Genomic DNA, 72,089 nt, shown 5'->3' on the forward strand with positions numbered 1-72,089 from the left:
GCTATCGAGGAAATCCTTGAATACCCTATTCATAAGATCCATAAAGGCCGCAGGAGCATTAGTCAATCCGAATGACATTACCAGAAACTCATAGTGCCCATATCAGGTTCTTAAAGCAGTCTTCGGTATGCCCTCCTCTCGAATTCTGAGTTGATGATAACCAGATCGTAAATCAATCTTCGAAAATACTGTCTTTCGCTGAAGCTGATCGAACAGATCATCGATTCTGGGCAACGGGTACTTGTTCTTAATTGTCAGCTTGTTTAGTTCCCGATAATCAATACACATCTTGAGGGAACTGTGACAGTCAGTAGTCCCGTGATCCGTAAGGGGAAATACCGGGTAAGCTGTGCAATCCCACACCGCCTGGGGAAGGTCAAGTGGGATGATTCCGAGACTGTGTAGGTATGGGACTACACAGTTGAAGAGGGCTTAAATGGATTGATTGGTACTACCTATGTCAACAAGGTGCATCTTGTTTTTCGGTAGCCCATCTCGAAAGAACTCCACAGTTAAGCGTGCTTGGCTTGGGGTAATTTAAGGATGGGTGACCTCCTGGGAAGTTTTCCCAGGAAGCGTGCGAGTGAGGACAAAGCATGCTGGAAACACTCGTGTTGGTCTGTAGGGTCAGTCATCGATCCAGGAAGCAACCAGAGTGTGGCGTACCCGTGTATAAGAGCCATTAGTCCGTGGGTGTAAGGGCCCAATGGAGGCTTGAAGCGGGGACGTTACAAATGGTATCAGAGCCTTGACCCAGCCGGAAGTGTGGTCGACGAGGACGTCGGACCCCGTAAGGGGGGGTGATTGTGACAGTCAGTAGTCCCGTGATCCGTAAGGGGAAATACCGGTAAGGCTGTGCAATCCCACACCGCCCAGGGAAGGTCAAGTGGGATGATTCTGAGACTGTGTAGGTATGGGACTACACAGTTGAAGAGGGCTTAAATGGATTGATTGGTACTACCTATGTCAACAAGGTGCATCTTGTTTTTCGGTAGCCCATCTCGAAAGAACTCCACAGTTAAGCGTGCTTGGCTTGGGGTAATTTAAGGATGGGTGACCTCCTCGTTTTCCCAGGAAGCGTGCGAGTGAGGACAAAGCATGCTGGAAACACTCGTGTTGGTCTGTAGGGTCAGTCATCGATCCAGGAAGCAACCAGAGTGTGGCGTACCCGTGTATAAGAGCCATTAGTCCGTGGGTGTAAGGGCCCAATGGAGGCTTGAAGCGGGGACGTTACAGGAACCATCCTTCTTTTTCACAAAGAGAACCGGAGCTCCCCAGGGCGATACACTGGGTCGGATAAACCTAATGTCAAGCATCCCCTGAAGTTGCAACTTAAGCTCCTTGAGTTCTGCTGGAGCCATTCTATATGGAGCTTTAGAAACAGGTTCGACTCCAGGTGCCAAATCAATTACGAAATCAATTTCTCGTTGTGGCGGCAATCCCAGCAACTCCTCGGGAAACACGTCAAGAAAATCTTTCACCACCCTGACTGCCTCATGCCCAAATGTTTCAGGTCTGATGGAGTCAATTACCACTGCTAGAAATCCTACACAGCCACTGTATAGTAAATCTGTAGCCCTTAGCACAGAAATAACCGGGATCCGAGACCCCTGGACTGATCCAACATAAACAAATGGATCTTCACCTTCTGGCTGAAAAGTCACCATTTTCCGCTTACAATCTATACTGGTCGAATACTTGGACAGAAAATCCATTCCCAGTATAATGTCAAACTCAGTTAATTTCAATTCTATAAGGTCAGCACTCAACTCCCTATCTTCGATCCTAATCGGCATAGACCTAATGCGCCTATTAGAGATAACCGACTCCCCGCTAAGCATTAGGGTTCCAAACCCTCCTTCTAAAATATCACAAGGCCTACCCAAAAGATCAATTATTCTTGTAGCTACATATGAACGTGTAGCTCCCGAATCAAATAATACTGTAAACAATGAGTTGTTGACGGGAAGCTGACCTGTCACATCAGAAGGACTGGCTGCAGCATCAGCTTGGGTGATAGCGAACACTCACGCAGGAACCGGTTTCACCTCAGCTTTCGGCTCCTCTTTCTTTGCATGAGGGCAATCTTTCTTGAAATGCCCTACCATGCCGCACAGGAAGCAAGTCTTTCGGTTACACTCTCCCGGATGATGTTTCTTGCACCGTGGACACTCAGGGTAAGAGTAACCCTGGCGTCCACCTCTGCCTTGGTTCCCACGGAACCGCTTACTTTGCCCTAAGGCACCAGAAGCTGGGATAACTTTCCTTTTCTGCTCAGTGGTGGAGTCACCACCATCCCTACCATAAACAGGAGTAGGAACAGTGGGGGTTCCACCAACACTCGGAGTCACCTGGGACTCCTGAAGAAATTTTACTGCACCCTCGGCTCTCAAAGCCTTTTCAACCATTTCCGCATAAGTGGTTGCCTCGGTAGTAGTAATCACCAAATCGTGCCTAATCTTTGCACTCAGACCGGTCAAATACTTCTCTTTCTTGCTGAAGTCAGTTGGCACGATTCCCACAACGAGCTTGGCCAGACGGTCAAACTTAGTAGTATACTCAGTAACAGACATTCCCTCAGTTTGAACTAGTTCAGTGAACTCTTTCCGCTTTGCACTGCGGACAGCTTCATTGTAATATTTGGAGTTAAACAACTCCTTGAATTTTTCCCAGGTCATCACTATGACGTCCCGAGTGAGGGTTATCAACTCCCACCACACGAGAGCTTCTTCCTGAAACTGGAAAGTGGCGCATGTCACCCGATCATTACCAACCACTCCCATAAAGTTGAGGATATGCTCGATCACTGTGAGCCACTGCTCAGCCTTCATTACATCAGGACCTCCTAGAAACACTGAAGGTGCTTGCTTCCGAAATCTTTCATACAACGACTCCATATGGTTGCCAAAAATAGGTTGTTCTGCTGGCACCGCTGGAACTGCAACGGCCTGAACAACTTGAGGAGGCACGGCAGGAAGGCCCTGCTGCCTCAATCTTTGAATCTCTTCATCTTGTTGGCGGATCTGATCTTGCATTTCTGCAAATCTTTGCTCCTAGTTCTGAGGAGCTTGTGTTGGATTTACAGGGCGACTACCCTGAGCTCTGCCACGGCCACGGCCGCGACCACGAGGATTTTGGGGATTTCTCTGACCGTCTCCTGTCTCAACCATATCACCCTGACTTCTTGTATTTCGCGGGGTATCCATTTTATAGGACTTAGCCTGTGAATCCATAAGCCAGGCAGGTTAGACAGCGATCAAAACTTAACACCGCTCTTAAGGACTTAAAGGTAACACACTTTTAAAATAATTAATTAAAATCTAATATGCTTCCTAACATGCTTTCACATTCACAATTATTTAAAATACTAAACAAGTACGGGCTTACTGAACCGTGAACCGAGCTTTCTCTAATGAAGATTGTACATGTCTTAGCAAGCTTCGGTAGACAAACCTGGCGGCTCTGATACCAAAAAATATAGCGCCCTACTACTAAGGCACGCTACAGTGCTTTTTCAATTACACTACAATCTTTGCTAAACAAAGAATTTTCTTGAAAAACGTGTCAAATTAAAACTTTTATATTAAATTCTAAACTTTATAATATAATAAAATATTTACAAGTACCGGGATCCCGTTCTCAAACTTTGTAAATTTAACATTCCAAAATATACATTTATTACAGGTCGCAAAACGACTATCAAAATACAACTCCCAGATGTCCTGAGACCGAACACTCCAGGTCGCGCTGCTTTGACATGTACAATCCTACTCGAGCTCAGGTTCACTCCTGTTCAGCCTTCCCCTTTCCTTTACCTACACAAGGAAACAGAACTGTGAGTCGACAAACTCAGCAAGAAATGCATCTAACATATCATATAATTTCTGACCTGTAATTAGGCGCCCATACACCTATTTACAGTGCTTAACAGATGAGCATGAACGTTCAATACTAGGGTACAACCGCTATACCACATACACAACGTACCTCACTGTACGAGTGTTGGTAGGGTTTATTTCGTACCCTGAGTACCACTGGGTGGTATACCACACACCTTAGCACTTTTCCGTACTCGTGTCGGTATCACTGTATCGTACTCACAACAACAACACTCACTATACCAATGCACTATGTATCATATCTATACAAGTGTTGGTAGTGTAAATAACAATCCAAGCATGCATATACACACACATATACATACATTCAGATAATTATATCATATATTATATTCAGTTCTTACCTGATTTCTGAATTCAAGTGTGCTGGCCGACCTGAACGGAAATCTCGTGCTAGATGGATGCCCTAATCACATTTTGAAACCGGGTAAGTTACATGATTAAAACCCTAATCCCAGAAACCCAAAACCAAAACCCCGCTCAATCCCGATACTTTATTTCCTCAAAAATATTTTCCACTAAGAAATAAGGTTCTAAACTTACCCATGTGATCAAACTAGCCATCCATCGCATTTTCCGTTGTCGCCGAGCAAAAATTACAAAAATGACATATTTCACATATAAGCTAAATAATACCCCTAGAGTTTAATAAAATCTCCGGAATTGAGAAATTATAACTCTAATATTTATTTCTAAATATTGGCATCCACAATTAAATAAATTCATAAATAATAATAAAATAATAAAAATTAGTGCTAATTGCCCTTACTAATCCAAATTACTAAAGCGGTCATTATATTGGCGCCAACCACTTCTAACCCCTTTTCCCTTATCTTTTCCTATTTTTCTCATATTCCTTCTCCTGGGCGCCAAGAAGGTTTTCAGTGCCAAGGAGGCTCAAATCCCCTTTTCTTTATCTTATTACTCAATGAGATAACAAAATGCAAGTCTCATGACATAAAGCAGATGAGATAGAAACTAAGTGAAAGTGCAGTAGGGGGCTAAAAGGCTAAACAAATGTCCTTTGGAATGTGTTGTGTACTCAACTGACCTCTGCACCCATAAAATAATGGTGAAAGAGTTGTGTACACAAGAATCAACTGTCGAGACCACCAAGTACCCCGACAACCACACCCATTGTAATGAACGCTTTAGTAATTTGGATTAGTAAAGGCAATTAGCACCAATTTATGTTATTTTTATAATTATTTATGAATTTAATTATTTGTGGACCCCATTGTTAGAAATAGGCACTAGAGTTATAATTTCTCAATTCCGGAGATTTTATTAAACTCTAGGGGTATTATTTGACTTATGTGTGAAATGTGCTATTTTTGTAATTTTTGCTCGGCGACAATAGAAAAATGCGATGGATGGCTAGTTTGATCACATGGGTAAGCTTAGAACCTTATTTCTTAGTGGGAAATATTTTGGAGAAAATAAAATATCGGAGTTGAGCGGGGTTATGGAATTTGACCATTTTACCCCTAGGCTTGAAATAGCTTAAGATTAAGCATTTAAGGGTATTTTAGTCTTTTGGTTAAGGTGATTAGGCGGCTTATTATTTAGTTGGCAGCTACCCTTATTATTATGCTGAATAATGGATTAGTAATAAGCATTTTCTTAGAAATTAGTGAATTAAGGAAATTAAGGAAAAACATAACAAATAGAAAACGCTTTCTCCTTCTCTTTAGGCTGAAGCAAACTAGGGGGATTTCATCTTCAAATCTTATGTAATCTGAATATTAAGCAAGATATTTGTGAGTCTAAAGCAAAGGTAAAATCCTAGAACCTTTATTTATGTGTTTTTGAAACTTTGAGTTAGTTTGAGTATGTGATTTTGATAAATAGGAGTTGTTAGGGTTTGGTTGTTGTATAATTCGAATTCTAGGGTTAATTTGGATTGATTTTAAGTTTTGCATGCTGATTTGGTGGTGTTGGGTTGAATTTGCTCAAGTTTCAGCTTAGAAACTCAAAGCTTAGGTCTTTAATGGCATATTGTGATTCAGTGTGTTTTTCTAGGAATTATTGGTTGGAATATGTTGTTTATACCCTAATTAGATACTCTGGAAGGTTTGGTTGCATTTGGTGGGATTTTGAGCAAGAAATGGAATTTTTTGGGTTAACTGGTGCAAACTAGGTAACCGGTTTTACCAGTACCTATAAAACCGGCTAGCCAGTTTTGGCAGGGTACCCCGAATGTTCCATTTCCTCAATTCTCGTCCATTTCAGTGCCTTAGTTGGGTGTTTCCTTATTTTAGAGTTAGAGTAATCCTTAGAGAGTATAACAGAATCTAGAGTGGTGGGTTCGGGTTTCCCGGATTAGGGTTTTGATCGTGTGATTTACCCAGTTTCATTATGTGATTAAGGCATCCATCTAGCACAAGACTTTCTGTTTAGGTCGGTCAGCACACTTGAATCTGGAAAGAAGGTAAGAACTGTGTATAATGTGTAATATGAATATTTGAGTGTATATATGTGTTAAGTGTATATGCATGCTTATGTGTTAGTCGCACTACCAACACTTGTACAGTTATGGTACAGAGTGCATTGGTATAGTGAATATAAGTATTTACTACTAGACCTTTTCCCTGTCCATAGTTCATATAGGGATTTATTAGCTACCAATTTGTTAGGTACTCTATTTAGAATGTAGACTGCAGTCTTAAGTACATTTCCCAAAGTAATTCAGGTAAAGAAGAATGATTCATCATGTTTCTTACCATGTCCTTAAGCATTCTATTTTATCTCTCATCAACACCATTCATGCGAGATTGCCCTGGCATTATGTATTAGAAGACGATTCTGTATTCCTTTAAGAATTTGGCAAAAGGTCATGGATGTTGTTTACTTGATCTGTCATATCTATAACAGTATTCACCACTGTAGTTAGAATTGACAACTTTAATCTTCTCACCTAGTTGATTTTCAACTTAAACTTTGAAGACCTTAATAAACGTCTAAGGATTGTGAATTTTCATGTATCAAGTATAAGTACACATAATGAGAATAGTCGTCTATAAAAGTGATAAAATATTGTTTGTCATTCCAAAAAGCTGTAGGGAATGGACCACATATATCAGTATGTATCAATTTAAGATGCCAGAACTCCTGTTGTCACTTAACTTCATAATGTTAGTCGGTTTCCCTTTGATACATTCGACATAAAGATTAAGGTCAATATAATCAAGGGTGTTAGTTTTCTGTTTGACACAAATCTCTCTATTCTCCTTTTGGAGATTTATCCTAAGCATTTGTGCCATAAGATGATAGAATTCTCATTTGGTAATTTTCTTTTGTACCTCTTAATGTTATTTGCAAGGTTTCATAATTAGATGAATCAATTGCATTAAACATATATAAATTGTCAATTAAAGAACCAATCACAGCTAAGTAAAATTAAAAAAAAAAAAAAGAGACTAAATTTATTATTTCCAAATGAATAAGACTAACCATAATTGTTTAAAATAGAAATAAAAATTAAATTTTGTCTAAATGACAGTACTACATAAGTCTCTTTTAATTCAATAAAATGACAAATTAAGCTCACATAATAACAAATTCATGTTGGCAGTAATATTAGCAACATAAGCAGTAACTAACAAATTAAGAACAAATAAGTACATAAGCTCACATAATAGAAATTCATGTCATAACATACTAAAATAATATAATAAAATAATTATGTAAGACATAAAATTCATTTAACTGTAGTGGTCGACCCATTGAAATAAGATATCTAGCACAATATTAATGCTTAGTCTTTGGATAGAAACATCAACTTGTAAGTAGTACTCTCAACACAGAAATCAAATGTTAATCATAAATTCTGTCAAACAACAACTTTCTTTTGAGTCGATATATTGTTCATATAAAAACTTTATAATTATCATGTTTGGCCAATCAATAATATTTCTTTGGGCCGATTATTGACCGCATAAACAAAAAATACACACATCTTATTATCTCAAAATAGATAAATTTAAGCAAAAGAGGTTACTTTGGTAACATTTTACTTCAATTAGTTTATTTCAAATTAAAAGACACAAAAAAATCAAACAAGTACCCATTCCAAAATATAGTGCATAAACATATAAATAATTTATCTTTATATAAATAAATATAATTAAATATTGAACACGGACTCATATTCCAAAATGCCACTCATATGCTAATGCAAAACAATAGCATATATTATATAATATTTTTATAATATAATGTTGTACGTATAGCACCAAACTTGAAAAGTGATTTCAAAGAATGACGCAAATATATGAATATGCACACAAACCGTATACATATAATGAAATGAATGATACGTGCCTTAAATTAATTCTTGATACAATCATAAATCAAAGAAACCAAAATATAAATAAAATTGCTATTCAACAAAAACTACATAAAATAATTGGAACTGTATATTAATACGAATAATTTAAATTGTATATATATGTATACTAATTTTTAAATCCATAAACAATCATATAATCATGATTAATAAAATACATACATGAATAAATTCTAAATTAATACGAATTCAAATGTTGATCGAATTTAATAATCACAATTAATATGATTAACCATAATAATCTAACATAAATAAAGTTCATGATACCACTTATTAGAAATTACATTTAAAAATACACATGAATCTTAACTCATGTCAGATTATTAAGATTACTTTATGAAATAATAAGATAGAAGACAAACCTATTTTCATGATGTTGGATATAAGATAAAATTGTGGGTATATGATTTTCCACAGACTAATCTTCTCTCTATGGGTTCTTACTCAATTGATGGGAATAGAGAAAAAGAGTGGTTGAGATTATCCTTGAGAAGCAAACCATTATATTCTTTATATATCAAACTAATAAGAGTCCCATAAACTCTAATTAGGTTTTTTTTTTTTTGAAGAAAAGCATACATATACTAGATTAAAAGCAGTTACACCTCACGGTCATTACAAAATATAATATCGGCCATAGAGGAAAGTGGCACGGAGCCGAACATTTGATGGGAAAAAGCCCACTTAGCCACATTATGGGCCATAAAATTACATTGTCTACTAACATATTGAAACATACAACTAATAAAAAAGGGGGAGGTATTTTTACAAAAAGAGACATAGTTATCAAGCTCCCAACGGGACTCCTTCCCATTAAGAGCGTTGATCACCACCCTCGAATCACTCTCCAAAATAAGAGACTCAACACCACAAGCTTTAGCCTCCTCTAGGGCCAAACAGCAAGCTTCCGCTTCCCCACAGAGAGTATTAGAAAATTCCAGCTTCGAAGTAGAAACCCAGATCACCTTGCCAACGTGATCCCTTGCAACCACAGCAGCGCATATGCTATACAACCCCACTCTGATGTCGCAGTTGAGCTTCAACCAATCTTGCAGGGGGGGACTCCAAGATACCGTCGGACGCGAGATGGGGCAAGGGAGCAAGAAAGCATGATGATCTGTAAAAGAAACCCGAATAGTGTCAATGCATTTAAAAATATCCACTGGGCAATTATTGTGTACCTTATCATTCCGAGTCCGCCAAATCGTGTCAATAGTGAGCGATGCAAAAAGAAAGGCCTCATGTTCATTGATGCCTTTCTTTTTGAGGTCACATAAGAATTTAACCCAGTCCCACATTCTTATACCAGTGTCACAGATGGAGAAAATTCTCCATGGAGATGACCGCCATAAGTGAGAAGCAACATTACAAGATAGGAATAGATGCTCCAAAGTTTCTACTTCCATTCCACACAGGGGGCAGCTTTCGTCCTCTATAGGAAATCTTTTTCCTAACACCGAGCTAACAGGAAGAGCCTTGGACAGAATACACCACCACAGAACCTTGAGTCTCTCTGGAATTTTACTATTCCAAAGCTTGTTCCACATTGAGGGGGCAACCTCGCCTAGACTCGCTCTATCCACTGCCTGGGCCAAGTAGGCTGATTTGCAGGAGAAACGACCACTACTTTCCAAAGTCCAGAACCAACTATCTTTTCCTAGGCCAGCAGGAATGCCCCCTTTCAGAATGGCTGAGATAGTCTCCTGATGAAACAATCTGTTAAGTTTTTGGATATTCCACCCACCATTATCCAAAAGGAGCTCAGCTACCTTTATCTCCCTATTCAATACCCGCCCATTTGGATGGGGAGTAAAGCCTTTTAAGTGTGCAATCCATGGATCCAACCAAATGTTAGTATCATGACCATCGGCCACCCGCTTACAGGCACCTTTGCGAATGATAGCTCTAGATTTAGCCACATTCTTCCAAAACCACGAGTCTGAGGCTTTCGGTTCGCAGTCAAAAAGGACTTTCCTTTAAGGTATTTGGCTTCAAGTATACGGCAGCATAAGGACTGGTTTCCTGTCAGAAGGTTCCACCCCCACTTGGCGATGAAAGCCTGGTTCATTTCTTTAGATTTTCAGAAGCCCAATCCCCTAAAGACTTGGGGAGGCAAATTTTGTCCCAGGCTTTCAGGTGAAGTCCGTGGTTACCCTTCTCCGATCCCCACCAGAAATCGCGCACCAATCCATCAATCTTAGCGGCAAGTCTATTGGATAGTTTGGTAGTTTGCATAGCATACAGAGGTAGAGATAATCCCACAGACTTGATTAGAGTTGCTCGCCCTGCTTTAGAGAGAGTCTTAGCTTTCTAACCATGCAATTTCGCAGTCAGGTTATCCAGAATAAAGTTAAAGTCTGCATCCTTTTGTCTTAATCTGAATAAAGGAAGCCACAGATAATTAACATTACCCTCTGGCGATCCTGAACCCAACATCTCCCTTATCCTTCGTTTAATATCAGTGGGAGTATTCTTACTAAAGAAAATGGAGGTCTTCATTTTATTTATCTTTTGTCCCGACCAAGTGCAGAACTTCTCAAGACAATCCCAGAAACCCTTGGCCTCCTCCACATTGGCTTTTCCAACAAGAATGAGGTCATCGGTAAAGAAAATATGGGAAATAATAGGGCCCCCCTACTCAGTCTGATCCCACTTATGATTCCCGAATTTCGGGCGTTCTCCAGAATCCTTGACAATATTTCCGCAGCCCAGATAAATAGATAGGGAGACAGGGGGTCACCTTGACGGAGGCCGCACGAGGGGAAGATCTTACCAACAGATCCCCCATGTAATGACCGCTCTAGGTTATGGATTAGTAAAGGCAATTAGCACTAATTTTTATTATCTTATTATTATTTGTGAATTAAATTTAAATGTGGACCCCAATATTTAGAAATAAATATTAGAGTTATAATTTCTCAATTTCGGAGATTTTATTAAACTCTAGGGGTATTATCTAGCTTATATGTGCAATATGTTATTTTTGTAATTTTTGCTCGGCGACAACGGAAAATGCGATGGATGGCTAGATTGATCACATGGGTAAGTTTAGAACCTTATTTCATAGTGGGAAATATTTTGGAGAAAATAAATTATCGGGATTGAGCGGGGTTATGGAATTTGACCATTTTACCCCTAGTTTCAAAACTACCCTAGTTTTAAGTCTAAAGGGCATTTTAGTCTTTTGCTATTAAGGGGAATAGGTGGCTGTCCCATTTGTTGACACCTAGCACATGACTATTCAGCCATGAGTTAATTAGGGAAAACCCTTTTCTTTTGGGGAAAAATCAAAGAAAGTCAAATTAAAAGAAAATTTCATTTCCCCTTGAACTCTCTCTCTTTCTCTTGTTCGGCTGAGACAAAACCAGAGCAAGACCAATTCTTTCCTTCCAAATTCTCTGAATTTAAGCTAGGGATTGAAGGAGGAGCAATCAAAGGTAACCCTAGAACTATGGTGTTATGTTTTAAGCTTTAAAAGTTAGTTTGAACTTGTAATTTTGAGATTTAGTGGCTGTTAGGTTTAGGCTTGCTTAAGGTTCGAATTATAGGGTTTAATTGAGTTGGTTTTAACTTCTTGTGACTGGTTTTGATGGTTGGATTAGGTTGTATGCAATTTTGAGCTTTGAGTTCAAAGCTTTGAGCTTTAATGGCAAGTTGATGTTTATTGTGTTTTTCTGTGAAATACTGGCTGGGTTTTATTGTGTATGCCTTGAATAGGAGCTCTGGAGAATTTGGTATCATTTGGTGGAAAATTGAGCAAAGAAGGAAGTGTTTTGGGATTACTGGTGCAAACCGGCAAGCCGGTTTGCCATGCCCCAAAAACCGGCTTGCCGGTTTTGGCAGGATTCCCGAACACTTCGTTTTCTCAATTTTTGTCCATTTCGGTACCTCGGTTGGGTGTTTCCCCATTTCCAGAGTTAGAATAACCCCTTTAGAGCATAGCAGAACCTAGGGTTTTGGTTTTGGGATTCCCGGGATTAGGGTTTTAATCATGTGACTTACCCGGTTTCAAAATGTGATTAGGGCATCCATCTAGCACAGAAATTCCGTTCAGGTCGGCTAGCACACTTGAATTCGGAAAACAGGTAAGAACTGTGTATAATGTATGATGTGGTTATCTGAATGTATGTATGTGTTAATATGTATACATGCTTATTTATTGTGATTCATACACTACCAACACTTGTACGGTTGTGGTACGAAGTGCATTGGTAAGGTGTGTGATGTTTGAAAGTACATCATAGTGTTACCAGCACTTGTACGGGAAGGTACAAGGTGTCTGTGGTACAACACTAGATAGTACTCAGGGTGCGGTCATACCTTACCTATACTAATACGAAGGTATAATGAGTGTATGTGGTACATGGTACATGGTCGTGTCCCAGTTAGAACGTTCATACTCATCTGTTAAGCTCTGTAAATAGGTGTATGGGCGCCTATTTACAGGTCGGAAAATTATATGATATGTTATATGCATTTCTTACTGAGTCTGTTGACTCACAGTTTCTGCTTCCATGTGTAGGTAAAGGAAAGGCGAAGGCTGAACAGGAGTGATCCTGAGCTCGGGTGAGATTGTACATGTCAAGCAGCGCGACCTGGAGTGTTCGGTCTCGGGACATCTGGGAGTTGTATTTTGAAAGTCGCTGTGCGACCTGTAAATCTGTATATTTTGGAATGTATATTTAAAAAGTAAAGTTTGTAAGTTTTAAAAATCGGGATCCCGGCACTTGTAAATATTTTATTAAATTACAAAGTTTAATGTTTAATGCAAAAGTTTTAATTTGACACGTTTTTCGAGAAATTTCTTTGATTAGCAAAGATCGCACAATTATTGAAAAAGCACTGTAGCGTGCCTTAGCATTAGGGCGTTACACCCCATTAAGGCAAATATTGAGGGAGGTAGTAGTAATGCACTACCAATTCCGAAACTCTTGGGGAACACCAAAACAAGACAGCACATGATCAATGAAACCCCAACTCATCCTATCATAAGCTTTCATTAGATCGATCTTTATTGTAAACAAACCTTCTCTGCCTTTTTTCCTATTGAACGAGTGGACTATTTCCTGAGCGATCACATTACTATCCTATATATTCCTCCCGGGCACAAAGGCAGCTTGGGTGGGACAGATAAGCTTTGGTAACAGTGGTTTGATCCTGTTAGCAATGATCTTGGAGATAACCTTATACACCACATTGCAAAGAGAGATCGGACGAAAGTGATTAGGTCTCTTCGGGTTCTGGACTTTGTGAATTAGGATAATATTAGTAGCATTGACTCCTTTATGCATACGCCCAGTTTGGAAGAAATCTAAAACCGCTTCGCAGAAGTCACTCTCAACTGATTCCCAATAGTGTTTACAGAAAAGAACAGACATTCCATCTGGTCTCGGAGCTTTGGTACTACTCATGGCAAAAAGAGTAGCCCTAATTTCCTCAAGGGAGGGCCTTCTAATAAGCTCAGCTTGGTCGTCCGTTGACAAACAATCCCGGACTAAATCGTTACAATTAAGATCGATTCCATTCTCCGTACCAGAGAAAATTCCTTGGAAGAACTCCATGAATTCATTCCCAATAAGCTCCCTTTTGGTGATCCACATATTGTCTTTATTGAGGATGCTCTCAATGGCATTTCTTCTACCTTTGATAGAGGCGGAAAGGAAGAAGAATTTAGAACATTTGTCCCCTTCCTTCAGCCAAGAAACCCTAGCCCTTTGTTTCTAATACACATCTTTCCTCACTCGGGCCTCATTTAGAGAATTTCGCAAGGCTCTTTCAGTCGCCCACTCTCTAGATCCCACTGGCAAACTCTGAATGAGATCTAGTCTTCGTTCCAGATCACGGATTAAAGTATCAAGTTTTCCAAACTGTGACCTATTCCAATGCATAAGAGCAACCCGAGTAGCTCTAATCTTCTTGAAGATCCTAGCTGGGGCCCAGGGGAAACTAACCGACTTCCACGCAGAATCAACCACTAATCTGCTACGCTCATCCCTAGTCCAGGCTTCCTCAAACATAAAGCTTCTTCTGATTTTCTCCCCCAGACCATCAGAAAATAGACACAACGGACAGTGATCCAAGTTGGAGGTCTGGAAAGAGCAGAGGACAGCCTTCGGGAAAAGTCTAACCCAAGCACCATTAATTAGACCTTTGTCCAGCGCAGACTTAACATGGTTGGACCCAGAACGATGGTTATCCCAGGTCAACCTGTCTCCCTGGATGGGCATATTGATAAGTCCCCTGGCATTAACCAAACGTGAGATGATTGGAATAAACTGGTCTCTGCCTTTGGACCATACTCGTTCAGAATCACTTAGTACAAATTCGGTGTCACCCAAGATAAGCCACGAGCTACCAAACCTATCCCCTATCTTCATGATCTTCTCCCAGAAAGTTTTTTTAGCATGAAAATACGGGGGACCATAAACACAAGACAGGAGGCAAGGATGCGACTGGGGATCCGAAAACACAATACCAGAGATGTGGTTTTGGGAGCAAGCAATACACTCAAACTCAAACCCAATTTTCCAAGCCAAGATAATACCACTCGCAATACCAACAGCTAGAACAATAATATGAAAATAAAAATGAAGGGAGTGAAGAGTACGTACCAAAGAAGTTGCATCAACTTTGAGCTCGGTCATAAAAATAAAATCTGGAGAGCGCGACCGAATCAGGGACTTCAACTCACGAACTGTAGAGGTCTGCCCTAACCCTCTACAGTTCCAAGCAATACCTCTCATGGCTCCTGCGGAGGAGTAGTAGTCTCCTCCATAGGGGTATGAGAATGGGCAGACCCAAAAGATCCAGACTCCTCCACCACGAAATGCCCTCCATTGGCCTAGATGAGATCACATTCTTCCCTTTAGTACTCCACTGATCCGGGCCAATGAAGTCGCTATTGGATAAAGAGATATCCTCTGAGGGCTCGTCCTCTGCAACATTAGTAGCATTAGCTCTTTCCTCCGAGTCCCAGGGGAAGTCTCGGATAGCCCAGGGATGTGGGCGAAGAAGCTTCCAGGGTCGTGAACAAAGGGATGCAGAGGCCCCATCAAACTTTCGTTTTTTGAGCGGAGAAGTTCTTGCATTAGTCTCAGAAGTAGGTGGAACTCTAATGTCACCCCCAATGGCTTTAATCTCATATAAGTCCAAACTTCCAAAATTCTTGAGCTCTTGTAAAAGATTATCTTGAGCTTGAAAAAAATTAGACAAAGCTAATTTTTCATCATGGTGAAAATTAACCTCTTGACCACAAATAGAGCTCTCATTGGAAATAGTCTTGGCTGGCCCATCACCCAAAATACCATTATTAATGTTACTTTCAACTAGGCCCTTTTCATTAGCAATCGGCCCATTAGAATCAAGTGGGCCCACGACCAGACCAATTTCCCTCTCGCCCAGCTGCTTCATCAAAAGAGGGGTGGTCCCACATGCTGAAGGAGAGATCTCAGGAAGCTCATTTGGCCCGTTTCTCTTACACGATTCACTATTATTATTGAACACCTTGCTGTTTATATTAGTAATTGGAACCGGCCCAGTAGAAGAAAGAGTCGGCCCAATATCAACCCCATGAAGCTCATCTCCATCACCCAACACGTTAACCAAGGTCAATGGTTGGTCAACAATATTCAAATTAAGTTTAGGATCGGCCTGGGACCCCTTTTTCAACTCATCTTCTCCAACACCACCCTTATTACCCAGAATAGCAAAAGCAGGCGTGCTTTTGACAGCAAACCGTTTGGGAACCCACACCGCTTGATTAGCCAGCTTACCCCTTCCAGACTTCCGATCAGTCACCGTCCCAGGACGCTTCGAATCTCGCACCACCATGTTCAGTCAAGCCGAGTTTCTCCCATAATCATTCATTGCTGGCATAGAAGTCATCGTTCATTTTTCAGCGCGTCCAGGCCGAGGAGATACAGTCAATGATGGAGAGGAGTTCGCACCAGAGAAAACATCTAGATATGAAGATGCAGTGGAGAGCCATGGCCCAAACATAGGGAAAGGAACACCATTGTCATTGACCACAGTGACAGGAGATGAGAGGGAACAACCCCTTCTTTGGTGACCCAATCTTCCACAGTTATAACAGAAAATACCAATCCTCTCATATTTGAACTGTAGCCAACGATGGCCACCCGATTCCAACTCGAAATAGCAACTAGAGAACAGAGGTTGATTCACATCCAGGTCAATTAAAATTTTAAGGAATTTACTCCACAAAGCCGGTTTTCCTTCATCCAACTCCACATTGATGACCTTGCCGGCTTTCCCCCCCAATATATTACCATTGATAACTGAAAAATAGTTTCGGCGGAGGTTTGGATTTGTATCCAAATCTTCATCGAATCGAGATTAACCGTGAGGGACTTCCTAGGGGTCCAAGCATGAAGAATCATGGAATAGCCCCGGACACGCCACGGTCCATTAGCAAGGGCCTAGGCTCGATCCTCTGCGTGAGCAAAGCCAAGCTCAAAACAATTTGGGTTGTTAATGGACTCATACATAGCAGCCACATTCACCTTGAACTTCCAAGTTTTGTCCACAAAATCCATGACTGAAGCTTCATTGACAATCATAGGTGCAATAACTCTTCCAACAAGGCAAAAGGAGGTTAGAGCCTGTTGAGAAGAGGCACAAGGAGCAAGCTTTACAGTAGTTTCCAAACGAGAAAAACACTTCCGTTATCATTTATGGCAGGGTTGGTGGCATTAACTATCGCCATAACAGACAGCAAAGGACAAAACCACTTAGCACCAACAGTTACCAACCCCCACGACCCACCAAAACACAACACACCACCCCACAAATCCCACAAACGCACCCCACAAAGGTGACAAAACAAAAGATAATCTCACAGAGAGAACAAAACAAAAGAAAGAAAGTAGGACACCAAAACCCAAGAGAACGAAGCACAAGGAAAACAAGGAGGGACGGAAGAAAACGAAAAAGACCTTAGAAGGAAGACAAAAGCAAAAACATGCCAGGAGGATCAAACAAGCACTCAAAACTCAACAGATGATAACAAAAAAAGAAGTGAACTAACACAGAAAGCAAAGAAACAAAGGAGACGCAAGAGAGTGATAGAAGACCACATCTCTTATTAATGCAGGCTAGCTAGTACAATTGCATATGGTCCTTTCATCATTTTGTTTGGGAGCAAACTCTAATTAGGTTTATTATATGGAATTACACATTACAAAACCCATATTTGATATTTATTGGATAAATTACCTTATGATATGGATAATTACATAAAACACAATTTTTTGTAAAAAAAATTACATTTTACGTTTAAAGAATTTATTTTTAATTGGTCACTACAATTTTTGCATCTTATAATCAACTAACTAATGAAGGATAGTAAAAAAAAATGTATAAATGTGATATTGTATTAAATAATAAATAACACTATATTTAAATAAAGTAATATATTGTATTAATTATTATGACAAAAACTTTTAATATAATGTAAGTTGTATTATTTAATACATAATAAATAGTTAGTATTAGCTTGTATTATAATATTAACAAAAGATCCTAAATCAACCCTAATCGCCGACTTGGATTTAGGAATCAACACCCGGACTTGAATCCAATCCCGACCCCGACCCGGAGTCGGTGCTGGGATCTAATATATTGAAAATATATTATAATTTTACATAGCCTAATAATACAACTCAATATCAAATATATTATTGTATTAAATAATACTAATATAATAAAATACAATAAGCTGTACTAATGAGCCCTTAAATGTGGAAGTAAGAGCCCTTAAATACAATAAAATACTAAGTTGCAATGACTAATGAGATAGAAAAGATGAAAGCAACTGAAAAATATCATCTTTGACTATGTTTTCTAAACATACTTTTTAGCTAAAATAGGAAGGGACCACACTTAAATAAAAAAGAAAATTTTCAAAAATACTTTGTTTTATTTTTTATTTATAATTTTACGACTTAAAATTTTAATTACAAAAATTTGCTTGTAAAATTTAAAATTAAAAAATACACTTTACTTAGCAAAAAATAAAAACAACTATAATTAAAATATAAAACAATTAAAAACAACCCGAAAAAGAACATGATAACTATATATAAATTATAAAATAATTAAAAAAAAATTTATTATTTTTATTAAAAATATATTTTTCTAAATAAAAAAGTCCAGAGAATAAAAATAAAAATTTGATGTATTTTTGTAATATTTTTTTTAAAATTTTTGGTGTAAAATTTTTTTGAAAAAAAATTAAATTTAACCATACAAATAGTAAATCTAAATAATAAAAAACAGATAGAAAATTTCCTAGAGCTCCCTACTTTATTTTTCCTAAAAAATTCTATATATTATTTATCAAAAATATTATTACTCTTACATTATTTTATTAGATCAAGTCATCAAGATATATTTAATAAATTCAAAATTTGTAAATTTATTTTTTTAGTGAATACTAACTAAAATAGGAGTAAGATTGGAATACGATTAACAAAAATCGGTCTCTTTTTTAAATTTTCAGCAATTTTAGCCAAAAATTTAATTAAAAAGAAAAAACTGGACAAGGACACTATTCTAAGGAAGGGAGCAATATGCAAATTTGTCCTATTAGGATTTTTTTTTTTTTTTTTTTTTTTTTTTTTTTTTTTTTGGATAAAAGCCCTATTAGTATTTGAACAAAACTTACCTTCATTTTTTTCAGCAAAAAAAAAAAAAACTTACCTTCATTTTCATTTTTCTTTTTTTTTTAATGAAAAATAAAATTATCTTCAAATACAAACACATTTCGCTTTATATCCGTATTTAATGTATACATAAATACAAATTAATGTTGAAGGATGTATTAGTGATATTTACTGTTATTACTTTCTCTCAGCAAAGAGCTCAAATCCCATTTCTACTTTTTTTTTTTTGGACTGATTTCTACTTTAAGACAAAAACAAAAACATATAAGGATGATCTCTATTCTAAAACTGGTAAATCACCGAATTCTAAGCAAAATGATTAGTTAGACATATACGCAATTACGCACTATGATGTTGTTTTGGGTAATTATGCAAATATCATTACAGGAGTGTGTATATATTTATATATACTGTAATTTTAGGTGTTTAATGTAGCTAGAGACTAAAAGTAGAAGTATTGTAATATCTAATACTCCACACAGAACTAAGCATGAAAGTACCATTCTTATACATTAAATCCAAGTACCAATGTGGATAGTGACTGAAGCTAGAAGAAGAGGGATACCAAAAAGATAAAGCATGGGCATGGGTCATCTTCATCAATCTTTCAAACCCTTTATTTTGAAACCTATCGAATTATCATTGTATAAAGAGTTATTATATGTACATTATAGGCCAGACTTATTAGAGAGGGAGACAAAGGCAAGTCATAACAATTGAGATAGCATTTCCAAATATATATATATACAAAATCCCTAAATTATGAATGGAAAATAATAATATCTGTTTTCTAGTTACAAGGACAAAAATTCATGATATTGCGAAGAGTTCAAACCTACTTTTATAAAAGTTTGGTGTCACAAACCCTATCAAAAGAAAGATTCCACCTGTATAGTTTATTATCATACTTTGAGCAGAAAATATATATATATATAGAATGCAAATTGAGCAAAATAAAATAAAAATATAATCCCTCCGAACTCTTCAGAGCCCACCATTCATTCGTGTGTGGTACCAAAAAGACAAAACTAGTACAATAATTTGAAGAGTTGTTTGATTTAAGTTTTATGTGTATATAATTTATATATATAATTGGTAATGGAATAATAGAGGAGAAAATATTTAATAAGAAATTTATTTGCACCAAATAACTAAAATACACAAAGATATTGCATTACAAAGATCATAGTTCCGTTACATATTATGAGAACACATAGAAATCTCTACTAACAATATTGTCAAACTTGATTAGGCACAATCAAAGTCTAATACATGCGCACGTGAAGACCTATATAACCCTCCTCTATGTAACCCAAAAGAGAAAATATAATAAAAATTTGAAGTAAAAGAAAGAAAAGGGGCAAAAGAAAGAAAGTGCTGTAGTGGGACCCTTATGGAATTGGACACGTATTTTCTGAGTAAATAAAAAATTTCCCGGGAAAAATACAATCGAAAGGTACAAAAAAGGAAAATAAACCAAAGGTGGAGGAGGCTTGAATGGGTTTGGTAATACAATCCTAAAGGCCAATCCAAACGACAAGTCAGCAGAAATACATCTATATACAATACAAACATACCAAACGCCACCTTTCACACACCCCAAATGACAATAATAAGTACTATTTTTTTTTTGCACGGGAATTTTCTCGGATTCCAAACACTTAAATATATATATTATATTTTTATTTGTTTTCGTTAGGTGGGTATTTCCTTTTCTTTCTTTGCGAAGGAAAACGTCAATAATAAACTATGTCTTTAATATCAATTAATATTAATAATAATATTAGTAAAAAGGAAAAAAAAAAGTAAAATTAAAATTTAAAATAAAAAAAAAAATGAGTGAAGTTAACGCCAAGCAGATGCGACGGTGAGAGTGCGACCCATCCAACCAAAGCAAATTCCTTGATTTACTTCTTTAACGGAAAGATTATGGAATCGGTTACCCGAACTCAGCCGAGTTTTGGCGTCTTGACTCAGTGGAATCGACTCGAACCCGGCCATACTCAATCGGGCCCTCCATTTTCCAAACACCTCGCATCTTTCAAAGCGGTCCCTCCCTTCGCACGCAACCGAGTTACCCACCTTCCGACTCACCGCTTCCTCTACCCTAACTCGTTCCGAGTTATCCCTACTACCAGCTGGGTCCACCGAGTCCAACAACACACTGTAATACGCGCACGTCTCGTTCACGCGCGCCATAAACGGCGCCGTGTTGGTGTTCAGCTCCTGCTCCACCACCGTAACCACACGCGGCGCCATAGACTTCACGCGCCGTAGCAGCTGGTCCCTTGGATTCTCGGTTGATACGCTCTCGTCCGGCATCATATATAATTTGAAGGCGAAATTCACAGCGATCGACTCGTCTGGTTCGCAACCCAGCGATTCGCGACTCAGCTCCGAGATTCTGAGGCTTTTGACAGTGAGTTCGAACACTACACCCAGGCTACGGGCGAGTTGACTCAGTTTCTCATCCACGCTCTTCAATCTCTCTTGGGTAACGACATTATCCGCCAGAGTAGTTATCTTCAAGGACGAAAGTATGCCGTTTTTTCGACCGGCCAGCTTTCGAAGAAGGTCTACGTACTGTCCGCCATAGCCGATGTCGAAGTCAATTACGTGAATCTTGGCCGAATCGTCGGTTAATGTGGCATCGAGGATTGCGAAATTGGCTGCCGAGAAACTCAGACCAAAGCAAGGCGAGAGATCGTAGAGAGACTGAATCGCGGAGCCTTGTTCCTGACTATAGAGCTCCGTCACAGGCGGCGGATTCTCTTCCGGTTTGATTCTCGATTTAAGAGCCGACGATATGAACTCGAGAACTCTCTGTTCGGAAGTGGGTCTTGGGTTTGAGACTTGAGTGGAAAGGCGCGTGAGGATCTCATTCGCGGATTCAGTTTTCCCGTCGGAGATAGCTAAAGCAGCCTCCATAATCGATTGCTTCGAACAAGTCACAATTGCAGGAGAGGCGACCGAGGATGAGGAGGAAGACGAAGAGGAAGAAGTTGGCGATGGCGAAACAGGTTTCTGTGTCTGATTTGGGCTGATCAGGTTCTGTATCGTCTCAGACCACTCGCTATTATTAGTAACAGCAGAGACGGGGTCACCTTCTTCGTCTTCGTTATCATCGAGAAGCTGTTTCTCCAGCTCTTGAAGACGGGTGTTCATAATCTTCTTTTCAGAATCCACAACCGGAATAACACGATTCTGATGAACCGGATTTACATACGACATACCTTGAATATTAGGTTGTTGAGGACGCAGATACTGCTGCTGCGGTAAGGGCAAGCCGTACCTCTGAGAAGAAGCTGGTGATGATGATGAACAAGAGGAAGATTCCGAGACCGTGGTTGCCGTTGGCGAAAATTCCATCGGAGATAGAGGAGATATGGGTGAAGATTGCTGAAACGTCCTGGGCTTGACTGAGCGAAGATAGTTAGGCTGTACAAGCCCAAGGTTCGGATTGTACTGCTGCTGCTGCTGATTATGATGATTTGATTGAAACTCGGCGAGATTTCTTTTTCCGATCAAGGTTGTCGGGTTCTGACGAGCGATCCGCTGTGTAGTTGAATCGATAAACAAGCCCGGAAGTTGAGGTCGGTGGTATGGAGGCTGAGACGGAACGTTATTCATGGTTGATCGACCGGTGGTGTAGAAATCCGGCAAACCACCGGCTCCGGTATACCCAGATTGCATTTTAGCTTTGGTTTCTTCTTTTTCTCTCTGAGATTTTGTAGAGAGAGAAGGAAAGGAGAAAAAACTCAAAAGATATGGGTTTTGAAGAAACTCATAAGGTTAAACCAGAGAAAGTGGAAGACGGTTTCTCTTATGGCATTGAATTAATTAATAATAATAATTTTTATAATCAAACCTTAATTAAATAATAAATAACAAAAAATATAATACTGAAATTTCCCATTTCAAACCGGTACTTAAGCTTCTTTTTTTTGTTTAAATCGTTAAAAATTATAATTATTTTTCAGCTGAATCTTCACGAGTATATCTACCATGAAATCTACACCGTTCATTTAAGGTGACCCTAATGTTTCTAAATACTCTACGGTGATTAAATCTGTCATTTAAACACTTTATACACACGAAATCCTCACTCATTTAAATTAAAGCCGAAATTTTCAACAAAAATAATAATAAATTAAATCAGAAACTATGGTGACGCTTCTTCAAAACGCGTGGAAAACACGAACCAACTAATGTATACGTAAATTACACGCGTTGTTTCTTGTTAGCACGACATGTATTCCGTTTTAAGTGAAATGAGCTTGATCTTTTATGCGGCAGCGATCATCTGACTGGACAGTTACGAAGTACTCCGAAAAGGCTATCGAGAGAAGCCCAGGAATGCAATCCAGAACACAAGTGAAAGCAACTCATGTGCCACGTGTTCCAATAGGCGGAAGCCTTTACACAATGTTAAAATACCAACTTGTTACTTTATAATTTCCTTCACTAGTTCGCTCGCTGATTCGAATTCTAGTAGCTGTGTTGCCTTACCCGACGATTCTCGGTAGATTCTGGTAAGTTCACCGACACGTGTCGGTCGCTCAATGAGTTTACGTCTGATTACAGAATTTAAAAACCCAAAGGTGAAAGCTGTCTACGTTTACGAAGAGGTTCTTCAAAATAAATAAATAATACGCAGGCTAAATAAATACCCAACCAATATCCAAAATGACTAAAAAGGACAACCTTAATTTTTTTTTTTTAATAAATCAACCTTATATTATTAGGGATGGCAATTATACCCACGGCGGGTTCGGGTACCCGCAGGTACCCGTCCCATTAGGTACAGTTGACTTTCGAGGGCAGATATGGATTTAAAGATCTATACTTAAGTGAGAAACGGGGCAAGAGCGGGGGCGGGGGAATAGATACCCGTCCTCATATGATATAAATATATATATATTTAAGTTTTAAAATCATAACTATTACAATTAAAATAATTTCATGCTTTAAGCTTTTTATTGATTATACTCTTTTTTTTTTACTATACACACTATTCCACTTAAGTTTATTGTTTTTCTAAGTTTTTATGATTAATTTTTTTAATTCTCTTTGAGACATCATTTTTTTTTTCAAAAATATATATGTAATGGGTACCCGATGAGAACCTTCCCCCATCGGGTAATCCCTGTCCCGCCCCCGCTTTAATTTAAATGGGTATTGGGGCGAGGATGAGGGTGAATTTAAGAAACAGGTATGGAGTAGGAGAGCAATTCCCGCACCCGCCCCGCCCCGTTTACATCCCTACCTTATATATAACAAAGATCATCCAAAACTAACAAAGCAACACCACCTTATTAGCAGATCACTTAATAAAATGTAAGGAAATTAAAAATAATAGCTTGACAATTCAAAAGTGCACAAAGAGACTATCAGATTTTTAATCAAATCGAATATCACATTGAGACTATCAGATTCAAGCATCACATCCGACCGACCTTCAGCTCTTAGCGCCTCCTAGATGCCTAATGTTTCAACAACATGCGGCTCAAAACTTTTCAACTTAGTTCCAAATTTAACATTCCACACCATCTCAGCCGAATCTCTAGCCACACAATCAAAATCATACCGCCCCATGTCTTCATACATTACTCCATCCACATTCATCTTGATTTTATGAATGTCTGATTTAGTCCAATGCTCAATAAAACCCCCATGAGAAACAAGGGTTGGAAACATAGATATCTTTTGAGCATTACTCCAATCGTCAAAGCTAAGTCAAGCAAACAAAGAAACATCCTCCACACACGACAGTCTCTCTTTCCACACTAATCAGTTTCAATGATGCCAAATGGACCAACATAACATAATAACCTCTATCAACTCTATCTGACTCCAATACCTCAATCCTTCTTCAAACCAATTTAGAAAAACCATGGCAGTTGCACCCACGACAAGAACTCGAGACCCATGCACCAGCAATTCTAGGCAAACGGGCACCGTGCTAGAATATGCAGAGTCGTCTTCGACGCACCATTACACATGGCACAACTAGAATCAACCGGCACATGACGCACAACCAACTGAACCTAGTTGGCAGGTTATTCAAACAAGCTCTCCAAAGAAAGTTTATCACTTTAGGGGGAACTTTGATTTTCCACAGTTGCTTCAATTCCAAAGCCCATCTTGATTATGGCCAGACCAATTTCTTCGCTGAGCTTGTAACACAATATAGGCGAATTTAACAAAAAAAAACATACCCAAGCTTTCTTTTGCCCAAAACCACGTGCTATGAAAAGTGTTACTAATCAAAACTTTCCAAACCAAACTTGCATCTCGGTGTGAAAGTGCATCATCGTAAATCTCCTCATATTTTACAACTTTAACTTAATAGTAATACGAAATAAATTATTTTTTCTTTCTTTCTATATTTTAATAAAAAACTTTTACTTCTAGTCTTATTATTATAATAAAATAATCATATTTTCGAGTAATTATTTCTTAAAGAGAAATACTAATTATTTTTTTCAAAAAAAAAAATACAAACTATTTATTTCCCTTTAGTCTAAATTTATTATTTGTTCTAGGAGAATTACCATGAACAAGATTTTAAAAAATATTATTTATGTTTAAGGAACTTTTATGTTTATATTTTTATATTTTTTTTTCGTATTAGAGAAATTTCATTATGTAAACTTAAAAATTTGTTCATTATTAATTTTTAGACTCTTCGTTATTTTATACCAAACAATGCATATTTTGACATGCTTTTCCTAGAAAAGACAAAAATAACACAACTCTCTCTCTCTCTCTCTCTCTCTCTCTCTCTCTCTCTCTCTCTCTCTCTCTCTCTCTCTCTCTCTCTCTCTCTCTCTCTCTCTCTCTCTCTCTCTCTCTCTCTCTCTCTCTCTCTCTCTCTCTCTCTCTCTCTCTCTTAAACAAAACTCATTCATAACCACAATAGTCGGTGGCGTCGACGGAAGAGACTCCACTAAAGCCAGCCACGAATCACGCTCACTGACCGTGCAAAACTCGCTGCTCATCCACCGTCGAGAGCCTCACTCACTACCAGGCTCGACCCTGACCATAGGCGGGCTAGGCCTGTGCCTAGGGCCCACCTAGTCCAGGGGCCCAATTTTTTTTTTCTCTTTTAAAATTATATATTTTTTTAAATGATTTTGAAAAATACCATATTTTTTCTAACATAAGGGCCCTAAATTTTTTTTTTCCTGTGGCCCACTTTGTTTCAGGACCGGCCCTGCTCACTGCTCATTTCCCCCTACAATAATGGGTAAGTTTTTTTTCAAAAAAATTGTAAATATTTTGAAGAGTATGTAGTTCATTTCCAGTAAATCTGTGTGGTTATTGTTTGGATTGGTGTTATGTTGCTGCTTTTCTGTAAAATGGCAGGATCTGGTTTTTTCAGCGAGATATAGATTTTTCACGCTATATCAATGGTTTATGTCGATGTTTTATCGTTGATAAGGGTACCAAGGTTAGGAAAGACTCTTATCAATAATTTTACGATAATTTTAGGATATCTCAATAATTTCCATGGATGTGTGATTTTTTTATTTTGTATTTTTTAGTTTTTTATTGATGGTATCTTGATGGGTTATCGATACTATCTCGATAGTCTTGAGAAATTTATCACTTTCTATCCATCACACTTATTTATCGACAACTTGTCGATGCTTTATCGATTGTTGGGAGAAAATTATTATTTTGTCTCCATCATGATTATTTCTCGATAGTTTGTCAATAATTTTTTCAATTTCTGCCTATAAAATATTGTTCTGTGTCCGTCACGATGGTTTAACGATATGTTCTCGGCGAAATGTATATTTTGCTAATTTTGAGTGTTTTTGATATTTTTTTGAGTAATTTGCGGCAAAAATACCTAAGTTTTATGCCGAGTAGCAGATAAATACCTAAGTCCTATTTTTGGCGGTATAAATACCTTCCGTCACTACTCTGGAACTTCCGTAGGTACCTCTCCGTTTTTTGCATTGTAATGTGCCAGGTGTCGTGCCATGTCATTAAAATGTATGCCACATCACTCACACCACTTAAACTTAACCATGCCACAACATACATTAAAAACCCTCTTAAAATAAAACCCTAAAATTAATTAAACCCTCTTAAAATCAAAATAAAAATACTTACAAAAAAACCAAAAAAATAAAAAATAAATAAATATTTTATATAACTCAAACTTAAATATCTGAGGCAAAACTTTTCCACCATTGTTGTAAGCTCGAAGGTGACAGTGAGGCAATGGGACGGTGGTTTTGCGATTGTAAACCACCATTGGAAGTTGCGATTCGCACCTCTAGGACGATGAAGAATCCTGGGAGAAGGTTCAAGTGCTGCCCAATCCATAAGGTATGGTCTCTTTTCCCAAAAATTCTGGCAGCCCGAGGGGTTTTTTCAAGTGGTTCACCATTGTTAGTGTGTGAAGCTAGAATTTTTGCAATTTTCTGAAACTTTCCCCCTCTTATTTTGGGTGTTGATTGTTTGGTTTTTCAGAGGAATGGTGGGTGCGATTTTTTCGAGTGGGTTGACAGGGAGATGTTTCGAAATTGTGGAGGTGGATGTTGTATCCATGGAGATTGGAGTGGGCATGAAGTTTCGATAGGGTACTGTTTTGTGCATCAACAAAGAACAGCCCCTTGCAGCCATGGAGTTTGTACAAATGGAGATGTTGATACTCATTGTAGTAGTCATCACAGTCATGCACCTTTGGAAGATTATAATGAAAGCACATCTGCATTTGAAAGGGGAAAAGATAATTATTGGATTTGGTTTTTAGGTTGTGTAGTTATAGTTGTACTCTATGTAATGTTGTTCTGAAATGAAGAAGGTTAAGAATTGTACTAGTAAGCTTTAATGTATGAATGAATGACTCTTTTATGTATGAATGAATTACTCTTTTTTATTAAGTGATATTGCATGAATTGTGTGGGTTTTGATTTATAATTAGTATTTTACAAAGGTAAATAATCAAAAGATACAACCATTAGGTTTGCATCATCAAATACAAAGTGTGGACAAAAGACATAAATTTGTACCCTACAGAATTGAAATCCTTATCCAAATACACAAAGTTTCAAAAAGACCTAATACTTGTGCTTTTTAAACAAAATACATAACATAGTTTAATGGCATCAAAAGGGTGGACACAAAATGACATCAAGTCCACCAAATTGCCACACATGAAATTAGGTAGATACATTAGGTAACATAGTTAATGTTAATATGTTAAATTGGCATAAAGTTCACCAAATTACAACAAAAAACTTCTATCATAAATCCCTAAATATTTGCATTATCAGAGAGCCCAGTAGCATTATCCCTTTGCCTTTGCTTCATCAACCTTTCCTTTCTTTTCTTGGTTGCATCAGTTGGATTGGCAGATGGTGGTCTCCCCCTTTTCTTTGGCTGAGCAGGCTGTAAAATTAAATTATTAGTTAGACATATATTAATCCAAACATTAATTGAATTGAAAAGCTAATGTATAACTTAGTTTTACATTTCTAAGCATAATAACATAAAAGTGCAAGTGTGAGACAAGTTGGAACCTGCACTAACATAGATTCATGACTCTAACAGGTATAGGGTTATAACAAGTTTCAACCAGTGTAGTTGTTAAATGAGAAAAAATAACCTGTGTAGTTGGATCAGCTTGACACTTTTTTGCATTATGGCCACGAACACCACACCTACTGCATTTGTGAACTTGTCCAAATCTTCTTAAAGTGGTTGAATTTGCTGCTGGTGGTTCATCCACATCTCTCCTTCTCTTCTTTTTTGGCCTTCCTGGTAGGTTTGTCTCAGCTGGTGGTTGAATTGGATTGAGACCCGATCTTGGCCAAAACTGTGGTCCTGGCATTGGGTGTATGACACCTTCATAGGCCTTCACCATCATCTCTTTCTTGTAAAAGTGTGAGACATAATCTTTCACTTGATGCCCTGCTTGCCATATGGTTGCTAATGCATGACCACATGGTATTCCACTAAGTTGGTACCTTCTGCAGCTGCAGGTTTTTTCAATTAAGTTCACAGCATAGCTAACTGTACCAGGACAGTCCACTTGGAAAATTACTTCTGTTGACTGTGTTACTAGACAATTTGAAGCAATTTTCTTGTTTTGCTCCATGATTTTCCATATGTTTCTCCCATATTCCTCTTTCCATTTCTTCACACTCTCTCTTTTCTTTTGAAACCTACACATGAGCCAATATCTTAACTTCTCCAGCAGGGTTATTATGGGCTTGTCTCTAGCCTCAAGTATTGCATTGTTGAAAGACTCACATAGGTTGTTGAGCAGGACATCACACTTGACACCTTCTGAGAAATAGGCCTTTGTCCACTCTGTTGGTGGCTTAGCAGCTAACCAATTGTATGCAGCCTGATTAACTTCCTTGATTTCTGCCATTTTCCTCTCAAACTCTGGTATAGTGGTTGCTCTAGCAGCTGCCCACAACATCTGCTTCATCAACAAACCAGGATGGTCCTTCTTAAAATTGGAATGAAGGTGCCTCACACAATGCCTAACAGCTGAACCAGTCAAAACCCTCCCAACAGCATTCTCCAAACCTTTCTACTTGTCACTCATTAGTGTGTACAAATCTGTCCTCTCATTGTCTAGATCTTGGTTTAGCAGTTCACAAAACCAAGTCCAGGAATCAGTTGTTTCCTTCTCACATATAGCATAGGCAATAGGGTAGATGGCATTCTCAGGATCTATCCCAACAGCAACCAACAACAAACCCTTGCAATATCCTTTCAAGAATGTTCCATCTAGACAAATCAGAGGCCTACACCCATTTCTGAACCCATCCTTGCAAGCTTTTAAGCAAATGTACACCCTTTCAAACACCCTTTGATCACCTTCCAACTTAGTCTGGATCTTGGCAGTACTACCAGGATTGGTTAGCAGTATTTGCTTGCAATAGTCATCCAGAATTGCATACTGGTCAGCCACAGATCCTTCCAACATCTCTAAGGCAATGTTCTTAGCCCTGTAAAAAGTCCATTTACTGACCCTGGAAAATTTAGTGTTTGACACCATCTCCTTGAAGGCTGTGAAGTGCAAACTTGGGTTTAATCTGAAGCTGTCCAGGAAATGTCTGGCCAAGAAATCAGAATTTGCAAGCCTATTGTCAAGGACTATTCCACATGTGTGCTCCTCTTCTAGCTTTTTGACTTGAAAAGTTGACTCATCTGAGTTAACCCTAGATCCACTCACAACCATTACCTTTACACGTGGCCCTCACTCTTCTTTGGTCATTACTAATGTACTTGAAGTCCCTGTCATTAGCAATAAAATGTTCCCTAAGGGCCTTTCTGAAAACTTCAACATTTGCAAAAATCATCCCTTTCTTAAACTGAAAACAAGCCTTGTCACACTGTGGATTATACTCAGGTCTTGAATTTTTCCTAACCTCACCTTCCTCATCATCACTTGCTAAACTTTGCAAGTCATCTTCACTTTCAACTCCATCTCCTTCACACTCATTACCCTCACCACCTTGACTGCAAAAATTAGTGACACTTGACCACCATTTGCTAGGATCTGTTGGCTTGGCTATATTCCTCTCAGCTTGGACATCTTGCTCATATTCCTCCTCATGAAACTCAAAATCTTGTTCATCATTGGCCTGTTGTGTCCCATTTATGTCTTGGTGTTGTGATGTTGTTGGGTCAATAACATTGGGCTGGTTTACTGGTATGTCAACACTTGGGTGAAATGGATTGGGATGGGGTGGTATTGGGTCTAATGTAGTGGGCTGAGGTGGTGTTGGGTCAATTGTAGTGGGCTGAGGTGGTATTGGGTCTAATGTAGTGGGCTGAGGTGGTATTGGGTCAAATGGTTGGGCCTGATGTGGTGTTGGGTCAAATGCAGTGGGAAAGTATGGTGTTGTGTCAAATGCACAGGGAAAGTCTGGTGTTGTGTCAAATCTTGTAGGCTGAGGTGGTGTTGGTTCAAATGTGTTGGACTCATACATCATTGGATCATTTATGGTGGGTTGGTGAATTCTTGGCTCATCTGTGGGGGTTTGGTATATAAGTGGGTCTTCATCTTCTCGTATCAACTGGAGGTGCATCTTCCCCTGCATCTTGAATTTCAGGGTCTTCCCATTGTGGTCCACAACCATCAAAGATGACATAGTCATCACTACAATATCCTTCATAATCTGACTCTTCTAGGCCATCCTCATCATCCATATCATCATCCATGCCATCATCCTCATCATCTGTATCATCCTCATCAACTGATTCTTCAGAGGAGCTACTTATTTCAACCACCTCAATTCCTTTACCTTTACCCTTACTGCCTCTTCTATCTTTTCCTTTGCCTATGGGTTCTGGTATGCCCACTACATCAGCCACCACATCAGCATCTGGTGGCAATTCCTCAATCACACAGTGTTGAAGCTTGGTTGGTAGCTCTGGAACATGAGGCCCAGCAGTTGGGTCATTTTTCCATTCCAATTCCAGTGTCATCTCAGGCATGACCAAATAAACATCCATCTTTGTCCACTTCCTCATTTCTATTTTGTATAGGATAGATTGGACATCTCTATCATCCAAAATCATGGAACCATCTCTTAGAGCTCTATCTTTGGCCTTATACAGCATACCAAATGGCAATTTGTAACCTAGGGACAACACAAAACCTTCTATGAACACCCTGCTCATCTGCTCCTTATCAATCCTATCAAAGTAATTAACCTTCCCACCCTCATATTTCCTATTACCAAAGGGTGTGAAGAACATGCCCCCATGGTGGATTGCAAGTGTCAAGTAGTCTAAATTACCACCTGTCAAATTCAATTTCAACAAAAAAAATAGGCAGATCACAGGGGAAGCAACTAATTAGCATCTCCCAAACATACCAAACACAAAATTAAGTAAAAAATTTTTGGTCAACTATGGACCCCACTTTCAGTAAGTGCACATGCATAAAGTTGCAATAATAGCAACACAAAACCCTAACCATAAGCTTTAAAGATTCTTATTCTAATTCCCACCAACCATTTGCTCGTGTAGTGTGTTGTAACCCAAACCCCCAAAAATAGCATTTCTTTATGTCAAATGGAACAGAAGAAAACAAAACCCATCACTATTAACTGAACAATACTACAAAAAAAAAAATACCTTTTTATAACAGAGCACACACACTTCCTAATCCCCATCATTTTCTTTTCAAAACCCTATCACACAACAATACTAAAAGTAGGAGAGAACCCATCAATTCCACTTTCAAAACTGACAAAAGAAATTACTAAAGGGAAACTTACCGTAGTCAGGGGGATCACCTCCATCGTCCCTGTAAAAGGCCATACCCTCGACACTGTCCTGTTTTACTTCAACCTTCGATCGTCTTCAACCTTGGACTGTTGCGTTTTAAAGTCGAACCTTTGATCGTCTTCAACCTTGGGTCAATGTGCGTTCGTCTTCAAGTTGAGCCCTAAGTTTCTCTCGACTCTTTCAACAAAGATTGGGATTTTTTTGCAAAAATGGTAACTACTCTCTTTTCAGAAACTGAGCAGCAATTTTGTTTTGTTTTTAATTTAAATGTAAAATTTGATTTTAATTATTTTATTTATTCTTTCCTCATTTAGATTATAAATCAGTTTTAATTAAAAGTTATTTTTTTAATAATTTAAATTTCCATTATTTGTGTAACAAATTTAATGTTTAATTTTTATTTTAAGAGGGTTTTTAATGTATGTTGTGGCATGGTTAAGTTTAAGTGGTGTGAGTGATGTGGCATACATTTTAATGACATGGCACGACACCTGGCACATTACAATGCAAAAAACAGAGAGGTACCTACGGAAGTTCCAGAGTAGTGACGGAAGGTATTTATACTGCCAAAAATAGGACTTAGGTATTTATCTGCTACTCGACATAAAACTTAGGTATTTTTGCCGCAAATTACTCTATTTTTTTTGTTATTTATTTACTAATATTTTTTTGTATGAAATTACATGATCGACTATGTTCTGGTTATATTGTATGATGGTGTTTGGGGTGTTGAGAGTTTTAATTGGGATTATAAAAGTGAACACAACCTTATAGAAAATTCGTAAAATTTTATATGAAGAGTTAGGGATTGGCCCGTTGGGGTATGATTTAAAATTAGAGATTTGTACATGTTGCAATAAAAGAATCTAGGTACCATTACTGACCTGTAAGTAGAGGGTGAGCGGTTCAAGTATTATTTTTCACTTGGTGCATGTAGGAGGGGATTTACTGTCTGTTGTCCTGTAATAAGTATGGACGACACATTCTTGAAGATCAAGTATGTTGGCATAATGTTAAATTTTGTGGCATACGATGCAAACAAACAATTATTTCTGATTGCTTTTGGAATAGTTGACAGTGAGAGTAACGAATCTTAGACATATTCCTTACGAAGGTTGAGGGAAGTGATTAGGGTGGTTGAGAACTTAGTGTATCAAAGCATCAACCATGTTGTACCACTTGTTTTCTCCGAAGCATGTCATTGTGCATGCTATCACCACATTGTTATGAACATGAACTCCAAGTTCAAGATTGATGCATGTCACAAGAAAACATTGTGTATATCTTACTCATGGTCGAAGGCTAGTTGTGATAGATAATTTAAGAAGCTTAAATAAATGGATCCTACCATTGCTGTATATGTGGAGAGTACAGTGTTTGAAAAGTGGGTTTGTCCTTATTGTCTAGGTGATCGATACAACATAATGACCAGCAATGTTGCCCAAAGCTTCAATATTGTGACAAAAGAATTCAAGAAATATCTAATAACTATTTTGGTTGAATTTATTAGGTTCACTTTGAAAACTTAGTTCGCTGATTGCCTCGAAAAGGCAGACTGTTATTCCAAATTTTGTCCACTTGATGTGACATGTCCACACTGTCAAAACTGAGGACATGTGGAATACAACTTGTCAATAACAGGACAAAGTCACCTTACACGGCGTGTCAGATGTCAAGGGTTCTAAAGCAACCAAGAAAAACTGTAAAGCAATTAGCAAAAGGGGTTAAGCGGGCCATCAAGACCTTGGCCAACCGTGTCTGGCTGACCAAAGGAAGCTTATAAGATAGCTAGGTCTTAAAAATAAGCTGGCCAGCGAAGAATACATGTCAGACCAAAGAGGCCTGTTCAACCAAGGAGGCCCGACCTTTGGCTGTAAAGCTGTACAAAGAAGTTAAAAAGGCCGGCTAGACTGTACCTGGCCGGCCCATGGAAGGTCATAGGTCAACTATATTCTAGGGAAGCTTCATGGAGCATGAGAGAAGACTTGTAAAGACCCTTTACTGCTTGTGGAATGACTTAGCCTTGAGAGAATGATCTAACGCCCTTTATATAATGTAGGGTTTACAAAAGATCCTAATTCAAAAAGGTAAAGATATCCCTTTAAAATAGGGATATTAACATCTTTTTATATATTATTTAAATCACAAAAAGGGACAGTTAAATCCCTAAAATATAGGACTAATATCTTGAGGGAATATCCCTATTTTTGTGGACTGGTGAGTCTGTCCCGCAATTTGCTCAACATTATAAAGTTGTTTGCACAAGTTGGTCAGCCATCCCTATTTTTAGGGCCAACCCATGGAAGGTCATAGGCCGGCCAGGCCCTAAAAATAGGGTTGGCCAGCCAACTTATGCAAACAACTCTGAACAGCTGAGTAAATTGTGGGACAGGCCTAACAACCCACGAAAATAGAGATATTCCCTTAAGATATTAGTCTTATATTCTAGGGATTTAATTTTCATTTTTTGTAAATTAAATAACAGATAAAAATATGTTAATATCATTAATATTTTAACCTATTGCCCTTGATTTTTCCCAATATACGCGGACATGAATGAGGCTAACACGTGGATCTGTAAGAACCAACACTTATGAAACCGACTAAGTCTTAGGCGAAAGAGGAATACTCAGGAAGGTGTCTCCCGGAGGAGAGCATAAGAAGTATTTTTACTCTCCGGGAGGCCAGAGGCATGCTAAGGCTGTTCCGGGAGGTGCAGAGATCTCTTGAACAGTCACTTCGCATTTAATGCCGCATGGGGGAAGACGTATTGAAATCTCCATAAACGACATGACAGATGGCGTAACCCCCCTTTTTTCAACTATTACACTATAATCAATAAGGCTATTGACGGCTAATTTATGAGAAATCACATCAGTCAAAAGGGAATAAAAGATTATATCCACCTAACTCCTAAGATACCTATGGTATAGGTCATGTATTTCCTATTTTGTATCTGTTGGGAATACATGCCCCTATGAAGCTAACCTAGAAAGACAAGTGATCCATTCCTAGGTATCACCCCAGATAAACACTATAAATACCCCACAAACAGACTGAAAAAGGGTCGAACATTCTTGGTTTAAAGGAATTAAAGAGAGAAAATAGGAGAAAAATCCACCAAGAACATTCTCTGTAATAAATACTCTCATTAATAAAAAAGACTCGTGGACTAAGGCTCATTAATGCCCCAACCACGTAAAAATCTCATGCATTAAACTTTCTACAGCTCTTCTTATACATTATTTAACTGGTTGCCGAAAACCTCGGTCAACATAACCCTTAAGAACAATGGTTTTCTCTTTCTAGCTTTCTCTCAGCTCCTTGAGCTGGAGCCATGGCGAAGACGAGGGCAATGAAATAAAGTAAACCTAAATCACCAACAAAGAAGAAGAAGAAACGTGGTCCTGACTCAACCATTGATGTAAGGAAGACCAAATCCATGGATGAAGTCCTTAGATACGAGCCTATACTGTTCTCCGATGAGGAAGTCGAAGTTGGTTCTCCTGGGGATCTTCTCCAGACTATGGAGAATGAGATTGAATAGGGATTGCAATTATACCCGCGGGTTCGGATACCCGTGGGTACCCGCCCCAGTACAGGGGTTGACTTTCGGGGGCGAGGGCAAGGGCGGGGGCGGGTATGGGTTTAAAGATTCATACCCGAGTCAGAAACGGGGCGGGGCAGGGGAATAGATACCCGCCCCGATATGATAAATGTATATATTTAAGTTTTAAAATCATAAGTACTACAATTAAAATAATTTCATGCTTTAGGCTTTTTATTGATTATACTCATTTTTTTTTATTATACACACTATTCAACTTAAGTTTATTGTTTTATTGACCTTTTATGATTATTGTTTTTTAATTCTCTTTGAGACATCATTTTTTTTCAAAAATATATATGGAATGGGTACCCGATGGAAATCCTTCCCCCGTCGGGTAATCCCCTCCCCACCCCTGCTTTAATTTAAATGGGTATTGGGGCGGGTATGGGGGTGAATTTAAGAAGCGGGTATGGGGGTGGAGGAGCAATCCCCGCATCCGTCCCGCCCTGTTTACATCCCTAAGATTGAACTTTCTCCTGGATTGCCTATGAATGAAAACGTACAGAGGGACGAAATACGAATGGAATTCGCACATTTCATGCAGGCTAAACAGTTCGGGGAAGCTCAAAGCCAGACAGCAACTGCAGTCGCACGAGGTAAGGAAGCTATTCCTCCTATCCTAAGATCTAGGAACATAATTCGAAATCTAGAAACCAAGTTTGCTGGTTCTACTTCCAAACAGAGAATCAAAATCACAAAGGAGGATATTCAGGAAGAAGTAGACTTTTGGACGCCCTCCATTGTCTGCTACGTTCTTGGGGCAAATCCCCCAATGTCGATTTTGGATGGATTTGTTCGACGTGTTTGGAGAGATGAAATCGACAAAGTTGGTATGTTGTCTTATGGAATTTTTTTGGTGTGTTTTCAAACCATAACAGATAGAGATAAGGTCCTCTATGGAGGATATATCTTTTTCAACAAACGCCCAGTAATAATGAATGCTTGGGACCCTAATGTTAACTTCAAGAAAGAAGATATCCATATGGTGCCAATTTGGGTTCCCTTGGAGAACCTTGAACTAAAATACTAGGGTGAACAGGTGTTATTCAAGATCATTAGTTAAGGGGGTGAGCCTGTTATGGTTGATTCATTTACAAAAACAGAGAGAAGCTAAACTATCTGCGCATTCTCATTGAAGTATCACTGAAGTAGGAATTCCCAAAGAAAAATTGGTTTGAAGATGAGAATGGTGTAGCCACGACAGTATTTGCTACTTATGAGTGGAAGCCCACCACTTGTGCACATTGCAAAGGTGTAGGCCACGATACCAGTGACTGCCAAAGAAATGAAGGGAAAAAGGCTGAATGGATCATTAAAGAAGCCAAAGCAAAAGATCAGGATGCAAAAGTGGTAGAGGCTGATGGATTTAAACCATAAAAAAAAAAGTCTAAAAGGTGAAGAAATGTGTGAATAAAGAAATAACAGCTGCTACTGATATAGCTGTTGCAAATTCCTTCTCCTCTCTTCAAGAGCCAACAGTTTATGATGAAGCCAATCAATTGAAGGCACAAGAGCAGAGTGATGAAATAGGAAACATTGGGAATACAGGAGGAGGGGGAGTACCTCCTCTTCCTAATGGATAAAATTGCAAGTTGGAATGTCCGAGGAGTCAACAACCAACACAAACAACAACTGGTCAAACAATTTCTTGCAACTCAAAATGTTAGTTTGGTGGGGCTCCTCGAGACAAGAGTTAAGGCTCCCAAACTTGGTGCCTTATACTATAATATGTTAAATGGATGGTGCTTTACCTCTAATAATGCATGGTATTTAGGAGGAAGAATAATAGTAAGTAGGAGACCTTCTTGTTTCAATGTGAATATTTTAAAATGTTCTAGTCAATTAATCCACCTCGAAGTAGAAACATTGGATAATAAGAGCAGATTTATAGTCACCTTTGTTTATGAATTCAATGATGAGGAAGGAAGGAAGAAATTATGGCAAGATCTCCAAGAATTAGCTACTGTGGAAGCATGGATTGTTATGGGAGACTTTAATGACATTTTCGCAAAGGATGAACCTATCGGCAAGCCAGTAAGGTATAATTCTTCCACTAAATTTATTAATTGTATTGCTAAATGTCAATTGGATGATGTTAAATTCAGTGGAAATTATTATACATGGTGCAATAAACAATATGGTGTAGATAGGATCTATTCTAAAATAGATCGTGTCCTTGCTAATCAAGAATGGATGGCATGTTTTCCTACTACTGAAGTAGTGTTCATGAATGAAGGAGATTTGATCATTCTCATGATGTCCTCTCTATTCATAAAAGAGTAGTTTGTGGAAGGAACAGGTTCAAGGAACCAAAATGTATCGTATTATCACCAAGCTGAAGAATATGAAGATGGCTTTCAGGGAGTTAAATGCCCAATCCTATTCTGATATCCATGGCAACTAAGTGGAAGCTCAAATCCACCTAGAAGAATGTCAAACAAACCTCCAACAACAACCTCTTAATCCTGAGTATCACTTGAGAAAACTAGAAGCTAGGAATAATTATGCTGCAATTTACAAAAATTACTTATCCTTTTTACAACAGAAAGCTAAACTGACTTGGGTAAGAGATGGTGATGAAAATTCTGCACTGTTTCACATCAACATCCGAGAAAGAAGAAGACACAATTAGGTCCTCTCAATTGTCAATGTAGAAGGGAAAAGAGTTGATGAGCCAAAAGATATTATGTATGCCTTCATTCAATATTATCTTGGTCTCTTGGGTATTTGTATGCATGAAAGAAAGAAAGTGCAGAAAAATATACTCAATGAAGGAAATTTTGTAACAGAGGATCAAGTAGAGTTTGTAATAGTAGATTTTACTAGAGAGGAGGTAAAAAAAGTGTTCTCAGCTATTCCAGGTGTCAACGCACCAGGGCCAGATGGGTTTGGTAGTTCCTTTTATCAGGAAAATTGGGAGATAATTAGAGAAGAAGTAGTTGATGCCATAATTTCCTTCCTCAAGACAGGCCAGTTATTGAAGGAAATTAATAACACTGTCCTCACTCTTGTGCCCAAAACAAAATGTCTCAATACAGTGAAGGATTACAGACCAATAGCGTGTTACAATGTGATCTACAATGCAGCCACTAAATTAATTTGCTCGAGACTCAAACTTCTATTACCCAACTTGGTAGCTCAAAACTAAGGAAGATTTGTTCAAGGACATTCTGTTGGATTTTGTGCCCTAAATAAAACCCATTTCAATATAATCAGATTCACTAATTAATAAAGATCAGAAATCATTTTATTGTATGGTTCACATGATTTATTTCATGATTATGTTTAATGTATAAATTCTATTAAGTCCAGAACATATGTATTTGTTCATGATTATAGTATCGTCAGCACAGTAGAATATAATTATGATTATATGTTCAAAAGTTTAATTCCCTGATTTGTCAGTTCACTGGATTTAGACTGGCACGATAATCAGCGATAGGTATACTTACACCTTGGATAAGTGTTATGTCCTTTCCAGGGCATTCGGAAAGTTTACTAGTATCGGATGTATGGAGTATACATTGGAAGGGACCGATATTGATCTTAGATAAGATATCCTAAACTTACAGTTATATCATTTTAAGTCAATATCAATGGTTGATCTTAGGTCTATGGATCTTAATCCTGACATGGTTAGGTTCGATCTCAAGAGTGTTATTTGTGTTCTTTGATTTGTTAGTTAAGCCTACCTTTTGGTCTGGGTGATACGTACATTTAGCGAACATGATAGTACAATTGAGTGGGAGAGCTAAACATAGATATGGAATCTATAACTTCTATCTGGACATAGAAGTGAAACAATAATTTCCTTCGAGCTTGGCTGAATAAAGATAAATGATTGAAATCTCATTTCAATAATTATATTAGTTTACTGAAGTATCATTTATAGGTTGCTAAGTGTTTTAAGGATAAAATACATTGAAGGGTAGAACGGTAAATTTGTCCATATTCAGTGTAGAGCATCTATAGAGGATCATTGACTATTAGGATTGTAATAATAGATAATCGTAACGTATCTATATTGTGGTACATATAGAGCATTCTATATAACTGAGAGTGTATTCAATTCTAAATCCATAGTTGAGCAAGGCAGAATTAATAAGTTAAGAATTTACTTGGTGAATTCTAGATCTACTTATTGAAAGCTCGGTTATATAGGCCCATGGTTCCCTCACTAGTTGAGATAATACTGCTTGCAGGCACAGTCAATTGATTTTAATTAATCAATTATAATTCTAAAATTAGACTATGTCTTATTTAAGAATTTTCAATAAGCAAGGGCTTAATTGGGAAGAAAAGAGGTTTTGGGGTCAATTTGTTAATTAAGAGACTTTGTATGGTCTAATTAGTAAATTACATAATGGCAATTTTATTTAGTAATTAATTATAATTATTAAATAAATAGTTTTGGCATTTATAGGTTTGAATTGGAAAATATGATATTATTGAAAAGAAGAATAAGTGGTTGGAAAGAGTGGCAAAATTGTAACTAGAGATTGGCTCACTTAAGTGTACGGCCAACAAGTGTTTTTTGCCCATTATTTTATTCTTTTTTAATCCATATAATTCAACCCTAAGCCCTAGTTGAAACACTATAAAAGGAACATAGTGCTCTCATCTCATCCACTTGACAATTTGTCAAACTTTTATCAACTTAACTATTCAATCGAACCTAGATGTGAGAGTTCCTTCCTTAGTGATTAAAACCTCCTTCATTGTTCTTCACATATTCGAACCCTTAGTGATGAGTGCCATGCCCACACATAGCAAGTCAAGTACTCAATCATAGTGAGTAAGACGGTGGTAACCAAACCCGAAGGAGAGAAAGAGATTTAGATTCAAATCTTAATAATGCTCTTTTATAGAAAGGAATCAAGGGCTAGAGTTTTTGAACGGAAGGAGTCATTATATTCCACTGTAACCAATGTAAGGTCTTCTTAAACCCTTATGTGTTTATTTTCATTATTTTAGAGAATTCATATTTAGGATGTTAATTCAACATACTTGTTAGTAAATCTAAATCCTGGTAAAATATTCCCAACAACTGCCCTTAGAGTCATGGTAATGATTTACTTTCATGAAATATGGATTTAAAACAATGAATATTGTTTGTGTGTTGATTTGGATGTGTTCATGTTGGTTTATGTGATTATTTGATTGTTGTCGAGTGAATTTCGCAACACCAAAAAGTACTATTTAATTGATATGAAAGATAATTTTTAGGGAAATGACAAGTGCGAGTATTCAGCCTAGAATGGCGAGTACTCGACTGGGAATGCAAGAACAAGCAACAAGGCTGGAAAAAGTAAACAAGACAATGAATTATAGTGGTTCAGTCAGATTTCGATCTGCTTAGTCAACTGTAGCAAAGGATTCGTAGGTCCATTTTCATGGTGGATCACCCCTTTATATACAAAGTAGGTGTCCAATCGGTTACATGAGGATCACATTCATTGTTAATCCATTATTTACACATTGAATTGCAATAACTAAACTCAAACAACGTTAACATTAATAAATGTATGACAGTTACTAAGTTCATCAACGTATGCGTCTTCCGCATCTACGAGTTGACCGTTCATGTTCCGTTTGTTGAGCTCGCAGGATCGCCAGTACGTTTGGAACGTCTGCGTCCTTAGGTAATCGCCCCTTGTAGACGTCGCATGTTGGAGCTATTAAAGTCTGGACATGCGAATTTATATTGGTCTGTCAGGGCTATTGAGTCGTTGGGACCAAACTGCATCATAGGGAGTTGGTCTCTATACTTGTCGCGGAGATATAGAGGGGACACTCGCACATGCTCTGACACATGCGAGTTGGGTCTACCCTGTATGATGAGAATTACGGTTACGCGGTGCAACTTAAGTCGCACTTGCAATACCTCGCTGGTTTTATCCTGAGCGAGGTCTAACCTTCGAGGAGTCTCTCACGGACATTTAGCCTTCATTGGAAATCTGAATACACGTGTCCTTTAAAGAGGAGTCTGGTCTCGAGTTTCTAGGTGAGAGAAATCTCACTACAACACATGCCCCTAGTTCGCGATGTGACAAGAGCGGTCACTGAGGGAAACTATTACTCGAGAGACAGGTGAAAGGTTGTCACGAGGAGGTGACCTTTTGGTTGTCCCATCGAGGGTTTCGAAAAATGACGGCTGTAATTATTAATTTTTATTATCTCTAGGGTGCCACGTCACGAAACTCTTCGGTTTTCGTGTAGGCGTGGCCATAGTTGGCCGTTAGATTGGGCGACCTTAGGCATTCTGGCTGCCACGTGTCACAATCCCAATTAATAAGGGATATGGGTATTTAAACGCTTTGATACGAATCAAATTTCCCATTTTTCCCTCTTTTCTCTTAACTTCCCTCCAGTGCATACTTCAGAAAAAATCCATTCCCAGATTTTCTGCCACTTTCCACAACATTTTCAATCCCAGAAGTGATCGAGAGCAATCGCAGGAATCAAAACTAAAGGTTAGTTTCTAAATCACTGCATTTTCGTTTTCTGTTTTTGGAGAAAATGTGCTTTGCTTTCTGGATTTGGATGTTTTTAAAGGCTTTTAGGAATGTATGCTAGTGGGTATTACGTGTTTTGGGTAAATGAAACTGGGTAACATTCATAGTATAGGACCTGTAAACTGACATAACCGCACATAATTCATAGGCACTGATTCACGTCTCGAATACTCGCGGATATTCGGATGAACAATTTGAATGTTCGCGGGTGTTCGGATGAACAGCTTGAATAATCGCATATTTCCAAGACTCATTTCCGCTTAACTGTTGGCTAGACCTTTTAGGATCTTTACAGGTCGCGGGCTGAGTGGTGAGAGTATTAATTGCCATTCCAAATGGTGGGTGTGTCACAGTATTCTAATGGCCATATATGCGATTATATGCCCCTTGAGATACTGTGATACACCCAGCCATTTGTTGACGTGCGTTAATACTCGAATGATCGCACTCTTTGGTTGATAGGTAGTCTCGAAACGGTGGGGGTCTCCCAGTAACTTCAGGGTTATGCTCGAAAATACATACCTCTTGAGTCACTGGGAAACTCCCAACCGTTTCTGGAGGTATACCGTTTAACCGAGGATGCGTGAATTACTTGCCCAAGATAGCTGTATCTCTTCTCGCATATTGACGGGATGGTCCGCCGCATGGAGGCTGACCTTTCTGTCGAATGCGACTTTATAATCTACTGCGGGTGAGATCACTTACTTTTATTTTTCACACATCCATCACGCTGAAAAGATCTTCTATCTTTCAGATGAGCGATCTATCGGATAGCCAGCAGCTCGGCTCAGGAGGCCACGCCTTTGACGGAGAGTCGGATCAGGAGAGAGACAGTTTTCTCCCTACGGACATCTCCGAAATGGAGGCTGCGGAAATAGAGTTAGGTCCGATGTCTTCCGTAGACATCGAGAGGATGGTACAGGAGCTCGCTGAACCTGGGACAATCGATATCCGCGACAGCGAGTCTACAGTGTCGGCACGCGACTACCTCATACACACGAGGCATGCTCCCGACATCGAGGTCGAGGAGGTGGAGGAGGAATGGACGATTCTAGTCCGCGAGTCAGGTGGGGAAGAGGAGGAAGCGGAAGGGAGTGGGACAGATTCGGTCGACGACTCCCAATTGAACGAGCCCTTCGCGTGCAAGGATTTAGTCTCGAGGGTTGCCAAATCAGACTTCACCACCTTTGTGAGGTTGAATTTGTTGCGACTCGCATTTCAACGTCCTAAACCATCTCAGAGAGCGCACCTTCCATTCACCAACCCTGCGATCATCCCTACAGAGGATGTGGTAATCTCAATACCCATCCTTCGATGTGGTGTATCGGTCCCCTTTCATCCCTTCGTCGCAGCCATTCTTAGGCGATATGACGTATCGCCCTTTCAGCTGACACCCAACAGTTATCGCACCGTATTGGCTTTCTATGCGATGTACATGGAGTATGCCCATAGGGCTCCGTCAGTAGAAGAGTTTAGTTACTTCTACGATATAAAGAGCGTGGGCCTCCATAACGGCTTCTACTGCTTTAGCAAATGGGCGACTTCTGAAATAAACGGTGTTGAGGGGATGGTATCGAACATGGGTGACTGGAAGTCGAAGTGGTTTTACGTCTTTAAGGTTCCTGGGATTAGGACTGACTTTAATCGCAGACCCAGTATGTCGCGTATTTTTTGACTTAGACATTTTTTACTTTGCTTTTTGAAATCTTTTGCTAACCCGCTTTTTGTTGTCATCGCAGATAGACCAGCTCGACCAACTCTTGACGCGACTAGCAAGGAGACAGCTGAAATTCTTGGGAGCCTTCCGGTACAAGATCGCGACTGGCGATTATTGTGTACGACTGCGAAGTTGCGAGAACATCAGCTGATCCCTGAGAACGCGAGTCTTCAACGGGAGCCAGTATACAAAGAACCATCTGAGAAGCAGCAAGAGCGAATAGACAAGCGTCTTTCTAAGCAAACTCCTCGACAAATTTCAGGTACCTCGTCTTTTGCTATAAACTGACGGGTAGGATTGTGATTTTTTACTTATCTGTCATTTATGCTTGCAGATATGACTTTTCTGAAGTCTGCCCCTGTCCTGAAGATCAAACCAAAGGGTGGAACAGCGACGACTTCGCCGGTCGTTGCCCAGAAGAGGAAGTGCGATGTGATGGCTTCGCTTGTCGCAGACTCTTCCAAGAAGCTGGCCAAGACCACTCAGGACAAGGGGAAGAAAGTCGTCATTGACCCTCCAGTTTGCGCTCGCGACTTCCTGACCATGCAGGAAAAGTTCCTGGCTGAGATCCCTTACGAGGATCTCGTTACTCGATCCACTGAACTGGCCGCGCAGTCCATGGCTTTGTTCATAAAAGCTGCGGCTACTCCTTCGAAGGAAGCCGACTCGCTGAAGAGGCAGAATGCTCACTTTCAGGAAAATATAAAAAAGCTGAAGCAGGATGTGACGAGGATTGAGGAACTTAACAAGGCCAAGGAGAAGGAGCTCGAGGAACTCAGCAGGGCGAAAGAACAGGCGGAGCTTGAGGTCAAGAAGTCGCAGACAACGATTGTCGAGATGGCTCGCGATTTGGAGGCTGAGAAAGAGAATGGGAAGAAGCAGTACGACCAGGCTGTGTCTGATTATATCTACACCACTCTTTCAAAAGTCCCCGACTTCGACTTCTCTCTTCTTGGAGCTGAAGCTGCTGAGATGGTTGAGGCCTTTCGCGCCATGTCGCCTACCCAGACTCAAGGTGGGGGAGGCAACTTTCTGGATGAGGTCGAGGGCGTACAGGCCGAGGAAGTCGAGAATGAGATCGTCAGCAAAGTCGCGGACGAGACTGCTCCTGACGCGAGTACTCCTGCTGCTCCAGACGCTTGATTATTTTTTTTTTAATTTCAGTACTCTTCTTTTTTTTATATATATGCGGTACATGGGTACTCGCACTTCTGTACTTAGACAAATTTACCTTCTCTTTTGGACAAATTTCTATCCTCGCGGGGATAGCTTATCCTTTAATATTTACACAGTACACGGGTACTCGCGATTATATATATATATATATTTTTAACTTTGATTACAGCTCGGTGTAATCGCAATTTTATATACATGTGCGACTTTAATTACAGCTCGGTGTAATAAGTAGGAAAATTTTCAAAGTTGGTAAACTAAATTTAAATCACTTGAAAAACTTAGCAAATTTTATTCATATAATCAATAGTACATGCGGGCATATATCCCCCTATACTTAGGATTTTTTGAACAAAAAATATTTAAGTATAAGTACACGAATTAACATAATCGAATAATGCGAATACTACTGATAATAAAATTTCAAGCTCTTGCTATTCCATGCTCGTGGAATCGCGGTTCCATCGAGTGTTGCGAGTCGATAAGTTGCATCACCAATTTGATCTGCGACGAGGTATGGTCCTTCCCAATTATCCCCAAAAATCCCATGCGACGGGATTTTGGTGTTTGGCATTACTCTTCTAAGGACCAAGTCTCCTGCTCGCAGGGTTTTTACCTTCACTTTGGAGTTAAAGTACCTCGCGGTTCGCTGCTGATAAGCCGCATTTTGTAATTGCACTTTATCACGTTTTTCCTCCAAAAGATCGAGGCAGAATAGCTGATTCTCGTTGTTCTGCGAGATATTGAAAATATCCCTGCGTAGGGAACCTGCCCCAACTTCAACTGGCAACATGGCCTCGCACCCGTAAGAAAGTGAGAAGGGTGTTTCGCCAGTTGTAGATCGAGGGGTCGTATTATAGGACCATAGGACTTGCGATAATTCATCTGGCCAAGCCCCTTTGCGACCTTCTAATTTTCCCTTTATTGTGTGCTTAATTATCTTGTTAACTGCTTCAGTCTGTCCATTACTCTGTGGGTAAGCAACTGCGGAAAAAGCTTTTTTAATCCCCAAATCGTTGCATAGCTGTCGCATCTCTTTACAGTCAAATTGTTTTCCATTGTCCGAAATGAGTTTATGCGAAATGCCAAAACGACAAATGATGGAGGTGTAGATGAACTCGCGTAATTTCGTTGCAGTGATAGTTGCGAGTGCTTTTGCTTCAGCCCACTTCGTGAAGTAGTCAACCGCGACCACAGCATATTTGACTCCGCCTTTTCCCTTGGGTAACTCGCCGATTAAATCGATTCCCCATATTGCAAAGGGCCAGGGACTCGTGATAGAATGGAGGTTACTCGGGGGCTGGTGTGTGTAAGTGGCTATTCGCTGGCATCTATCACACCTTTTTGCAAATACGAGGGCATCTTGTCGCAGTGTTGGCCAGTAATACCCTTGCCGCATAATTTTTAAGGCAAGGGAATTACCTCCAGTATGATTGCCACAAATTCCCTCGTGTACTTCACGCAGTATATAACCGCAGTCTTCTCCACTGATACATTTGAGAAGTGGTTGACTAAAACTTCTGCGATACAAACTCTGGTCATATATCACATAACGGGCTGCTCGCTGTTGCAATTTCCGTGCTTCTATTTTATCATCAGGTAGGAGCCCCTTGTCTAGGTATGCGAGGATAGGAGTCATCCAGGTAATCTCCTGGACATCATCGATTTCCATAATTGTTTCTCGATCTATGGTTGCGTGAGTCAATACATCTACCGGAATTACATCGAGTAATTCGGCTTCTCTGGTGGAGGCCAGTCGGGCCAATGCGTCTGCGTGGGCATTTTGAGCACGCGGCACTCGAGACACAACTACATGTTTGAACTTCTGCATTATTTCACGAATGATGGCTAAGTATTATTCACTTGGCACACCACGATTTGAGAGTCGCTAAAAGCTTGTAGATACTCGACTTTCATTTCGAGGGCCAATTTCAGACCTGCGATTAAAGCCTCATACTCGGCTTCATTGTTAGATGCAGAGAATTCAAAACGCAAAGCAGCGTGTACCTTGAAATTATTGGGACTGATTAACAAGATCCCGCTGCCAGAACCTTCGTTATTTGAGGCTCCATCGACATATAATGTCCATACTTCTTTGCTTGCCACGACAATGTCATTTCCACCCTCTACAACTGCCACCTCGGTGCTTGGGAATTCAAGTATAAAATCTGCCAAGGCTTGCCCCTTGATCGCAGTTCTCGGTTTATACTTGATGTCGAACTGACTTAACTCCATCGCCCATTTTAACAATCTCCCTGATGCTTCTGGTTTTGCCAAAACCTGCCTTAAGGGGAAGTTTGTCAAAACTTCAATGCTGTGAGCCTGGAAATAAGGTCGCAATTTTCTTGAGGATATTATCAAGGCGAAAGCCAGTTTCTCCATTTGAGGATAACGCGTCTCGGCGTCTAATAATCGCTTACTGACGTAGTACACCGGGTGTTGGCGTCCTTGGTCCTCGCGGACTAGTACTGAACTAATCGCGTATTCGGAGACGGCCAAATAAATAGACAAAACTTCTCCGGACAACGGTTTTGATAGAACTGGAGGTTGCCCCAAATGCGTTTTTAAAGCTTGGAAAGCCTGCTCGCATTTCTCGTTCCATTGAAACCTTTTGTTACCTTTCAAAGTCTGGAAAAATTCTTTACACTTGTCAGAGGATCTGGATATGAAGCGGTTTAAAGCCGCGACTTTGCCTGTGAGGCTTTGAACCTCCTTTGGCTTAGTCGGTGACGACATTTCTACCAATGCTCTGATCTTCGCAGGATTGGCTTCTATTCCTCGTTGATTTACCATAAAACCCAGGAATTTTCCGGAACCCACTCCAAAGACGCATTTCAACGGATTTAGACGCATCTTGTATCTCCGCAATATGTTGAACATGGCCTGCAAGTGCGTAATATGATCCTCTGCACGCTGCGATTTTACGAGCCTATCGTCAACGTATACCTCCATTGTCTTTCCAGTAAGATCCGCGAACATCATATTCACTAGCCTTTGATAAGTCGCACCTGCGTTTATTAAACCAAAAGTCATTACTTTGTAACAGTATAATCCTCGATCGGTAATGAACGAGGTATGTTCTTGGTCCGGTTCGTACATCGGGATTTGATTGTATCCCGAGTACGCATCCATGAAGCTTAAAAGCGCGTGACCTGCAGTGGCATCGACAAGCTGGTCGATGCTAGGAAGAGGAAAGCTGTCTTTGGGACAGGCTTTGTTCAGATCTGTAAAGTCAACGCATGTGCGCCATGAGCCATTAGGCTTTGGCACGAGTACTGGGTTAGCTAACCAGTTGGGGTAAAATGACTCCCGTAAAAAGCCGCAGGCAAGGAGGCGGTCAACTTCTTCTTTCAGCGCTTGGTACCTCGCGGGGTCCATTTTGCGGCGCTTTTGTCGGACACCTCGCACTTCGGGGTCAATGTTCAAGCGATGACATATGACCTGTGGAGATATCCCGACCATATCTGAATGTTTCAAGGCAAAAATATCAAGATTTTGTTTTAGAAAAGTCGTTAATTGTTCTCGCAACTGTATATTTAATCTAGAACCAATTTTTAAGACCTTGTTATTATCTATAGGATCTATAGGTACCTCGATTGTATCTTCCGCGGCTTGGGCTGCGGCGGTGTGATCAAGGATTCTCGGATCCAAGTCTGGTTTGTCTATGTGCGGTACCTCCTCGATCCTGAGGATCTCCTGGCGAGGTGGTGGTGCTTCCAAAAGGTGGATAACATTCACCGTCCTTTTTTCTGCGAGTTTGACAGCTGCATTATAACATTCTCGAGAGTCAGATTGGACTCCCCTCACCGATCCTACTCCAGAGGGAGTAGGGAACTTCATCGTTAGATGATAGATCGAGGTTATGATCTTCATCTCCTTCAGAATTGGTCGACCAATCACGGCGTTATACGCTGAGTATTGGTCGATCACTGCGAAGTCGGCCATCGACTTAGCAGTTATCGGGGCAGTTCCCAAAGTGATTGGGATTTGATCATTCCTTTGATTGCTATGACATCTCCCGAGAAGCCATAGATGCTCGATATCATAGGTCGCAAATCCTTCTCTTGCAATCCCATTTGCTTGAAGGCTTGGAAATTCAGCAAATTCACCGAACTCCCATTGTCGACCAGTATACGATGGACATTTTCTCCACCAATATTGGCGACTATTACAAGTGCATCAGAGTGTGGGTGGTGGACCCATCTCGCATCGCTCTCCATAAAGACGATGTCCCCGCATTCTTTCTTAAAGAGCTTCTCTGGCCGTTCACCAAGATTGTTCACATTGGTTAACGGCCTCTCCTTGGCTTCTCTGGCATACCTTTCCTGCGATTTGCGAGAGTCGCCTGCGATGTGCGGTCCTCCGATTATGGTTAAGATATTGCGAGGCGTTCTCGAGCCACTCGCGTTCTGGCTATGTAAAGCTCGCTTAGTTAATTTGGAAATTAGCAGTTGTTTATGTTTAATCATGAAATTATTTATAGCCATTTAAATAATTTATTATGGATATTTATGGAATTCAGATATGCATGAGTATGTTATCAGTAGCTTTTATATTTCGCATTTCCGGTGTCCGGTATTTTGGAACGCGGCGTTTGGCTCAGTAGAAATCACAACTTAGTATGTTAGTATTCTGGGGACGGGTTTTAGACATTGGGAATGTCGGGAATGGCCGGGAATTTAGAATGTCCCAAAAATACCCCTTTAGTATGATTTATGTGATTTTAGTGTGGAGGGGCAAAATGGTCTTTTTGCCCCAATGATATTTTTGTCTTTTAGTGAATTTATTTAATTGAAAAAGACTTGTTAAATGCTTTTTACTTTGCTGAAATAAGGTTATTATATGTTAAGTGATTTATTAATTTATTTTTTCAAAATTTCAAAGTTTAGAAAAAATAGAAAATTGGAAGCTTTTTCTCTCTTTTCTCTCTCTCTTTTTCGGCTGAGAACTTGGGGTTCAAGAGCTGGATTTTTGTGGTGATTCAAGCATTGATTTGCAATCTCTAGTGATCTCTTGATTGTGGTATGTATTTCTTAATTGTCTTTCTTTGTTTTCTTGAAAAAAATGATGAATTATGGAGTGAAATGCATGCTTTATGATGTTGTTGCTGCTGCTTGTGATTGTTGTTGTTTTTATGTTTAAAATGTTGAATTAATTATGTTGAGTTAGGTTGAAATGCATGCTAGTTGTTCTTGCTTGAGTTGGTTAATTTTCTTGTTAAGAAACTAAGGTTTTCAAGTAAAAATTGAGAAATTGGTGGCTGTAGTTAGTGCATGAATTAGGTTTTGTTTTCTGCAGTATTTCTATGCTTGAATATGTGATTCTAAGTTAGCTTTGGGGCTTGTGAGTGAGCTTTAGCCAAGTTTGAGTTTTAACTCAAAGCTTGGAGCTCACATGGTGTTTTTCATTTCTGTGCATTCTGGGTAGGTTTGATGCTTTAGAAATGTTATTTGGGATATATGGAGTAGGTCTGGAAGGTTTGGTACCAATTGGGGTTGAATTGGTCGAGTTATGGAACTTTTGGTTGCTGCCTGCGAGGAACCGGAATTCCGGTTGAGCATCCGGAATTCCGGATGGGGGTTCAGAATTTCCCAGAACCGGAATTCCGGTTGGGCAACCGGTCTGCCGGTTGGGGGATTTTTCGTAACCCTAGTTTTCCTCGTTTTTGGGTTTTTAGGGGTATTGCCATGCTTTTTATCGATAGGGAAACTTTTAGTTTCGAGTTTTAGTCCCGGGAAGTGATTTAGCGTGTCAACTTATAGCGTTGTGATTTTTATGGTTTAGGAGCCGATGTCCGCCGGTTCGGCTTCGGTTCGGTCGGGTTGACGGCACACCCGAAATCGGAATCCGGGTAAGATTAGTATAACGGTATGCATATGTAGATTACATGTTTAGCGTGCATGTAGGAAGCCCGCTAGATTACATTAGATATGTATTTAGGCTTCGAACCATCCAACCCCGTCACGTCGGTACAGTGGAGTATGACCGACGGCGGAGTATGACCAAGTTCGACCGATCAGTGACACTTGGTTGGTGGTTCGGGGCTATTGACCTATCCCGTCGGTACGGCTGAGTATGACCAATGGCGGAGTATGACCGGTTCGACCGATCAGGAGGATACTTGTCAATAGTACCGTCCCCTGAACGTTCAAAACTCAGTACCATGTTGGACATGGCAGTAGTGCTCAGTACCATGTTGGACATGGCAGTAGCGGGACTCAGTATCGTGTTGGACACGGCAGTCAGTTTTATGTATGATATTATTATGCTTTTCTTGCGAGTCCGTCGACTCACGGTTTATGTTCATGTGTAGGTAAAGGCAAGGCGATTCTTGATGGACCGTGAGCGAGCTTATGAGATTGTACATGTCGGGGCGGTTAGGCTGGAGCGTACGATCCTCGGTACAGCACGTCTGGGATTTTGTGTAACTGTCGTTAGACGACTTTCATTTTGATGTAAAAGTTAAACAGTAAAACTTTTGTAAATATTTTTATAAATCGGGATCCCGAGACTTTTGGAAAATGGTTTATAAGTTTAATGAAAAAGCAAAATTTTAATTAATCACGTTTTTCCATAAACCTCGTTGATTAGCAACGAGCTGCACAGTACGTTTAAAAATCACGTAATACGCCTAAGATAGTTAGGGTGTTACAATTTGGTATCGTAGCCGCTGTGTTGTCTTCCGAAGATCGTCACGACATGTACAATCATCATCAGCAGTTAGCTCGGTTCACGGTTCAGTAAGCCTTTATTGCTTTAGTAGTTTATTTTATTCAGTTGTGAAAAAGAAAAGCCTGTTAGGAAGCATGTTAGTAGCCTGATAGTAGAATAGGCGCATGTTTCATTTCTAATTTCCAAATTAAGCGGCATTAGTAAGCTCGCCTTGAATACGACCTGATATGCCAACTCTTGGTTTCGCAGGCGGTTCTAACTAGATGGACGCCGGGCGGACCACCGAGTCGTGGCAACTCGGTGGGGTCGAATCAAGGTCGGGGAGCTCGGTTTCCCCCACTGCTCGGGGCGAGGCGAGAGGTCCCCGAGGCGGTGGCTCGTGGCCGGGGTGATGAGAACCCGCCACAGGCTGCCCAGGCTCCCCCAGCCGATCAGGGAGCCCCGAACTGGGAGTTACGGTTTGCGGAGATGCAAGCCAGGATCGAAGAACAAGACCTCGAGATTCAAAGGTTGAGACAGCAGGGTGCTCCTGCAGTTCCAGTGCCTATTGTACCAGTGGCACCTGCCCCTGCTGCCCAGGCCGAGATGGTAGTGGCGGCCCATAGATTGGAACCATTGTATGAGCGGTTCCGAAAGCAAGCACCTCCGGTATTCCTGGGAGGTCCAGATGTATCGAAAGCCGAGCGATGGGCGACGCGTGATTACCAGAATTCTGAATTTCATGGGTGTCACCGGTAATGACAGAGTGGTGTGCGCCACATTTCAGTTCCAGGAGGACGCCCTGGTATGGTGGGACATGGTGTCTCAGATTCACGATGTCACTACCATGACCTGGGAAAGATTTCAGGAACTCTTCAACGCGAAATACTATAATGAGGCGGTCAGAAGCGCCAAGAGGAAAGAGTTCGTTCACCTGACCCAGCGGGAGAACATGAGCGTCACTGAGTATACTACTCAGTTTGACCGGTTGGCGAGGTTAGCCTCGGGAATTGTGCCGACCGACTTCGGCGGGGAAGGAGAAGTATCTGGACGGGTTGAATCCCAAGATCAGGCATGACCTGATGATTACCACCGACGACAGCACCACCTATGCTCAGATGGTGGAGAAGGCACTGCGAGCTGAGGGCGCAGTGGGGTGCATGTCAGATTCAGTTAGTACTCTGGTTGGTGGCGGGGCTCCTACCCCTCCTGCATCAGGCTTTAGCAGGGGGAGTAGTGGTTCGGCCAATGATCAGAGGAAGAGGGCACCCACTGCTTCCGGCGGCTCGAGTCAGAACAAGAGGTTCGGGGGAACCGAACGAGAGGAGTCGTCCTGGTGGTAATGAGACCCGATTCTCCTATCCCGAGTGCCCTAGTTGCAAGAGGCATCATCGGGGAGAGTGCAAGGGGCAGGGATGCTTTCATTGTGGCATGCCCGGACACTTCAAGAGAGAATGTCCCCAGCTCCGGCCAGAGGCACCGAGAGCTCCAGCGATACCCACTCCAGCCAGGGTGTTCGCTATCACGCAGCCGATGCGGATGCCGGCCCATCGGGGCTTGTTACAGTCGATTTTTATTAACAACTCGCTTTATTCAGTGCTGTTTGATTCTTGGGCTACACATTCTTATGTGGCGGCCAGAATCTTTAGTAAGTTGGGTAGACCCTTTGATAGATATGAATCAGGGTTTGGAACCCTGTTACCTGGCGGAGAATTGGTTATCTCCAATAGGTGGATTAGGTCTATGCCGATCAGGATAGATGGTAGAGAGTTAAGCGCTGATCTGATAGAGATGAGCTTAGTCGAATTCGATATTATTTTGGGAATGGATTTCCTATCTAAATATTCGGCGAGCATTGACTGTAAGAGGAAGATGGTGGTCTTCCAACCGGAAAGTGAAGAACCGTTCGTGTTTGTGGGTTCGGTTCAGGGATCTCGGATCCCGGTGATCTCGGCTATGTCAGCGAGAGAATTATTGCACGGTGGGTGCTTAGGGTTTACGGCCGTGGTGGTGGACACCACTCGGCCGTACACCATTCGGCCGGCAGGACATCAGAGTGGTTCGGGAATTTTTGGACGTTTTTCCCGAAGAACTTCCAGGGTTACCACCTCAGCGGGAGATTGACTTCGTGATTGACTTGGCACCAGGGGTGGATTCGGTTTCCAAAGCCCCGTATAGGATGGCTCCAGCTGAACTTAAGGAGTTAAAGATTCAGCTCCAAGGGTTGCTTGACATAGGGTTCATTCGGCCCAGTGTGTCACCTTGGGGAGCCCGGTTTTGTTCGTGAAGAAGAAGGATGGATCTATGAGGATGTGCATCGACTACGGAGAGTTGAACAAGCCGACGGTGAAGAATAAATATCCATTACCTAGGATCGATGACTTGTTCGATCGGCTTCGAAGGGGAAGACGGTCTTTTCTAAGATTGATCTCCGTTCGGGTTATCATCAGTTGAGAATTCGAGAGGAGGACATTCCAAAGACGGCTTTCCGCACTAGGTATGGACACTACGAGTTTCTGGTTATGTCATTCGGACTAACCAATGCTCCTGCAGCATTCATGGACCTGATGAATAGAGTATTCAAGGATTTCCTCGATATCTGTGTGATTGTGTTTATCGACGACATCCTCGTATACTCTCAATCAGAAGAGGAGCATGAGTTACATCTTCAATTGGTACTGCAACGACTTCGAGAACATAGCCTCTACGCCAAGTTCAAGAAATGTGAGTTCTGGTTGTCTCAGGTGTCCTTCCTAGGGCACATTGTGAGTAAAGATGGGATCAAGGTGGATCCCGGGAAGATTGAATCCGTCAGGGATTGGCCGAGACCGAAGACGGTGACGGAGATCGAAGCTTCTTGGGATTAGTGGGTACTACCGTAGGTTCGTGGAGTGGGTTCTCCAAAATTTCAATGCCCCTAACCGAGCTTACAAAGAAGAATCGGCGATTTATCCGGTCGATAAATGCGAAGCTAGTTTTCGTGAGCCGAAGCGAGAGATTGATTCTTGCTCCGTACTAGCTTTGCCTTCGGACAAGGAGAAGTTCGTAGTCTCATCGTGACGCATCCAAACAGGGTTTAGGGTGCGTATTGATGCAAGCCGATCGGGTTATCGCTTATGCCTCCCGTCAGTTAAAGGATTATGAACAGCGATACCCGACTCATGACTTAGAATTAGCCGCAAAGTGGTTTTTGCATCAAGATTTGGCGGCATTACCTTTATGGGGAGAAGTGCGAGATCTATACCGACCATAAAAGTCTCAAGTATTTCTTTACTCAGAAAGATTTGAACATGAGACAAAGGCGTTGGTTGGAATTAGTGAAGGATTATGATTGCGAGATCCTCTATCATCCCGGAAAAGCCAATGTAGTGGCCGATGCCCCGAGCGTAAAGGGTCCCGGCAAGTAGCTAGCATGGTTCGGATCTCACCCCGGCTAGCGAGAGGATATGGTTAGATCCGACGTGAGTTTGTGGTAGGTCACTTCACAACTTAACGCCGCAATCGATACGTTAGAAAGAATAAAGGTTGCTCAGACGACAGATCCGGAGTTAGTGAAGATCCGAGATGAGGTATTGGCTGGTCAAGCCAAAGACTTTTCAGTGTCAGAAAGTGGGATGCTTTTGTATAAAGCCAGGGTTTGTGTCCCGTGCAGTGTGGACTTGAGAAATGAGATCTTTGAGGAGGCTCATTCTACCCCGTATTCTCTGCATCCCGGCACCACCAAGATGTACCAAGATTTGAAACCGTACTTCTGGTGGAGCGGTATGAAGAAGAATTTGGTAGAATTCGTATCGAGATGCCTCACTTGTCAGCAGATCAAGGCTGAACATCAGAGACCAGCAGGGTTGTTGCAGCCTCTAGCCCTACCAGAATGGAAATGGGAGGATATTACTATGGATTTTGTGGTCGGGTTACCTAGGACCACGGGTATGTATGATTCCATCTGGGTAGTGGTGGACCGATTTACGAAATCTGCTCATTTTCTGCCGGTTAGAACGACGTTTACAGTGGATCAATTGGCAGAGTTATACGTCAGGGAGATAGTGAGACTTCACGGGGTACCGAAGTCTATAGTTTCGGACAGGGATCCGAAATTCACCTCCAAATTTTGGCAAAGTTTGCAACGGGCAATGGGTACGAAGCTAAAATTCAGTACAGCATTTCATCCTCAGACAGATGGTCAGTCCGAAAGGACAATTCAGATATTGGAGGATATGTTGAGAGCCTGTGTTATGGACTTTGAGGGTTCATGGAGTAAATATCTACCGTTAATAGAGTTCTCTTACAACAACAGTTATCAGAGTACGATAGGGATGGCACCCTATGAACTGTTGTACGGTAGGAAATGTAGATCCCCTATCCACTGGGATGAGACAGGGGAGAGGAAATATCTGGGTCCGGAGTCAGTTCAGCGGACCAATGAGGCGATAGAGAAAATAAAAGCTAGAATGCTTGCCTCACAGAGCAGACAGAAGAGTTACGCAGATCCGAAACGTAGAGATGTTGAGTTCCGAGTAGGGGACCATGTGTTTTTGCGAGTATCTCCGATGAAGGGGATTAAACGTTTCGGGAAAAGAGGCAAGTTATGCCCTAGGTTTACAGGACCTTTCGAGATTCTCGAGAAGATAGGTCAAGTGGCATATCGGTTAGCATTGCCTCCAGCTTTATCAGCAGTGCACAACGTATTCCATGTCTCAATGTTGAGAAAATACGTTTCAGACCCCTCTCATATACTCAGTTATGAGAGTCTTCATCTTCAGCCAGACATGTCCTATGAGGAACAGCCAGTGCAGATCCTGGATAGAAAGGATAAAGTCCTTCGGAATAAGACCATAGCATTGGTCAAGGTTCTCTGGAGAAACAGCAAGGTGGAGGAAGCCACCTGGGAGCTAGAGTCAGATATGAGAGCTCAATTTCCAGAGTTATTCAGGTTAGATTTCGGGGACGAAATCCTTTTAAGGGGGGAATAGTTGTAAAGCCCGCTTAGTTAATTTGGAAATTAGCAGTTGTTTATGTTTAATCATGAAATTATTTATAGCCATTTAAATAATTTATTAAGGATATTTATGGAATTCAGATATGCATGAGTATGTTATCAGTAGCTTTTATATTTCGCATTTGCGGTGTCCGGTATTTTGGAACGCGGCGTTTGGCTCAGTAGAAATCACAACTTAGTATGTTAGTATTCTGGGGACGGGTTTTAGACATTGGGAATGTCGGGAATGGCCGGGAATTTAGAATGTCCCAAAAATACCCCTTTAGTATGATTTATGTGATTTTAGTGTGGAGGGGCAAAATGGTCTTTTTGCCCCAATGATATTTTTGTCTTTTAGTGAATTTATTTAATTGAAAAAGACTTGTTAAATGCTTTTTACTTTGCTGAAATAAGGTTATTATATGTTAAGTGATTTATTAGTTTATTTTTTCAAAATTTCAAAGTTTAGAAAAAATAGAAAATTGGAAGCTTTTTCTCTCTTTTCTCTCTCTCTTTTTCGGCTGAGAACTTGGGGTTCAAGAGCTGGATTTTTGTGGTGATTCAAGCATTGATTTGCAATCTCTAGGGATCTCTTGATTGTGGTATGTATTTCTTAATTGTCTTTCTTTGTTTTCTTGAAAAAAATGATGAATTATGGAGTGAAATGCATGCTTTATGATGTTGTTGCTGCTGCTTGTGATTGTTGTTGTTTTTATGTTTAAAATGTTGAATTAATTATGTTGAGTTAGGTTGAAATGCATGCTAGTTGTTCTTGCTTGAGTTGGTTAATTTTCTTGTTAAGAAACTAAGGTTTTCAAGTAAAAATTGAGAAATTGGTGGCTGTAGTTAGTGCATGAATTAGGTTTTGTTTTCTGCAGTATTTCTATGCTTGAATATGTGATTCTAAGTTAGCTTTGGGGCTTGTGAGTGAGCTTTAGCCAAGTTTGAGTTTTAACTCAAAGCTTGGAGCTCACATGGTGTTTTTCATTTCTGTGCATTCTGGGTAGGTTTGATGCTTTAGAAATGTTATTTGGGATATATGGAGTAGGTCTGGAAGGTTTGGTACCAATTGGGGTTGAATTGGTCGAGTTATGGAACTTTTGGTTGCTGCCTGCGAGGAACCGGAATTCCGGTTGAGCATCCGGAATTCCGGATGGGGGTTCAGAATTTCCCAGAACCGGAATTCCGGTTGGGCAACCGGTCTGCCGGTTGGGGGATTTTTCAGAACCCTAGTTTTCCTCGTTTTTGGGTTTTTAGGGGTATTGCCATGCTTTTTATCGATAGGGAAACTTTTAGTTTCGAGTTTTAGTCCCCGGGAAGTGATTTAGCGTGTCACTTATAGCGTTGTGATTTTTATGGTTTAGGAGCCAGTAATCCGCCGTTCAGCTTCAGTTCCAGTCAGGTTGACCGGCACACCTGAAATCGGAATCCAGGTAAGATTAGTATAACAGTATGCATATGTAGATTACATGTTTAGCGTGCATGTAGGAAGCCTGCTAGATTACATTAGATATGTATTTAGGCTTCGAACCATCCAACCCTGTCACGTTGGTACAGGCTGGAGTATGACCAGCAGCCGGAGTATGACCGGTTCGACCGATCAGGCTGACACTTGGTTGGTGGTTCAGGGCTATTGACCTATCCCGTCGGTACAGGCTGGAGTATGACCAGCAGCCGGAGTATGACCGGTTCGACCGATCAGGAGGATACTTGTCAATAGTACCGTCCCCTGAACGTTCAAAACTCAGTACCATGTTGGACATGGCAGTAGTGCTCAGTACCATGTTGGACATGGCAGTAGCGGGACTCAGTATCGTGTTGGACACGGCAGTCAGTTTTATGTATGATATTATTATGCTTTTCTTACTGAGTCTGTCGACTCACAGTTTATGTTCATGTGTAGGTAAAGGCAAGGCAGTTGCTGATGGACCGTGAGCGAGCTTATGAGATTGTACATGTCGGGGTGGTTAGGCCTGGAGCGTACGATCCTCGGGACAGCAAGGCTGGGATTTTTGTAACTGTCGTTAGACGACTTTCATTTTGATGTAAAAGTTAAACAGTAAAACTTTTGTAAATATTTTTATAAATCGGGATCCCGAGACTTTTGGAAAATGGTTTATAAGTTTAATGAAAAAGCAAAATTTTAATTAATCACGTTTTTCCATAAACCTCGTTGATTAGCAACGAGCTGCACAGTACGTTTAAAAATCACGTAATACGCCTAAGATAGTTAGGGTGTTACAGGCTATCTTCTTTGCCATCCGCTTGGGGATGTCCCTCCTCGCTTCTCTTATCTTTGTCGAACTTCCCTCTTCTGATCAGTTCCTCTATCTCGTCCTGCAAGACCCAACACTCAAGGGTAGTGTGACCAATATCTTTGTGGTAGAATTTTTTAGGATCTCTTCGGTCGCGATTTCCCCTGATGGGGGGCGGCTTCTTGAAGATGCCGTTCCTTTCCTCAATCGCATAGATATTGTCTCGAGGTACGGCCAGTTCGGTATAATTGACGAAGCGAGGTCCCCCCTTCCTTTTCGGCGAGGACTCCTTCTTTGGGGGTGACTTAGCCAACTTCGGGCTTCGCGGTCTGCGCGGGTTGCGTCTTCTTGGGCTTCGGCCCCTGGAATTCTTCCCTCGCGGACTGCGAGAGCGCGACCGCGGTATGGGTGATTGTCGTTTGTTCTTGCCCTCCTCTAACTCTGCCAGAGAATTCTCGATTCTCTTGTGAGGTTCGGCCATGGCGAAGAACTCTATCAAGGATTCCGGCCGTCGGGCCTGTAGCTCCTTCCAGAAGTCGGTTCTTGGCAAGATACCTGTAATTAACATGCAAACAAGCGAAGACTCGGGGGCCTTCTCGACCTTTGTTACTTCGGCGTTAAAACGCTTGAAATAATCTTGTAAAGACTCACCAGGCTCTTGTTTGATGTTGGCCAAAGTCGTATAGGGTGGCCTATACGTCATTGTGGCCTGGAAATGTGTGAGGAATAAGTCGACGAAGTTTTCCCACGTCGATATCGATGCCTCTGGTAATTGGGTGAACCAATCATGGGCATTCTCCTCAAGTGTTGCCGCAAGAATGCGACATTTCGCAAGTTGCGGTACCTGGTCCACTTCCATAATAGTATTAAACTTTTCTAAGTAATCTAACGGGTTAGAAGTACCTTTATATTTGAGGGATTCGGATAAACGAAACCCCTTTGGAAGTTGGGCCTGTCGCACTTCTGCGGTAAAAGGCGAAGTGTCATGCAGCTTGTACATGGGCTTACGCTACTGCTCGAGCATCTTCAAAGCTTGCAGAAGCATGCTTTGATCGATTCCTCCTGTCACAGGGGTTGGAGTCGCTGCGACTGCGGGGCTCGCAACTACTGCGGCAAGGTTCGAGGGGATATTAGTCCCAGTGGTCGCGATCGGCGCGATAGGCGGGTTGTTAACTGTATTGACACCCTGATCGCCCGTATGGGGATCATGGAGTGTCTCAGTGTTATGTGGGCCGCGGGAGCGTGCCCTAAAAACTGCGTTGAGGTGATCACGCAGATCACCTCGGTGTACACGATAACGTCCTCCCTGCTGTGTCTGTACAGAGCCTGGCCTCGTATACCTGCTCGGAGTGCGGCCATGCGAAGATGAAGAGGCCGATTCTGCGTCGTTATCTCGAGATGGACGACTGCGAGGGTTGCGGCGCTCAGGATCCTCGTCGATTTGTGCGCTCTGGTTAGGAAACCTTACAGATTGATCTCTTGACGTCGGGTGATTCAAGTCCAGAACTTCAGGGTCAGTTCTTCGTTCCCTGCGTACACGGTTAGTTTGACGTCTGGAAACTGTTACCTGAGGGTTTTCGTTGCGAATGGCAGGAACTCGAGGAGGGCGTCAAGCTCGACTCTGTCCATCTACCTCGGCTTGTAGTGCTCGCAGTTGATCCTGAATTGTAGCATATTGATCGGTCGTGAGCTGGACCATTCCTTCGGACACTACCGCCGTGGTGACGGGGGGAAAATGCATGGTTGCTGGCGGTGTGGACGTGTCTCCGACTTGAGGACCAGTTGTTTCTGGGAATAGGTTGAGAGGTCTGATGTTGCTCCTCCCTACTCCACCGTTGATGACGTCTACAGGTGGCACTCCAGCCCCAGGCAATGGTACGCTCATCATTCCAATATTGATGGATCCGTTGTTAGCTCCGTTAACGTGATTACCAGCCATGATGAATGGTGTTCTTTGAAGTGAATAAAATCTTTCAGTCGAATTCCCACAGACGGCGCCAAATGTTGTCGAGTGAATTTCGCAACACCAAAAAGTACTATTTAATTGATATGAAAGATAATTTTTAGGGAAATGACAAGTGCGAGTATTCAACCTAGAATGGCGAGTACTCGACTGGGAATGCAAGAACAAGCAACAAGGCTGGAAAAAGTAAACAAGACAATGAATTATAGTGGTTCAGTCAGATTTCGATCTGCTTAGTCCACTGTAGCAAAGGATTCGTAGGTCCATTTTCATGGTGGATCACCCCTTTATATACAAAGTAGGTGTCCAATCGGTTACATGAGGATCACATTCATTGTTAATCCATTATTTACACATTGAATTGAAATAACTAAACTCAAACAACGTTAACATTAATAAATGTATGACAGTTACTAAGTTCATCAACGTATGCGTCTTCCGCATCTACGAGTTGACCGTTCATGTTTCGTTTGTTGAGCTTGCAGGATCGCCAGTACGTTTGGAACGTCTGCGTCCTTAGGTAATCGCCCCTTGTAGACGTCGCATGTTGGAGCTATTAAAGTCTGGACATGCGAATTTATATTGGTCTGTCAGGGCTATTGAGTCGTTGGGACCAAAATGCATCATAGGGAGTTGGTCTCTATACTTGTCGCGGAGATATAGAGGGGACACTCGCACATGCTCTGACACATGTGAGTTGGGTCTACCCTGTATGATGAGAATTACGGTTACGCGGTGCAACTTAAGTCGCATTTGCAATACCTCGCTGGTTTTATCCTGAGCGAGGTCTAACCTTCGAGGAGTCTCTCACGGACATTCAGCCTTCATTGGAAATCTGAATACACGTGTCCTTTAAAGAGGAGTCTGGTCTCGAGTTTCTAGGTGAGAGAAATCTCACTACAACATTGATGAATGTATGTAATTACGAAATTTTTCCATGAAAATAATTTTATTTTCTTTCTGAAAATATTTTATTTGGATTCCTTGTGAAAAATTAAGCAGCTTTGGTTTTTACGGAACTCGATTTCGATAAAGATTGACAAAGTTATGAAAGGTTAAAAATCGAGTGCACAGTGCTCAATCGCACACACCAGACCTTGGACAAGGAAGTGATGCGCACGCGGACAGGGGACACACTCGTTTCTGAAGCTCCAGTGTCCCTCGTTCAGACAACGCCTGCCCACATTTCTCGCACACGAAGGCTGCATTGCAGCTTCCTACGCGCGCGGACGAGGCTGACAGCAGCTTCCTGCGCGCGCAAATGAGGCTGCACGTATCCTGTGTGCCCAGCAAGCGTGTTGTTCACCCAATTTTGCGAGTTTTGTGGGATTTTTCCTCAAATTTTGAATTTTACAATTTTTAAACCCTAATTTCAAAATAAAATATTATTTTTAATATATTTAAACTTAAATATCAATTTTAAATTAATAATATTTAATTTTTAATAGATTATTATTAATTATTTGATATTTTGAGGTTTAAATTTAAAAATTGATTATTTTATTTTTTAAATTATGGTCAGATTTAAAAATAAGTTAATTTCTTTAATATTTATGTATTATTTAATTATAAGATCATATATTTTAATATTAGACATATTTCAAATTAAAAGATAACTTTATCTTTTTTAATTTTAAATATTATATTAAAATTATCTTATAAAATAAATTAAATAATTAATAAATTTAAAATTAACCTAGATATTTTTATAGATATTCTAATCATAATATTTTCAAATTTAAAATTGCTTATTTTGTTAAATAATTAATTGTTAATAAAATTATAAGTTAGAAAAATAATATTTTATCTCATTTTACTTATGAGATATTTATAAATATTATTTTAAATATTTAAATAACCTAGATATTTTTTGTAGAAATTTGAAAAGGCTTAAGTTGAGATATTTTGACATATAATTAGGATATTTATTATTTATTTACTATTTTATTCTTAAAATAAAAATTGCATAACCGTATCTATTTTAAACTTGGTTTGTTTTATTATTTTAATTTTATTAAATTATAAGATTAGAAAATGATATTAAAAATTTATCTTATTGGATATTTAATTTAATTTGATAAAATAATTCAAATAAACTTAAATATTATAAAATTAGTTTTATTTTATTTTATTTTAAATTTTGATGAGATATTTAAGGTTGGTTTGTTTAAAATAATAATTTAATTATATTAATATCTTATTTCACATATTGTTACATGGATATTGTGTTTGTTTTATTTATTTATTTATTCAATTTTTTTTAACAAACCTATTATTTATTTGATCTAAATTGCTATGATTAACTTGTTGACAGATCCAATGATCTAATTTTAATCATAGTCCAATGATCAATAGATCTTATAAATAATTTGTATCAGGTAAAGTTTGTAATTTCTTTCATTTGTGTAAACCTAGAAACATGATAGGGCCCATCCAAATCAATTTGACATGTGAGCCTATATGTTTGCTTTTGGGCTTAGATGCATATAGGAAGCCCATTTATTTCTAGATATTTAAATGAACTAGGTTGCTAAAATAAAATATCACCATTGATAGTTTTATTTAGGTCAATTAGTATTGGGCTTATTCAATGAATAACAATTATTTAATGAAAGGTTAAATTCCTCTCCTTTGGGCCTTGTGTGAGAGTTAGGGGGCCATTAGTAGTGTGTACGACATACTGAACCCAACCCTCACTCACATGAACAACTCCAATTGTGAAGGCCCATTTGCCTTATTAAATAATTGTATTAGGCGAATTATACTAGTTTAACCTAATTAAAATTGAATTAGCAACATAATTAATTTTTCATTGAATTATTTTAAAATTAATTTAGATAAATACACTTAGTTTAATGAAATATTCTAGATAGAAATTTCTAGTAACTAATTTATATTTTCTAATATTTAATTAAGTAGAAAAATATATTTAAGTTGAAAATTAATTATTTATTTAATTTTAGACAATCTTAAATTAGAATATTTTTCTCAGAACTTAGAATTTAAATAGAATTAATAATTAAGTTGATTTTATTCAAGATACTTAATTATTTGTTTCTATTTCCTGGAATTTAATTAAATTAGAAAATATATTTAAGTTGAAAATTAATTATTTAATTAATTTTAAACCAACTTAAATTAGAATATTTTCTTAGTATTTAAATTAGAATTAATAATTAAGTTAATTTTATTCAACATACTTAATTATTTTTATTTTAATGAATTTAATTAAATAGAAAATTATCTTTAATTTGGAAATTTTTTCAATTTCAGATCAACTTAAATTAGAATAATTTTCAGAATATATTTTAATTTATTTTAATAATCATTTTCCCAACTAATTTTGAATTGCATTTATTTATTTATTTTAAATGCAGATATATCGAAATTTTTCAATTTTGAAAATTAGATTAAGTTGGAAATTAATTTTAATTAATTTTAGATTAACTTAAATCAAGTAATTTTCATCAATGATTTAATTAAAATAAATAAACGAAAATATATTGTTTTTAATTAGAAAATTAGTTATTAGTTTATGAATTATCTAGATAGATATTTTCTAGGTAGACTTTTTGGTATTTTTCTAGATATATTTAATTAAATTAGAAAATTAATATTTAAGTTGATTTTATTCAAGATACTTAAATATTTGATATTTTTCTTAAGATATTTAATTGAATAGGAAAATTATATTTATATTGAAAATTAATTTATTTAATTGTAGACCAACATAAATTCGAATAATTTTTCCAGTTTTATTTTATTTTATTTTGATGAAGAATTTCGAAATGTAATTTCTTTTAATACATTAGATTTCGAATTCTGCCATATATATATTTATAGAAAATTAAATTTGAGTTGAAAATAAATTTTAATTAATTTTGTACCAACTTAAATTAAGTAATTTTCATAATATTTATTGGAAAATTAATACTAAGGAAGGAAAACAAATTTTTATTTTTCAGATCTTCTTAAAGTATAATTTTATAAATATTAAATTAAAATATAAATTTAGATTTATCTAAATTAGTAATTTTAATTTAATAAATATATGTTAAAATAAATAGATTAAAATAAGTATCAAAAGAAAATACAACTCTTTAAAATAATGAGCTTTAGTTATAAGGATGGCAAAATTGTAACTAGAGATTGACTCACTTAAGTGTACGACCAACAAGTGTTTTTTCGCCCAATATTTTATTCTTTTTTAATCCATATAATTCAACCCTAAGCCCTAGTTGAAACACTATAAAAGGAACATGATGCTCTCATCTCATCCACTTGACACTTTGTCAAACTTCCTAGATGAGAGAGTTCCGTCCTTAGTGATTCAAACCTCTTTCATTGTTCTTCACCTATTCGAACCCTTCGTGATGAGTGCTATGCCAACACATAGCAAGTCAAGTACTCAATCATTGTGAGTAAGATGGTGGTAACCAAACCTGAATGAGAGAAAGAGATCTAGGTTCAGATCTTGATAATGCTCTGCTACAAAAAGGAATCAAGGGCTAGAGATCTTGAACGGAAGGAGTCATTATATTCTGCTGCAATCAATGTAAGGTTTTTTTAAACCCTTATGTGTTTATTTTCATTGTTTTAGGGAATTCATATTTAGGATGTTAATTCAAAATTTGAAATACTTGTTAGTGAATCTAGATCCTTGTAAAATATTGCTCATAATATAATGATATGCCAGGATCTTGTTCGTCACTATGGGAGGAAGATGTCAAAAGCTAGTTTCATAATCAAATTGGATTTGTAAAATGCTTATGATACAATTTAAAGGAGCTTTATTGAAGAAATGTTGCATGGATTGCATTTTCTTGAGCAATTTATACAACTCATTATGATATGCATCCGTTCACCCAGATTTTCCCTCATGATTAATGGATCACTTCATGGATATTTTGCAACAAAGAGGGATTTATGAGGAAAATCGGGCAGAAGTCAGACTTCATTTTTCATGATAAATGCAAAGATTTGAAGATAAATCACCTCATTTTTGCAAATGATGAGCTACTTTTCTGCAATAAAAGCATCTATTATCTCTTACAAGGACTCAAGTTATTCTCCCAAACCTATGGTTTGTAGCTTAATTCCATCAAGTCGACCATCTATTGCAGTGGAATGTCAAGCACAGAGGTGCAGTGCATCCTTGATGCATCAGGATTTTAGAGAGGTGAAGTACCCTTTTCTTATCTGGGTATTCCAATCAGCCCTAATAGAATCTCATCAAAGGAATCCAGCATATTGGTGGATAAAACGACTCATAGAATAACACCATGAAGTACCAAGCGCGTATCTTTTGCAGGAAGAACTATACTTGTTAACTCAGTTCTTCTCACCATATATACTTATTGGAGTCAAATTATGCTCCTTCCTAAAAAGATCATAAAAGAAATTGAGACTATATGCAAAGATTTTTTATGGAAGGGGCAACACATGATGACGGGAGCAGGGCAAATAGCTTGGGAAAACATTTGTCAAGCGAAAGTAGGTGGAGGCATTGGCTTCAAGAGAGTAGCCGAATGGAATAAAGTGGCTATGTTCAAATATGTATGGGCTATTGCAACTAAAGAAGAAAATCTATGGGTCAAGTGGATACATAGTGTACATATCAAAGAGGCAGATTGGTGGAGTTACTTAGCCCCCCAACAAGGCAGCTGGTACTGGAGGAAGATAGTTGCAATGAAAGGTATTCTTCTAATAATAATGAATCCTTCCTATTTTATTCAGAACAAATACAAAATAACAGAGGGATACAAACGACTATGTCCTATATCTGGCCAAGTAAAGTGGAGTAAGGAAGTGTGGGGTAGATTAAATACCCCAAAACATAGCTTTGTGATGTGCGTTGCTATCTAAAATAGATTGAAGACAAAGGAAAGGATGTATCAATTTAAAATTGCATCTGATGCATCCTGTTTGACGTGTAATATGGGAGACAAAACAAGTGAGCATTAATTCTTTGAATGCCCATTATCTAGTGATTGTATTAAGCAGGTAATATATGGATGGGGTGGAAGACCTCTGCTAACCGATTGGCTGATTTGGTACGACATATTGAACGGAAAAAAGCAAAAATATTTCAAAAGAAGGTTTTCTCGGCAGTCCTAACATCATTAGTGTATCAAATATGGAGGGCTCGAAATGAAAGATTTTGGCAGCAATCTCATGACAATCCGACAACCATTGTACAGAAAGTGAAAATTTCCTGTAAAAATAGAATTCATAGTGTGTGGCCTACAAAAGTTTAAATAGGAGATTTAGAATGGTATAATGCATTATAAATACAGCTAAACATAGAAAAAAATCGTATTAGTTAACTTTAGGCCTTCTTAAATAGGTGATGTTTAAGTTGTAAATGTTTTATTGGAGTAACGAAAAACACTGCTGATTTCCCAAAAAAAAAAAAAAGATGCTAATATCACTATTTTAAAGGGATATCTTTATCTATTTAAATTAGGATCTTTTTTGTAAACCCTATACTATGTTAAGGGTATTAGATCATTCTCTCAAGGCTAGGTCATTCCACAAGCACTAAAGGGTCTCCACAAGCTTCCCACACGTGTGATACCTCTCTTCCTTTAAGTCTTATATGCCATCAAGGCTTCCTAGACTCAAAACCTCTTTTTCCTTCATTAGTTATTCATAGGAACTTATCAGTTCTTGATCTGTAACATATTGTTCTCACAATTATAATGCTGAAAAGCGCTATAGCTAGAAATCACAAGGTTTTAACCTATGATCTCCATGGTATCATCTCAAGAGTGAATACAACAAAAGGGGCATTACCAACTAAATAAGGGGGGTCAAACCTCTATAAATCTCTGTTTCACTTTTACTATTTATAATTCTTATTTACACGTGGTGATAATCAACAATTAATAAGGCTCTGCAGTCAGTTGACCAAATTTTAAGTCAACATAGATAAATGTACAACCTCTTTGGCGACTCTTTTTAAAAATGATTTGACAAGAAAACATAAGGATGCAAGGTTCAGGCGTCTCCAATGAAATGGAGCCAATTAGCTTAACGTTGGTAGGAGTCCTAATAGGGTTGGATACCTAGAACAGGTAAAAAGCTTCTCTAATAAAGTTATTTTCCCACAACCTTTCAACTTCTTCCTTAGAGAGCTTCGGAACGATCTTTGTCAAGGAGCCTGCACTTTTGTTGTACATGCTTAAAGTTTTCTTTGTCAATGTTGAGGACATGACAAATGACATTAGGGTTGATTCCGATCATATCCACATGTGACCAAGAAAAGATGTCCTCATTTTTCTTGAGGCAAGCCCTAAGTGACTCACTTAAGGCCTCTGCGAAGTTTATTCCAATCTTGAAAACTTTTGTTGGGTCTGCTGTTGTAAGAGTAATTTCTCTAAGTTCCTCAGTCGAACCAACTCCCAAGTTAATATCCTCTAAACGAGGATCAATGTCATCCTTGTCTTGGTCGTACCTTCATGTAGTCTTGGGTACAGTCTGCATCATCTCATTGGTCATAACTTTAGAGGTCTTCATTGTCTCTCCAAACATAGCGGGAGGGGTCTTAGTCGTCCCCCTAGCTATTGGAACAACTAAGGAGGCCTTCTTTGCGAGCATCGATGAGGTGTTGTATCACTTTTGAGCAGCTCTTTGGTTACTGAAGAGGTGACCAATATCAGTTGTGTCAGGAATTCGACAGACAGATGGTAGATCAACGAGATGGCTTGGAGGTCATATAATGTTGGCCTTCTGATCACCATGTTGTACGGAGACTTGGTGGTGACCACTATGAAAGTCGCCATAATGGTATTCTGCCTCGGGGCAGTGCTGACAGTTAGTGGTAGCTTGATCACAAGGAGAAATTCCATCCCCACTAAAGCTATACATGAGTTGGTCGCATGGCTCAAGGTCTTTTAAGGACAAACCCATTCGCTCCAGGGTTTGGTTGAACCAGATGTTTGATGATGATCTATCTTCAATCATTACTCTAGAAACCATCATGTTGGTTATTGCGCCTCAACAACGAGAGGGTCGTGTTGTGAGCGTACCAGACATGGTCTGAGTTGGATTCTCCAAATGTGATTGGATCACACTCAAAGCGTAGAGATTTTAGAGGCCTCTCCACAACCTCTAACATCTTTGATCTTTATTCATCTTGCAAAGATCTAGCGTACCTCTGTAGTGCTCTTCTTGAATTACCGGAAAAGGTGTGGACCTCCAACTAGCATATCAAGCCGACCTACCACCGCTTCATGCTGAAGAGGAGCATTGCCTCCTATTGGCACCTCTGACCTCACATACCGCTGGAAGCAGCATGTTTTTGTTGAATAAAAAATTCTATCTCATCCTGCAACTAATTACACTCATTAGTGTCACGACTGTAATTATTTTTCTAGCAACAGAACTTGTTCGTGTCTCTCTTCCCTGACTCTTTGTAGCAACTAATTACACTCATTAGTGTCATGACTGTAATTATTTTTGTAGCAACAGAACTTGTTCGTGTCTCTCTTCCCTGATTCTTTGTAGCAACTAATTACACTCATTAGTGTCATGACTGTAATTATTTTGTAGCAACAGAACTTGTTCATGTCTCTCTTCCCTGAATCTTTGAAGGAAAGAGGCTTGTAGTACGACACTGTTGACTGAGTCGTCAGAAATATTTCTTCTCTTGGGGCTAAGAGAATAGAGTATGTTGTAAATCTAGGCTTGTACTTCTTGTTGAACCTGTCTCCTGTTCTAGCTTTCCTTTTGCTAGATGAGTTAGCCTATTAACCACCATTATTCTGTCTCTTCCCCCTGTTGTTTCCTCTTTTCCCATTGCCCGGTGTGTTTCAGTGTCAGGAGCAGGGGAGTCTGGCAATTTCTTCTTCTGGTTTTTTAAGCTCTTGGCTCAAGAATTAACTGCTTCAAGTTTGATAAAAGCCATCGGCTCTGTCCAGAAAATCGTTCATGGTGTAGACTTCTTTGAGATGAAGGTCTAACCTTAGATGAATTATCTCCTTTAGTTTGGCTATGAGTGACATCACCATGGTGCCCTCTCTAAGTATTTTGGTCTTAGCAGCTTCCTCTAAGAACTATTGAATGTAATGCTTGAGGTATTCGCCGTCTTGCTATTTCACATCTACCAAATAACTGGGTTCGATCTAGCGTTGTTTGGATTGAGGAAATTGACTTCCAAAAACACCCACAAGCACTTTCCATGAATATATAGACCCAGGACAAACCTTGAGGTACCATCGTTGATCTAGGCCTATCAACGTAGCAGGAAAGATTCTACACCAAACATCATCTCTTACCCCTTGCAGATCGGTCTACACTCTGAAGTAGTTGATATAAGCAAGGGCGGAGGTATTTGACAATGTATAGAGGCCATGACCCCCCAAGAACTTATATATTCTATTTTATCATGTATAATTTTTTTTTAATTAATATGTAATTCACTATATATGGTGGTGGCCTCCTTAAGTCAAAATTCAAATATCTTCTATTTTTAAAGAAAAAGATAGTAAAGAATATACCAACACGTTAAGTATATTATTTACTATATATATATGTATTCTCTAAAATAAATCACTTCTTTCCTTTTTTTAAAAGCAATTATTTTTTTGACATTAGCAAGACATTTTTTAAAGTTTATTTTGTAACAATAAATAAAAAGTGGAAACTAAAAAAATCAAAACACCTTCAAAATAGATAATTAGTTATTATTATTCTCTTCTTCCTCTCTCATAGATAATTACGTATTATCATTCTCTTCTTCTTCTCTCATTCTATACCTATTACATGATCCATCATGTTTACAAATAAGGTGATTGAATTATGTTTTACTTTGACTATTTCTATAGATACATTTTTTTATCATTAAGATAGATAATAACATCTATAATTAATTTTTAGTAGCAATTTTACAGGAATGAATTAAATAGCAATCCACATTAAACACTAGTGGTGAATATCAAATAACAAGTAAAGGTATCTTATAGAAAATGATATATGCTTTTAAATATTCAATCCAACTTTAATAGTCATTTATGTTTTCTTTATAATTATATATGCTTTTTTATTTGAAGTGATACTTAATGATAGATTAATATAAAAGTATATACATACATAAACACATGTTATAAATTCTTTTTTATTGTTATAGTTTTATTCATTAATTATTATGGATAGGATTTTGTTAATAATTTGTTTAATATATATATATAGTTCTTTCTAATTGTAGATGAAAAAAATCAACTACAATTGATACATTTTTCAAAAGAAAGAATATTGAAGTTTCAACATTTGATGTCTCATCAAATCCATCAGTATCAGTGGATGTAGATCATGAACATTCAAAAAATCGGCCAATAAAGTCTTGAAGACTTGACATTAAAGAAGGGTTTGATATTAATTTATTAGAGCGTGATCCAGGAATACGCCCGCCAATATGGGAGTATCCACCTGAGAAGCGTGATGAAGTTCGCAGAGCTTACATTAAAGCTGGTCCATTTCAGATTATACTATCTAGCTATCAAAAATTAGAAGAAGCTCATTCACGTTCTTTTCAGTCATCTTGGTTCAAGCTATTTCCATCTTGATTGGAATATTCTCCTAAAATACATGCTGCATTTTGTCTACCATGCTTTTTATTTCACTCTAAAGATGCACATCCTAGATTGAATGCATTTATTATTAATGGATTTCGATCATGGAAAAAAATGAGAGGAAAAAATTGTATATTTTTAGCACATATTGGAGACGATATAAATTCACCTCATAGAAATGTTGAGAAAGCAGTTGGAGATCTCATGAACCAACCAACACATATTGGAAGAAGGTTTGCGAACTTCACATCACAAGAAATCGCTGACAATAGACTTCGTTTGAAAACATCAATTGAGGGGATTAGGTAGCTAGCATTTCAAGCATACCCTTTTTGAGGTCACAATGAATCTAAAACTTCTATCAATCGGGGAAACTTTTTAGAGTTATTGAGTTTCATAACTCCCTATAATGATAAGGTAGCAGAAGTTTTGGATAAAGCTCCACGAAGTGCCAT

At 39.3% G+C, this 72,089-nt stretch overlaps 3 protein-coding genes across 3 annotated transcripts; 1 reads left to right on the top strand and 2 right to left on the bottom strand.

The window, feature by feature from the left end:
- Positions 1-20,048: 20,048 nt before the first annotated feature.
- Positions 20,049-23,037, bottom strand: LOC115716409 (scarecrow-like protein 8). Its single transcript, XM_030645194.2, has one exon. The coding sequence runs from the start codon at positions 22,620-22,622 to the stop codon at positions 20,775-20,777; it is 1,848 nt and encodes a 615-aa protein (XP_030501054.2). The 5' UTR covers positions 22,623-23,037; the 3' UTR covers positions 20,049-20,774.
- Positions 23,038-25,446: 2,409 nt separating this feature from the next.
- Positions 25,447-27,829, top strand: LOC115717541 (uncharacterized). The gene is made up of 2 exons (XM_030646527.2): positions 25,447-27,272; positions 27,417-27,829. The coding sequence occupies exons 1-2, from the start codon at positions 27,165-27,167 to the stop codon at positions 27,738-27,740; spliced, it is 432 nt and encodes a 143-aa protein (XP_030502387.2). The 5' UTR covers positions 25,447-27,164; the 3' UTR covers positions 27,741-27,829.
- Positions 27,830-28,202: 373 nt separating this feature from the next.
- Positions 28,203-29,385, bottom strand: LOC133038139 (uncharacterized). Its single transcript, XM_061116196.1, has 2 exons — positions 28,555-29,385; positions 28,203-28,337 (listed from the first exon to the last, which is right to left on the bottom strand). The coding sequence occupies exons 1-2, from the start codon at positions 29,383-29,385 to the stop codon at positions 28,203-28,205; spliced, it is 966 nt and encodes a 321-aa protein (XP_060972179.1).
- Positions 29,386-72,089: the final 42,704 nt, after the last annotated feature.

The sequence above is a fragment of the Cannabis sativa genome, chromosome 5, assembly GCF_029168945.1.
Source record: "Cannabis sativa cultivar Pink pepper isolate KNU-18-1 chromosome 5, ASM2916894v1, whole genome shotgun sequence".
Taxonomy (NCBI): Eukaryota; Viridiplantae; Streptophyta; class Magnoliopsida; order Rosales; family Cannabaceae; genus Cannabis; species Cannabis sativa.

Excerpts from the sequence above, each read along its gene's own strand:
- LOC115716409 (XM_030645194.2), bottom strand. The coding sequence starts at position 22,622 with ATGCAATCTGGGTATACCGGAGCCGGTGGTTTGCCGGATTTCTACACC.
- LOC115717541 (XM_030646527.2), top strand. The coding sequence starts at position 27,165 with ATGGGACGGTGGTTTTGCGATTGTAAACCACCATTGGAAGTTGCGATT. Across the intron at positions 27,273-27,416 it reads AGTGCTGCCCAATCCATAAG|AGGAATGGTGGGTGCGATTT; the intron begins GTATGGTCTCTT and ends TTGGTTTTTCAG.
- LOC133038139 (XM_061116196.1), bottom strand. The coding sequence starts at position 29,385 with ATGAAGCAGATGTTGTGGGCAGCTGCTAGAGCAACCACTATACCAGAG. Across the intron at positions 28,338-28,554 it reads AAGCTGATCCAACTACACAG|CCTGCTCAGCCAAAGAAAAG; the intron begins GTTATTTTTTCT and ends TTAATTTTACAG.